This window comes from Centropristis striata, chromosome 17, assembly GCF_030273125.1.
Source record: "Centropristis striata isolate RG_2023a ecotype Rhode Island chromosome 17, C.striata_1.0, whole genome shotgun sequence".
NCBI classification, from domain to species: domain Eukaryota; kingdom Metazoa; phylum Chordata; class Actinopteri; order Perciformes; family Serranidae; genus Centropristis; species Centropristis striata.
The window spans coordinates 7,894,262-7,958,078 of record NC_081533.1 but is presented as its reverse complement, the minus strand read 5'-3'; the positions used below and the strand labels follow the sequence as shown (position 1 = coordinate 7,958,078).

The window sequence follows — 63,817 nt, the reverse complement described above, 5'->3', positions numbered from 1 at the left end:
AATTCAGATTCAGTTTTTCAATGTAATTATTCAAATTGAACAATACAAATTCAGTTTTTTAATGCAATTATTCAAGTTAAGCAATTCAAATATAAATAATTCAGTTCCTGGTGGCACATATTTCAGCCCATAGTAGATATTCAAACTCCTGCATCATGATCGTCTGGACATTTACTTTTTTTTTAACTCCAAACTGTCATATGTAGTCATGATATGTGCTGTCAACCTATTATCTTTCAGGTCCAGGAGATGGCCCGAGGGGCCCAGTGGGGGGCCCAGGGCTTGTTTCTGGTTGGGGTCTGAGTCTTACGCTCTCAGGAAGTTAGAATCAGAGTCTTCGGTGAGACCGAGGTGAATTAGTTTTACGATTGTCTGAAGACAACACAGCACTTTGTCCCCAGCTTGCTTGTGTACAGCCAGTTGAATGAGACTGTTTGATGTTATTGCTGAAGACAATGAATGCCAGCGTGCAGTCAGTGAGTTCAGTCTATTTAATTCTTTGTTTACAGTGGAGGAGAAGGACGTCCTCCTCTCTCTCATCCATTCTAATGAGATATGTTATCTCTCTGTTAGTCACCGGCCTGCATCCTTCCATCACATACAACTCTCTGCACAAAAAAAGAATATGTAAATATATGAAAAAATAGAATTATTTTTCCTTTATACAAGCACTTTTATGCACCCTGGTTTCTACAAAGCGTGTTTGTAATTAATGTCCAGTTTTTCTACTTCATCCAAGACTTCAGCAGCATTCTGCTGGAGGGTGGCTCGTTGGACTTTTTGCTTTGAAACTTTTGCTTTGGTAACGCTTCGTTTTTTCTTTCACTGTACAAAATGTATGCAACAGAAGATGTTGAAAAATAACTTTGAGCAGTCAGAGAAAGAAAAGTCCGCCATCAAATGTCACGTCTTCACCTGGAAAATGTAACTCAGGGATTCTGTTTTCATCAACAACCATCTCATCAGTGATCTTTAAGCAGACTGTTGACATGTGGACATGCTGGATACATGTGTCAGCTTTGGTTCACTATCACAAAATACAACAGAGTGTTAGGGCTACTGCTACAACCACATGAGGCTTCATTAGAGAAAAAGTCATGCTAGAATAAAGTCAGAATCTTCACAAAATAAATACCTACTTACTAGGAGAAAAAATGGTATTTGATATAAGTTAATATATTACAAGAAAAGGTGTTATTTTTGGAGAATTAAGTCATTATGTCAGACTGAAGTTAGAATTTTGAGAGAAAAAAACAACATAATAATCTGAGAAAAAGTTAATTGTTAAAAATATGTTACGAGAAAAGTTGTGATATTTGGAGGAAAAGTCAGAATTTTGAGGAAGAAACTCAATACAATTTAGAAAATATTAGGAAATGTAAGAAACGTTAACATTAAATATTATTTTGACATTTTGGGATGAATGTCAAAATATGACACAAAAAAAGTCTTAATATTTTGAGGTCAAAGTATGTAATGGTCAGGTAATCATATTTGTGATTTTATCCACAAGATCTCATTGTTTCCCCAGCAGTGCTCCTATGACTCTGTTGTACATGGACAGAATGAGCTGAGTTGTAATAACAGTGTAATAATGAAGGTGTGCTCCACTCTGACTGCAGACAAACTGTCATATTTCCAGTTCATTGGTCCCCTTTGGTGAAGAACAGACCCTCACATCACTCTACAAGAGTTTGGTCATAGCACTTAATTATTTAAATGGAGTAAGTTACAGTGAAATGAATGATAGAACATGTGATGCATTGCTTGTGTGTGTGTGTGTGTGTTTATACTGTGTATGTGTATGATGGTGTGCAGAGAGATCCTCTTTGGCTCCTCATTTTTCTTCACTCTCACCTTTCATTTGTACATGGCCACCATGTGACATATGCATTCTCCCTCTGTGATCTTTGAATAAATACTCAACACCACCAGGTGCCTGCTCTCAGCTTCACTTCTTCTTTTCTTCCAGAGCAGAGAAACCAGATGGTTACATTGTAACCTTGGTTCTCTGATACCCTTCTTCCACCAAAGCTGCCACTGTTCACTAGTGGTCGACTGATACAGGTTTTTTTAATGCCGATACCGATTATTTTCAGTCTTAACCGATCCCCGATATGTGCTGCCATTTTTTTGGGTCGATTGTTGAAGCCGATATTGCCTTTTCTCCCTCTCAATTTAAACAAAAAAAAGAAACATTTATTAACAAAATAAACAAAACATATTAACAGTTGGATAGCCAACAATGTGTATGTTGTTCTAGGCCTGGAGGTGGTGGCGCCTCACATGATCCACATATTTGCTGTGTTTTTCTTTTTTCCGGTATCAGCAGCAGCTCACCAGAGAACGGCAGATGTTGCACCAAGCCTTGCCTGCTGTTGGCTCAGTGAAATGGGCTAATTGATAAGAGAACGCACGCACGTATCGACCAATGACGATACAAGTAAAAAACGCAAATATCGGCCCGATATATATATTGGCTGGCCGATATATCGGTCTATCTCTACTGTTAACGTCTGTATATGTATCCGTCCCCTCGGCAAGTCAAATAAAAACAGAAGACTACATGTATAATGAAAACTAGAAATGAAAAAACATTTTCATTAACTGAAATAAAAATAAAAAGTTTTTTAAAAAGTTATAACCAACTGAAAATGTATTTTGTGGTTACAAAACTAATTAAAATTATAGTGAAAATGTCCTTAGTTTATATCTTTGTCAACTTTTTTCATACGTAAACCTTTTTGGTTGACATGAAATTTATTTCATCTATCTGGTTTTATGACTTAATAAATGTATTGGGGCTGAGATGGATCAGACAAAGGAAATAAAGGAACATTTATTGTGACCTTATTGAATCTGGCACCCAACAAATACCCCATTACAAAAAAACTAACACTAAAACTAAAACTAAGCATTTTCCAAAAAATAACCGAATTAAAAACAGCAAACTCACTCTACAAACGAATTAAAACTAACTGAATCTGAAAACAAAAATCGACAACGAAATTAAGTTGTAACTAAAACTAAACTAAACTATTACAACCTTGCGCCAAATACATTCTTATTAACACTGAACATAAGATGTTCTTGTTGGACTTTGTTGTAAGCTAACGATAGCCGGCTAACGTTAGCACACCCGTATCAATCACATTGCAGTTAAACAAATGAATGATACAGGTTAGTTTTGTGTGCTTGCTTGCAAAAGCACACTAATTACTATTCACCGGGTCTATTTTTATTCTTCCGTTTCTTCCGTGTCATTTTTCGGTCGACTACTCCTCCCAGAGTTTTTGCCACACATACACAAAAAAGGTATCAAATCGACCGGCTCGCCCATGACAAGTGTGCTGTGACTTTTCTAAGGGTTTCGACAAACGGTTTTCAAATTATTGGGCAAAAACACGTCAAAACATCCCCCCAATGTAACCCTATGGAGAGTCTAGAGTGGTGATGTCATCAAGCAGAGTGGAGAGGGAGAGAACGAATTGTCAAAAATATATTTGAAAACTGCGCTCCAGGCCGCAGATTTCACTCTACAGAAATAATTTATACATAGAAACGTAGGAAAATTTGTCCTCTCACTCACAATCCTCTGGTAAAGCTGTCAGAGTTATAGTTTGGGCGTAGGACGCACAGATGCGCCAACAACACGCACAAACTGCCTCATTCGCTCCCATATTAAAAACGCAGGAAGATTTCTGAAAAAGGGAGATCTAACAGTTTTTTTAGATCGCTCTGACAAAGCCATTTTTTTATTTTTCTTAAAAAAAACAAACATATGTAGACGTTGAGGAAGAACTCAGGACGCTCAAAGTGAAGTCGGATCAATGATAGGTATCATCATTGCGTTACCACCATCTTTTAAGACTTTTGTGGACCAAATATCGTCTTTCTTGCCTTTAGAGAAAATGACTTTGGAGAAATATAACAAAGGCTATCTGTTTGATGAGCTCTGGTGCCCTATAATTTCTGGTTTGATAAATTTGAACAGGTAGATTCTAAGCCTTAACATGAGGCTGGTATTCCACATTAAAATAAATAAATAATAATAATAAATCTTATGTTGGTTGTTAATTATATGTACATATTGAGATTGAAAGCAATGCCCTCCACATTTCTTTTTTTTTCTTTGTTTTCTTTATAACTTAGCCCTACTTTTTATGTTCTCAATGGGTGTGTGTGTGTAGGTGTGTATGTGTGTGCATGTGCGTGTCGGTGGGTGTGCGCGCGAGTGTGTGTGTGTGTGTGTGTGTATGTATAGATATATGAATGTATTTTCTGTTCTACTTAATCTTTTTTTCTATTTTTTTATTATTGGTAATAATATTTCTAATTTGTTATTTGTATTGGATTATCCCGGTGTGTGTGTGTGTGTGTGTGTGTGTGTGTGGGGGGGGGGGGGGGGGGGGGGGTGGAATGGGGAAATGATCGAAAAGGACTTGTAAACTATACAAACACAAGTCAAAGAAAATGTGTTTGAATGTCCTTTGAAATAAAAAAGATTAAAAAAAGAAAAAAAAAAAATTATAGGTATTATGGTTTTGAATAGCCTGCATTTATTTATTAATTAATATTAGTTTTTGATTTTACATTTTACAAAGGAAATGTTAATTTACACTTCTTTATTGTGTGGGGGGAAAAAATGTAATTGTGTTATTATCAGACCGCCATTACGTTTTTCATCTCGCACACCCCCTAGCGGCAGCTCACGCGCCCCCAGGGGTGCATGCACCACACTTTGGGAATCCCTGCCCTAGACAATAACAGTAACTTTGTCGCTGAGACCCTGTAAACCACTAACTCTGCCTCTGAGACCATGCGAACCAGTAACTCTGCCGCTGAGACCATGCAAACCGCCGACTGCCACTGAGACCATGCGGACCTGCGACTGCTACTGAGACCATGCGAACCGGCGACTGCCACCGAGACCATGCGAACCGGCGACTCTGTCGCTGAGAGACCATGTGAACCGGTGACTCTGTCGCTGAGACCATGTGAACCAGTAACTTTGTCGCTGAGACCCTGTGAACCACTAACTCTGCCGCTGAGACCATGCAAACCGCCGACTGCCACTAAGACCATGCTAACCGGCGACTGCCACTGAGACCGTGCAAACCTGCGACTACTACTGAGACCATGCGAACCGGCGACTGCTACCGAGACCATGCGAACCAGTAACTCTGCCGCTGAGACCATGCAAACCTGCGACTGCTACTGAGACCATGCGAACCGGCGACTGCCACCGAGACCATGCGAACCGGCGACTTTGTCGCTGAGAGACCATGTGAACCGGTGACTCTGTCGCTGAGACCATGTGAACCAGTAACTCTGCCGCTGAGACCCTGTGAACCACTAACTCTGCCGCTGAGACCATGCGAACCGGCGACTTTGTCGCTGAGAGACCATGTGAACCAGTGACTCTGTCGCTGAGACCATGTGAACCAGTAACTCTGCCGCTGAGACCATGTGAACCAGTAACTTTGTCGCTGAGACCCTGTGAACCACTAACTCTGCCGCTGAGACCATGCAAACCGCCGACTGCCACTAAGACCATGCTAACCGGCGACTGCCACTGAGACCATGCGAACCTGCGACTGCTACTGAGACCATGCGAACCGGCGACTGCCACCGAGACCATGCGAACCGGCGACTTTGTCGCTGAGAGACCATGTGAACCGGTGACTCTGTCGCTGAGACCATGTGAACCAGTAACTCTGCCGCTGAGACCATGTGAACCAGTAACTTTGTCGCTGAGACCCTGTGAACCACTAACTCTGCCGCTGAGACCATGCAAACCGCCGACTGCCACTAAGACCATGCTAACCGGCGACTGCCACTGAGACCATGCGAACCTGCGACTGCTACTGAGACCATGCGAACCGGCGACTGCCACCGAGACCATGCGAACCGGCGACTTTGTCGCTGAGAGACCATGTGAACCGGTGACTCTGTCGCTGAGACCATGTGAACCAGTAACTCTGCCGCTGAGACCATGTGAACCAGTAACTTTGTCGCTGAGACCCTGTGAACCACTAACTCTGCCGCTGAGACCATGCAAACCGCCGACTGCCACTAAGACCATGCTAACCGGCGACTGCCACTGAGACCATGCGAACCTGCGACTGCTACTGAGACCATGCGAACCGGCGACTGCCACCGAGACCATGCGAACCGGCGACTTTGTCGCTGAGAGACCATGTGAACCGGTGACTCTGTCGCTGAGACCATGTGAACCAGTAACTCTGCCGCTGAGACCATGTGAACCAGTAACTTTGTCGCTGAGACCCTGTGAACCACTAACTCTGCCGCTGAGACCATGCAAACCGCCGACTGCCACTAAGACCATGCTAACCGGCGACTGCCACTGAGACCATGCGAACCTGCGACTGCTACTGAGACCATGCGAACCGGCGACTGCCACCGAGACCATGCGAACCGGCGACTTTGTCGCTGAGAGACCATGTGAACCGGTGACTCTGTCGCTGAGACCATGTGAACCAGTAACTCTGCCGCTGAGACCATGTGAACCAGTAACTTTGTCGCTGAGACCATGTGAACCACTAACTCTGCCGCTGAGACCATGCAAACCGCCGACTGCCACTAAGACCATGCTAACCGGCGACTGCCACTGAGACCATGCGAACCTGCGACTGCTACTGAGACCATGCGAACCGGCGACTGCCACCGAGACCATGCGAACCGGCGACTTTGTCGCTGAGAGACCATGTGAACCGGTGACTCTGTCGCTGAGACCATGTGAACCAGTAACTCTGCCGCTGAGACCATGTGAACCAGTAACTTTGTCGCTGAGACCATGTGAACCACTAACTCTGCCGCTGAGACCATGCAAACCGCCGACTGCCACTAAGACCATGCTAACCGGCGACTGCCACTGAGACCATGCGAACCTGCAACTGCTACTGAGGCCATGCGAACCGGCGACTGCCACCGAGACCATGCGAACCGGCGACTTTGTCGCTGAGAGACCATGTGAACCGGTGACTCTGTCGCTGAGACCATGTGAACCAGTAACTCTGCCGCTGAGACCATGTGAACCAGTAACTTTGTCGCTGAGACCCTGTGAACCACTAACTCTGCCGCTGAGACCATGCAAACCGCCGACTGCTACTGAGACCATGCGAACCGGCGACTGCCACCGAGACCATGCGAACCGGCGACTTTGTCGCTGAGAGACCATGTGAACCGGTGACTCTGTCGCTGAGACCATGTGAACCAGTAACTCTGCCGCTGAGACCATGTGAACCAGTAACTTTGTCGCTGAGACCCTGTGAACCACTAACTCTGCCGCTGAGACCATGCAAACCGCCGACTGCCACTAAGACCATGCTAACCGGCGACTGCCACTGAGACCATGCGAACCTGCGACTGCTACTGAGACCATGCGAACCGGCGACTGCCACCGAGACCATGCGAACCGGCGACTTTGTCGCTGAGAGACCATGTGAACCGGTGACTCTGTCGCTGAGACCATGTGAACCAGTAACTCTGCCGCTGAGACCATGTGAACCAGTAACTTTGTCGCTGAGACCCTGTGAACCACTAACTCTGCCGCTGAGACCATGCAAACCGCCGACTGCCACTAAGACCATGCTAACCGGCGACTGCCACTGAGACCATGCGAACCTGCGACTGCTACTGAGACCATGCGAACCGGCGACTGCCACCGAGACCATGCGAACCGGCGACTTTGTCGCTGAGAGACCATGTGAACCGGTGACTCTGTCGCTGAGACCATGTGAACCAGTAACTCTGCCGCTGAGACCATGTGAACCAGTAACTTTGTCGCTGAGACCCTGTGAACCACTAACTCTGCCGCTGAGACCATGCAAACCGCCGACTGCCACTAAGACCATGCTAACCGCCGACTGCCACTGAGACCATGCGAACCTGCGACTGCTACTGAGACCATGCGAACCGGCGACTGCCACCGAGACCATGCGAACCGGCGACTTTGTCGCTGAGAGACCATGTGAACCGGTGACTCTGTCGCTGAGACCATGTGAACCAGTAACTCTGCCGCTGAGACCATGTGAACCAGTAACTTTGTCGCTGAGACCCTGTGAACCACTAACTCTGCCGCTGAGACCATGCAAACCGCCGACTGCCACTAAGACCATGCTAACCGGCGACTGCCACTGAGACCATGCGAACCTGCGACTGCTACTGAGACCATGCGAACCGGCGACTGCCACCGAGACCATGCGAACCGGCGACTTTGTCGCTGAGAGACCATGTGAACCGGTGACTCTGTCGCTGAGACCATGTGAACCAGTAACTCTGCCGCTGAGACCATGTGAACCAGTAACTTTGTCGCTGAGACCCTGTGAACCACTAACTCTGCCGCTGAGACCATGCAAACCGCCGACTGCCACTAAGACCATGCTAACCGGCGACTGCCACTGAGACCATGCGAACCTGCGACTGCTACTGAGACCATGCGAACCGGCGACTGCCACCGAGACCATGCGAACCGGCGACTTTGTCGCTGAGAGACCATGTGAACCGGTGACTCTGTCGCTGAGACCATGTGAACCAGTAACTCTGCCGCTGAGACCATGTGAACCAGTAACTTTGTCGCTGAGACCATGTGAACCACTAACTCTGCCGCTGAGACCATGCAAACCGCCGACTGCCACTAAGACCATGCTAACCGGCGACTGCCACTGAGACCATGCGAACCTGCAACTGCTACTGAGGCCATGCGAACCGGCGACTGCCACCGAGACCATGCGAACCGGCGACTTTGTCGCTGAGAGACCATGTGAACCGGTGACTCTGTCGCTGAGACCATGTGAACCAGTAACTCTGCCGCTGAGACCATGTGAACCAGTAACTTTGTCGCTGAGACCCTGTGAACCACTAACTCTGCCGCTGAGACCATGCAAACCGCCGACTGCTACTGAGACCATGCGAACCGGCGACTGCCACCGAGACCATGCGAACCGGCGACTTTGTCGCTGAGAGACCATGTGAACCGGTGACTCTGTCGCTGAGACCATGTGAACCAGTAACTCTGCCGCTGAGACCATGTGAACCAGTAACTTTGTCGCTGAGACCCTGTGAACCACTAACTCTGCCGCTGAGACCATGCAAACTGCCGACTGCCACTAAGACCATGCTAACCGGCGACTGCCACTGAGACCATGCGAACCTGCGACTGCTACTGAGACCATGCGAACCGGCGACTGCCACCGAGACCATGCGAACCGGCGACTTTGTCGCTGAGAGACCATGTGAACCGGTGACTCTGTCGCTGAGACCATGTGAACCAGTAACTCTGCCGCTGAGACCATGTGAACCAGTAACTTTGTCGCTGAGACCCTGTGAACCACTAACTCTGCCGCTGAGACCATGCAAACCGCCGACTGCCACTAAGACCATGCTAACCGGCGACTGCCACTGAGACCATGCGAACCTGCGACTGCTACTGAGACCATGCGAACCGGCGACTGCCACCGAGACCATGCGAACCGGCGACTTTGTCGCTGAGAGACCATGTGAACCGGTGACTCTCGCTGAGACCATGTGAACCAGTAACTCTGCCGCTGAGACCATGTGAACCAGTAACTTTGTCGCTGAGACCCTGTGAACCACTAACTCTGCCGCTGAGACCATGCAAACCGCCGACTGCCACTAAGACCATGCTAACCGGCGACTGCCACTGAGACCATGCGAACCTGCGACTGCTACTGAGACCATGCGAACCGGCGACTGCCACCGAGACCATGCGAACCGGCGACTTTGTCGCTGAGAGACCATGTGAACCGGTGACTCTGTCGCTGAGACCATGTGAACCAGTAACTCTGCCGCTGAGACCATGTGAACCAGTAACTTTGTCGCTGAGACCCTGTGAACCACTAACTCTGCCGCTGAGACCATGCAAACCGCCGACTGCCACTAAGACCATGCTAACCGGCGACTGCCACTGAGACCATGCGAACCTGCGACTGCTACTGAGACCATGCGAACCGGCGACTGCCACCGAGACCATGCGAACCGGCGACTTTGTCGCTGAGAGACCATGTGAACCGGTGACTCTGTCGCTGAGACCATGTGAACCAGTAACTCTGCCGCTGAGACCATGTGAACCAGTAACTTTGTCGCTGAGACCCTGTGAACCACTAACTCTGCCGCTGAGACCATGCAAACCGCCGACTGCCACTAAGACCATGCTAACCGGCGACTGCCACTGAGACCATGCGAACCTGCGACTGCTACTGAGACCATGCGAACCGGCGACTGCCACCGAGACCATGCGAACCGGCGACTTTGTCGCTGAGAGACCATGTGAACCGGTGACTCTGTCGCTGAGACCATGTGAACCAGTAACTCTGCCGCTGAGACCATGTGAACCAGTAACTTTGTCGCTGAGACCCTGTGAACCACTAACTCTGCCGCTGAGACCATGCAAACCGCCGACTGCCACTAAGACCATGCTAACCGGCGACTGCCACTGAGACCATGCGAACCTGCGACTGCTACTGAGACCATGCGAACCGGTGACTGCCACCGAGACCATGCGAACCGGCGACTTTGTCGCTGAGAGACCATGTGAACCGGTGACTCTGTCGCTGAGACCATGTGAACCAGTAACTCTGCCGCTGAGACCATGTGAACCAGTAACTTTGTCGCTGAGACCCTGTGAACCACTAACTCTGCCACTGAGACCATGCAAACCGCCGACTGCCACTAAGACCATGCTAACCGGCGACTGCCACTGAGACCATGCGAACCTGCGACTGCTACTGAGACCATGCGAACCGGCGACTGCCACCGAGACCATGCGAACCGGCGACTTTGTCGCTGAGAGACCATGTGAACCGGTGACTCTGTCGCTGAGACCATGTGAACCAGTAACTCTGCCGCTGAGACCATGTGAACCAGTAACTTTGTCGCTGAGACCCTGTGAACCAGTAACTCTGCCTCTGAGACCATGCGAACCAGTAACTCTGCCGCTGAGACCATGCGAACCGCCGACTGCCACTGAGACCATGCTAACCAGCGACTGCCACTGAGACCATGCGAACCTGCGACTGCTACTGAGACCATGCGAACCGGCGACTGCCACCGAGACCATGCGAACCGGCGACTTTGTCGCTGAGAGACCATGTGAACCGGTGACTCTGTCGCTGAGACCATGTGAACCAGTAACTCTGCTGCTGAGACCATGTGAACCAGTAACTTTGTCGCTGAGACCCTGTGAACCACTAACTCTGCCGCTGAGACCATGCAAACCGCCGACTGCCACTAAGACCATGCGAACCCACCGACTGCCACTGAGACCATGCAAACCGGCGACTGCCACTGAGACCATGCAAACCTGCGACTTGGTCTCTTGCATGCAATGTTTAGACTTATCCTCTCCGCCCCCTCCCCAGAAACAACAATTACAAATCTCACAAAAGTTTTGTTAATCTAAAAAGTTACCATCAAGATGCAACCTCTCCTTGGATGTAAGTGCGTGCAATGGTTGGTTTAAAAAAAAGAAGATGTTTAGTATGATTGATTTGCATTAAGTTATGTATTTAAATATACATTTCATGTTTGTGTTTGTTGAAATGGAAGACATACAATGTTTTGTGTATCACTTTGTGCAGAATTAACAATTGAAGAATTTTTTAAAAAGCCTATCTTTTCAACTGGTGAACGGGGGCAAGTGGGTCCAGAGGTCATCCAGCTGTTCTTGGACTGTGGGGGTGTCTGTATTTTCAGAACCAGATGACACACAATACCAAATTTATTCCTACATTATAAATACTCAATTGTGAATTAATATTTTATTATTCAAAGGAAGTAGTTAAGACAGCAGATTTTATTATCAGGCCATGTCTGTGTCCACTGTGATGGGGAAAAAAACAAACCCATACCTTGTAGATTGGAGAAGGAGTTGTGGGTGCGTTATCCATCATCCACAGCCGGCTGGTTGACGGAGGTCTTTGAGGTACCCCATGGTCGGAAGTGCTTGGGCTAAGTGGGGCAGGATCTGCAAGGTCGAGACTTGTCCAACGCACTTTCTGAGCGCGGCATCTTGGAAGCAGTGGTCTTCCTCGTCTCACTTGGTCCTGCAATATACAATAGCCTGTACAACAATAACTCACAAGATAACACAATTGTAACAATAATATGCAACTGTAAGTGATCTGAACTAAATTAATTTGCTAACTTAACTGTCCCTAGACCAGCATAAAAAGCTAAACTATACAAACTAAATACTCTACTATAAACGTAACCTACTCCTAACCTAACCTAAATATAAATGTGCAAAAAATATGAAAAGTTAGCTTAGTCTGTCTTGAAGATGCTGGACACAGGAAACCTGGAAAAGTCAGAAAATACAGTGACTTCTATACTATATATTCAGGACCACATGCTGAAAAATCTGCATCATGTGAAATACTTATTCTGATGTGAAACAACAACATGGTGATGGCTTCTCAGGTTTTAGCCTACAAAATAAATAAATACATTAATACATTAATGAGACAGCAATACTTCATTAGATGAGAGTTTGACCAAGCGTCAATTAATGAATGAACATTATTGTTACCAATTTTTTTTACTAGTTACTAGTTTTTGTACTAATAATCTATTTTCCCCCATTCTCTGATTTAAAAATGAATAAATACATGAATAATACTAATAATATTGATTATCCCAAATACACCTTTCCTTCAGATATATTTGTATTGTATATCACTATGCATGACATCACAGAACAGTGGTTGAAAGTTCTTTATGAATAATAATTTCAGTGTTTCTCAAAATTACAAAAGCATTTTTTTTAAATTGCTTACCTGAAAAGGTGAAGACAAACAACTGAATGCTGAAGGTCAACGAAGAACTGGATACTCAAGTCTCTTAGGTGAAGTAGTGTTTATCTAGAACAGGATGACAACCGTGAGCATTGCAACAATGTAATAATAATGTGTAATTAATGTTTTAAATAACTGAATTAATGTATCACTTATTCATAAAAATCAGTATGAAGCTGAATATAATCATTAGAATTAAATACACACATAGCACCTCGAGAAACACAGCAAAATTTTCAGCATATGTGCCCCTCTGCATCCTTTATAGATAATATAAATTTTAACTTTCTTCATACATTTTTACGTGTTTTATACATTTTTATAGCACCCATGGTCCTCAGGGGTCAAAAAGGACCTCATGACATTAGACTGGTTTTAGGAAATGTAGAAAAAAATTTTACCAACTTTTTTTTCACCTTTTAAGGTAACTCATGACCAAAAAAAAGTATATTTCATTTTCATATTTTTTTCATTAATATTGGTCAATTTTATTCAAATATACAAATATCAAAACATAAGTTTCACTAAAAGTTGACATGACCTACTCTGTGCATTCCCATCAAGAATTATTTTTTTCCATTACTACTGAAAAAAGTATTCAGGGTTTTTTTTTTACTTTTTTCTCTCTTGAAATGAGGCCTGAATGAATTAATCCAAAGCTGTTTAAGCCTACATTTTCAACTTTCAATCTCTCTCTCTCTCTCTCTCTCTCTCTTTCTCTCTCTCTCACACACACACACACACACACAGAGTACATTAATATTAGTCACAGGAGCACATAGTTCAGGTACCAGTTGACATGACAAATTGGAAAAAAGAAATGGTAATAGTTTGGGTAATAGTCTGCCAACAGTAGTGAGTAACATTGACATTGACACAATGTAAATCTTAAATGGTGAAATAAACTACCAGTTCATCATTACAGTATTTTTTTTACAGCCCTGGCTCCATGGTTAAATGTATATCCCCATGATTATCTTTTCTTTTTAACCTCTCATTACCAAGTGACATGAGTTTCAGTTTAATATTATCCAAATACACCGAATGTTCAAATTTAGCCATTGATGAGTATGACATTGGTATTACTATTACACCTTATTACATAAGAATACCAAAACATCCTCACAAAAAACAGGACTATTATCAAGAAGCTACCATCAAAATCCACATACAATTAGCTACATATCACAGTTTAAAAAGGCCAACATTGTACACAAACCCTACATTAAAAATGGCATTTAGACAACATTAATCAAGGAAAATAGCATAAACTGGCAATTGTTGAGCATTATTATATTATTATTAGCATAATGACACCTTCCCAGATAGACACAAGACAAAACACAGCAATCATAAACTGGTGTGGCCTAGATTATCAACCCACAATGCATTATAGGCCGTCTGTCAGTAGCATCAAATCAGTCAAACCATGCAATGCACTCTTAGAATCAATAATGTTTGCTAACACCGGACACATCTACTGTTATAACAACTGTTAGCATCATGGTAACTGTAACATGGAGTAACTGTGAAGATATTCTGCCTCGACTGACCATTTATAAATTGCTTCGACATGATGCTAAAGCTAGCTCGCAAGAGAGCGCTAGCTCAGACCTAAGACCAGTAGCCGCGAATAAATTAGCAAAATAAAATGACAAACATCGTCCAAATGAAACTCAAATAACTTGCAACTACATTTCACAAAATTTTCGACAGTAGTTTAAAAGTTCAAATATTAAAATGCTAACATTATAAGGCACAATTGTAACGGTAGTATACTAGCAAAACACGTCTTCTTACCTCAGACGAAAAGCCAGAGAGGCCGAGTCCCGCCAGCTTTGATGTAAATCCTGTAGGATTTACATCAAAGCCAAAACACAAGGAGCCAATCAGATTCCCCCATAACTGTGCTCCAATCCTGTGATTCCCAACAGCTGTTCCGAGGCACACTAGTGTGCCGTAAGAAATCATCAGGTGTGACGTGGAAGATTATCCAATCTCTAAGTGAGCGGCGTGAAGTGAGAGGCAGAACAATTAAATGCTCTTCCAACAGAGTGAATCAGTGTATCAGTGAATCTCGCGAATTCACGCGTAATCAAGTGATATAACCGGAAGAGAATCAACATCTCATTAATGACTGGAGACAAATCCAGGGACTCTGCTCTGTGAAATCTTCCTCCAGAAAATGCTAACTACAGACGCTGGAGTGTTTTTAATTTCACCGCCGTTATAACCGGAGCTCTACTGAGAGCACAACACTCAGTACAGTACAGCGGCATCAATCCACCGCAGAGACAGACAGGCAGTGAGACAGGTCAAGTTAAGTCAGCAGGTATTAAGTCATCAACTATGTCCATACTCCAAAACAAACCGTATACACAAACACAATAATTGAAACGCAGCTGTCCGACTCTGTCCCTCTGTGAGCCTCTTATTAAACACACCTTTCACCTCAAACAGCAGCCCTCATAAATACCCTCACCACTCTGAGCCTAAACATGAACATATCTGCAGCTCAGGATCGGTCTGAAATGACTCAAAAATGAAAAAGTAACCACAATAATATTAAAAAAACACCTGTCTTAAAACCCAAATAATTCCACATCAACATCATTTAATTCCTTGGCCAGAGGAGCTCATCACAGCTCATGCAAACCTCTAAAGAAATTATTATTTTTACTTATTATTTCTTACCGTGACTCCACGTTCTCCACGTCACTCAGTCAGGTTATCCTAAATTCCGCGACCTCCCTCACCACATCTTGCAGGCTATATTCTTGTGATGTGTGCAGTTTAGCATGCGCTATTTCTTTACTTGGCCTTCAAATGTGTCTCCATGTGTAGTGGCAGATTTTTAAAATTAAAAAAGCAGCTTCTGCTCAACATGTTGTCACCCAGACTTCTCAGACATGTTTTGCATCACTCTTTCGTCCACAAGAAACCGTGTTCTTTCAACCTAGCCGGCCATTTGATGTCATTGTTAGCTAACGCTAATGTTAGCTAGTAATTAGCTATTACCGTTAGCATGGAGCGACATAAACCAAAACGTTTTCGTCTGATAACTATTGAAAATGGAAACATTGTTCGCATCTTCTCCATCATATTCCTGTCTCACGTTTAGCGTTTATTTATTATATTTTACGTTAAACCACCGGCGATTACTGACGTTAGTTAGCTTGACCTAGTTACCTGCTGCTGACAGGACGCTCCGGTGTCTCCGCTCGGACCTCCTTCAGCTCGGACCTCCTTCAGCTCGGACATCCTTCAGGGACAGCACGTCCTCTTCCCGGCACAGTACTCCAAATGTGCGAACATTTGTTACACATGCTTCACCACGCATGGTATGGTCCAGGTCAGCCTCCTGACAGCAGGTAGACTCAGGACACACCGACACCAGGTGCTGCCGACACGCTCCGCCCCCCAGACGAGCTCCGGCTCCACATCCTCCTCTCTCCGGACCACCGCTCCAGTCTCTGATCAGAAAGTCTCCCAATGTTTGTGGGCTGTCTGAGAAGACTGACATAAATTAAGACGACCGCCATCCTCTGCTTCAGAGAGACAGCCTGCACCGCTGGACTGCAGGTCTCTGCTCGGTGTGACGGCAAACCCATGGATCTAACACTTTAACTACTGTTTGATCATTTAGAAACAAGAAACAGCATTTTTTTTAACCTTTTCATTATCAGTGATGAAGCGTAGAGTTGTGGTCGTGAACGTCATGAAACAACCGTGTTGTTGTTTAATTGATGCCGCCGCTACCAGCTGTCAGCAGTAAACTGAAAAGGCACCCACGTGGAGGGCTGGAAAATGACCAATCATAAGAGGCCTGGGGTCAGCCTTGGCCCCGCCCCCAATGTGTAAAGAGTGCTCGCTCCGCGGGAGCAGAGCTCCACCGAGCGAGCACGGGGGAGAATCTGCTTCACTCAGTTGCTGAATATTTGCGCGAAGATCAAACAATGACTCAAATATGACGCTATAGTCCACCTCTGCCTGCTCACTGTGGCGGAACTGTCTCCACCAGCAGTTCATTTCAGTTGATTGCTCTGCTGTGATTGGTCAACTCCACCTGGCCACCTGGTTGCTTAGCTACCAAAGCCTCCCCCCTACCCCCCCTCCCTCCTCCAAGACAGACATTCTAATTTAAAGGACATGGCGTTTTTTCATAAAGCATGATACCTTATAACTTGACCATACATTGTCCAATCTGCCTCAAACTTGTCATGCATGATGATGGTTCATCACTGACTAGTTCTACATAACAATATTTAATAAATCCCCGCCCTTTTTGATTAGCCACGCCCCCTTTCATAACTAATAAACTGTTTGTCCTAGAAACTTGTATAAAGTGTCAGATTACTCGGCATAGAGTTCCTGTTCTATAGGTGGTTGATTACCCCGCCCCTTTTGATTAGCCACGCCCCCTTTTACTAACTAATGAACCGTTTGTCCTAGAAACTTGTATGAGGTGTCTGTGAACTCAAGACAGAGTCCCTGTTTAACTGCTGATTTAATCAACGAGAATCAAGGGCCAGAGGCAAGCACACAATCAAAATTTCTTTAGAAATTTTCTAGTTGGTCTCTATCAATGGCCGAGTTGGTCTTGTTGGTCAGATAGCCCCGCCCCCAGCGCCTGACGTAGCGGTTCGTGGTTCAAGACCAGCAAAGAGTTGGTGACGCTGTGGAACCAGTTTTCCCGGTGTTAGAAAAATAGCTTGAGGAAACCTTGAAAATTGAATTATCTGACACCAACCGAAAATCCTCCCCTATTTCTCTGCTCCGATCGTTTGATGGGGAATGATGAGCAGGAGACGTCCAAGTTCTCAGTTTAACATAATTTTATTACAATAAGTCAAGAAATGTGCAGTACAGAGGTCTCTGGGTTCACTCTACATGTCCCTGATACACACAGACGGGTTTCAGTTTGTGAAGTCTGAACCCCTCTCCTTTCCCTCAAACCCATTATTTATTCTCTACAGATTTACAAATCATGAATGTAGATTTCTTCCAGGAAGTTCCACCTCCTTGATCCGCCGATTCGTCAGTTTTAATCAATACAGGGACAGGTCATGTCACCGGGCAACAATCATCTCTGCCCTTCACACTGTGTCCTGACCTGCTATCAAAACTTGTTAAGACAAACCTCCTGCCTTGTCATGTCTTACAGATATAATTTGGAGACACAGATTATAGAATCTTAATCAGTTTAACCCATTAAGGCCTAAAACGCCTGGAAAAAATGCCTGGAAAACCTCTGGGCGATTTTGAAAGAACCCCCTAAAACCTGAAGTTTTTCTGGAAATTCAACAGAAGATTTTTCAGCCTCTGTAGCAGATAGAAATGAAATTCAAAAAGTATTTGAGAGCTTATACCTGTAGCTTTCATGAGACGTTGAGTTTATTTGTCCAAACCTTCAATAAAGTTTTTTAAAAAATCAACAAACTCAGCAAATGTTACATTTGACTGAATAAAAATCTTTGCATAATACTAATACATGCCCATTAGCAAGATGCAAACATGATATGAGCATTGGAAGAAATAGACATAGTTCTCATTAGCCTACTGTAATAATAAAAAAATATAATAATCATAATAATAATAAATAATAATACATTTTATCTATATTACACTTTTCAGGGCACTCAATGACGTATAAAGTAATATAAGACATAAACAGTCATGATTTCTTATATCATCATCACAATCAATTAGTATTATTATTGTTATTATCTCCAGATGGCCACAAATCTGTCTGTTCTTTGGTGAAAACATGTCGTCTAAAAACATATTCCTCATCCATAAATCCCGTCGATTGGTTCCGAGGGTTCAAAGTCCAGATCAGCAATAAAATTGCGGAACCGGCTCTGGTCTCAAAGGGGTCAGAGTGAAGAGACTATCTCTCCACTCTGTTACATTCTTCATATGTACGGGGCAGCTGGAGAGAGTCTGGAGACGATAGGAAACGTAATGCTACATTAACATTAAGAACACCTGTTACATTAAGAACTCCTGTTTCAGAGACAGGACATGTTGATGCCATTTTCAGATAAAGATGACTCCATCAGCAAAAAACTGTCGTTATAATATAATAATTATTATGTGATATAATAACTGTTACAAAAAAGTAAAAAGAGTAAACTAAAATATTCTAATTAATGGATTGATTAATGGAAACAACATGGTTATTAATTAGTATGTTTTGATTTAAATATTATAATGTATGAAATGTAGCATTGTGCATTTATACGTACATTTATCAACTTTACCAACCTTTCAGTTTGGTTTGTGTTCATATTCCATAATGACTTCTTGTTGGCTCCTGGATACACTGGAACACTCTCCTTTTGGCCTTGTGGAAAGTGCTGCATAGAATTGATTGATTACTAATTATTACATTGCTAAGTAATATTTTCCCTTGCAGACTTCATAGATTGTTGTAAAAACTATATATTAAGGTCCTTCTAACACCTATAAATACAAATGACTTTTGCAGGGCAGGAGGGGCAACCGCCCCCCCTCATGCCTCCGTGGTTGAAAAAGCGTGCTAAACTGCCCTCTAGAGTGGTGAAAACGAGAGGAAGTGCCTTATTGGCTGCCCTTTAAACATGCAAAAAATTATTGGATGCCCTCTATGGTGCCCCTTCATACAATAAATTATGATGATGTGCCCTCTAGTGCAAGAAAATTCGCTAACGTGCCTTAATGAGTGCCCTTCTAGTGCCCTTTTTCCTGTTTGGTGCCTCCGTGGTTGAAAAAGCGCACAAAAGTGCCCTCTAGAGTGGTGAAAATAAGAGAAAGTGCCTTATTGGCCGCCCTTTACACATGAAAAAACGTATTGATTGCCCTCTAGGGTGCCCCTTCATACAATAAATGATGATGATGTGCCCTCTAGAGATTATATAATACGGTATCACCCAACTGTGAATAATGTCTCATTTAGCTCTCAAAATGCACAAAATAGATGCATTTTACTGATAAATGTACAAATTTTATCCCGGGGGGCATGCCCCCGGACCCCCCTAGATGGTTTGGTTCCATACTTTTAATTGTCAGTAGCATATCATTAATTACTTTCATCTGGATCTCCTTTTAACTTAATGCTAATATTTCATCATACATGATGCATCATAATTGGGCGTGCTGGTGGGCCCCATGTTGTGCAGAATGTGCCCTTTTTATTTTTTCACCCCTGCCCTTCTAACAGTCTGAGTCCGCCACTGTTTTTCTTTATGAAATCCTGTAATGGTGGAGGGGCTAGTCCAGGGGGCGGCAACCTTCACTAACTAAAGAGCCATTGTTGGCCAAAAAAAGACAAAAATATCATAATGGAGCCGCATACCTTATTCTGAGCCTTACTATGAAGATGAATGAACCTACCCATAATACTAATAGGTCATAATGTTCTGAATATACATAAGCTGAATAGCAAAATATCTTTCAAGTACCATTTGTGAATTCTCAATTTAAATTTGTGAGTAGGAAATGGACTGTATGAATGTAATACTGAATGTAATACTTGAATTTAATAACTTATCTGAATAATTTCTGATGATTTTTTATGATGTCTACCATGTCTCATTGTTTCTACATCATCATTGTATTTAATTTAATTTTTTTGGACCACAGGAAGACTAGCTCGTCCCATTTTGGTGACAACTCATGGGGATCCTTTTAACAATTAACAATAAACAATAACGAGCATTTATTAGTTTGATTTTGTCAGAATGCAGCCAGGACCCAAGTGCAAATGAAAGGCTGGACACCAAAAATATCTCAGGAGATTTGGAATTGAAGGAAAAACTCAAAACTAGGCTTGATGTTGGCAAAATGCTGAGCCGTAGACTTTATTACTGTATGGTCACATTTTAGTTGACTAAAATGTAAAAATTACATAAAGTGTAATGCCTTATATAAGGAACACATTTTTATAATACAGGAATACAAACAGTTGTGGGCCTACACCAACAATCAATGAAAATTAACATGTAAAGAATAGAAAAGTAATTTCATTTGGTATAATTTTTTTGTCGGAGCCACATGGAGCCACTGCAGACGGCCTGAAGGGCCACATGTGGCCCCAGAGCCGCAGGTTACCTACCCCAGGGCTAGTCCATGTGAAACGTTAAAAATGAGACAAACATCCGAAAACAACTGGTATCTATCCAAGTCCAATAATTTATACCAAGTAATCATTTGACAATTATGGAAATGTACAGGTTTGACTGGTTTTAAAGTACTCTCTGATGCATGTGACCATGTTGTATAACAGTAGGAAAGTATCATCGCATACATATATAGATCTTCGCTGACTCCATAGTCAAGAAGGGCCTTATATGTCTGAAATTTGATAAATTAAATGTAATTGTATTTGTGACTTATATCCTGAAGGTGCTGTATATGTTCATGTGACCACAGCCTCTAAGTTTGTAACACTTCATTCAGTATTTACGACTCTTTGGCTTTGATCGTATTATGTAACACCATGTAGGCTTTAAATGGGATGTCGAGTCTGCATGTGACTGTTAACATTAAAGGTTTTAGTATGCTAGCCTGCTCTAAAATTAGACTATAATCCTCTCTCCACCCAAACACTACATCAGACAGCAGCCTCAAGTCAAATCTTCTTATTTTAGATATTTCATCTGGGTGATTTTTTTTTTTTAATCTCCGTGCTCCCACACTGCAGGCATGCTGGGAAAATATGCGTTTCCTTTACCCAGAGAGAAGAGAACAGAGCCACCAAGCCATAGTCCTTTGACGTGTTTTTATTAATTTCACTTTGACATCAGTACAGAGACCACATACTTTTTTTTCTTTTTTTTTTTTAAACAGTTTTCTTATTTTTCCTGCAACATATTTCCCAAGCTTCAAAAATCAGAACCAAAGTCATAGCTAACACAAAACAGAGCTGATGTTAGTGAACAACGTCTAGAAACCAGTAAAGAGTCCGAAGCAAAAACAAGACTCTCCAGAGACACGAGGTCAAACACACTGCTGCCACACACTCCATACCTGATGAAAACACGGGATAGACAGACAGACAGGAAGCAGAGAAAAGCAACATGCTTTTATTCATGTTATATATTACACTCTAAAGAAAGACGCTAACTAGGAATCTGAACGTAGTGACGCGTTTATCCTTGGCAGCACACTGACACAGCTAACACTGCCTCTCCTGAACATCAAGGTGCTGTGCATGGTGAAGTGTGAAGATAGCTGTAGAACATTAAAGGGTCACCTCAGCCAAAATGTCTTCGGATCTAATTTACACATGGATGTTAATGGAGTTTGTGCTGATCATTGCGGCCACTTCTCCTTGGAACTGCAGAAGATCAGTTCCGAATAAAAGTGCTGACTCATTATTTAATGTTGGGAGCAGTAGAGGCGGACTTTTTTTCTCAGGAATCCTGTGTGTCATGGGAGTCAATTTAACTGTTTTTTTACAAGGCTGGGACGAGACACTGGCTAAAATAAATTACAAAAATTCAACAGGAGCGGGTAACACAGGACTCATTACAATAGGTCAGTTTTAATATATAAATAAATACCTTCAACCCTCCAAAAGTGGTCATTATTGGAAAAAAAAAGGAAAGGAACCCCTGGGGAATGTGTTTTTTTTTTTAATTTAAAAAAAAATGTTTTTGTGCCATTTAGAAAGGGCATTTTTCCAGGATTGGGATGGGACAGGAATCTTTTCGTGACTATGTCATGGCTTTGGGACGGGATAGGAGTTTTTGTGGTATTGGGTCGGAGGTTAACAGTCTGACAGGCAGAGCACAGTGTGTCATTTGGTTGAAGTGACCCTTTAAATAAACTGAATAAATGGAAATCAAACATGTGACACAAATGTGCTGCAGTAGCTGCTAGATGAGAATGACACCTTAAAGCTACAATATGCAACTTCTCCACATTCAAATAAATAAACAGGATGCATAATAACATTTTCAGTCTCAGTCCGGACCCCCATCACACTCACTGTGCTTCTTTAGCGCCTTTACAGATTCTGCATACCCAGGTTACAATAGTTTTAGATTTTTCATTACTTTTAATTTCGTTGTCAATTTTTGTTTTCAAATTCAGTTAGTTTTAACTGTTTTAGAGTGAGTTTGCTTGTTTTAATTTGTTTTTATTTTTTGGAAAATGCTTAGCTTTAGTTTAGTTTTTATTAGTTTTAGTTTTTTTGTAACGGGGTATTTGTTGGGTGCGAGATTCAAAAAAGTCACAGTAAATGTTGCCTTTATTTCCTTTGTCTGATCCATCTCAGCCCCAATAAGTTTATTAAGTCATAAACCAGATAGATGAAATAGATTTCATATCAACCAAAAAGTTTACGTATGAAAAAAGTCATTTTCACTATAATTTTAGTTAGTTTTGTAACCACAAAATACAGTTTCAGTTAGTTATCGTTTTTATTTTTATTTCAGTTACCGAAAATGTTTTTTCAATTCTACTTTTTGTTATTTTGTTAGTTTTCGTTAACTATAATAACCTTGGTGCATAGCTTAGCCTCAGGCTAGCTGACAGCTCATCAACCAACTGAGGGGGTGTGGGGGGCTAACGGCTAGCATCTCCAACAGAAATGTTGCATATCTTGGCTTTAATGCCCAGAACCTGAAGGAGGCAGCATGCATGATGGGTCTGTGGAGACAACACAGTGGAGGGCATGCGTGGGAGGAATGTTCCACCAGAGAAAACATTCAGTACACAGGCAGCTAGGACTCTGAGTATTACTGCATTGAGAGGCTGTTGGCTAGTCAGTATTCAGGAGACTCCATGCAAACTTAATTTGGGGTGCAATGAATGGACAGCAACACTAACATTTCATTTCCTTCTAAATATTCATCCCTTAAAACAATATGGAGACGTAGCAGTAGTGCTAACATATGACTATGGTTTTTACTGAGTCCAAAAACACCATTGAAACAGTCACAAGTAATAATCATATTAAACAAAAGTCAGGGTCAAGAATATGATACAGCCTATATAATGGGTGAGAATCTGTTTCCAGCTTACACTATGACATGCGCTTCCTGGCAGTCAAAGAAAAGGAACAAAGTGACAAACAGAGCTCTAGAATAACCACTCCAAACCAAAACCACTTCCATATCCCCAGCTACACTCTTTATTCCAGAACACCCCCCTCTTTCTGTCACACACACCCCCAGACTTCCTCTCAGGTCACTGTTGACGTTTTGTATGGAGTGTAAAAAGTGCCAGGAGATTAGTTATAGACTTTAACAGTGTTGAATTCCAAAGCAATGAATTGATAGATTTAAAAAAAAAAAAAAAAAAGACAAATGTATTTTTTTAATTCAATTTTCGATCCCAAAATTAGTGATTGTATCAATTTGTAAAAAAAAAACATTTTAAATGGGCTTGAAAGTTTGTTCATAACCACAAAAGGGAGCGTTCATTTCTCTTTGAGAAAGCTGCAAAGAGAACCTTTTAATAATTAATTACGTTAAAAGTCATATCAATCCTGGTGGCACTACACTCCATAGTTTTAAAACTCATACAGTTCAGAGTGGATCTTTTTGAAGACGTCAACAGTGAAGTGGGAAGCCATTCTGACATTAAGGGTGAGAACACATCAGAGATAATCTCTTAACTTATGGAACAATCAAGAATTATTTGTCCGGAGGCCTCTGAAAGACCTCCAGGTTAAAATGAAGCTCAATGACACTTAACATAACTCTAACAATGCTGTTGTCAAGCTACTAGGGAGTCAAAGCAGCCATCCTATAATCAATATCAATAATAGTAATAAGCAGTGATAAGAAGAATAAAAATTTACAAGAGAGACCTCAACACTGTGGCTTGAACAGGTGCAACAAAAGGAGTTAGGACTGCTGTCAGTGAGGGAACTTCCTTTGATATAAAAAGCGAGGTTAACGTGTTCCATACAGCAGAGAGCCTGTAGTTGTCTTAAGGAGTATATATACATACAGAAAACTTCAAAAAATGCATCTGATCAAGAGGGTGAACTAGACCAAATTATCACAGCTGGCTCAGTGTTTTCTAATCCTTTATTTCAACCTGCTCCTGGGTTTAAAAAAGAAAAGTTCAGTGCATTGCAGAAACTTACATAGAGAAATGCCTGTAAGGTGAACAAAACTAACTCAGTAACAGGCCGATCAGTAACAGCAAACCCATTACCAGCCTCGAAAATCAACTCATATCTATCCACATAACAGCTGCAGAGCAAGAGAGCAGGATAGGACTAGCCACAATAACACCCAAAACGTTGCCTTTAGTCTTTTTTTTTGTTGTGTTTTTTTGCTTTACATTTTTCATCTTAACTTTCTTAACTTTTCCAGCTTACATCCATTTACCTTCAGGGAAATGTGGTTTAAAGTACAGACATTTGCTTATTTTGTGACAGACAGCCATCACCCTCCCTCCTGCTCGCTGTACACCAAGAAACCAGGTCATAGATTCAGTCTAGTTCACTCGACCCTGCCTCCATTCCCCCTGTGGCACGCCCACAGACAGTCAGGGTCCGCCGCGGCGCTACATCACTTCCTCGCTAGCGACACGCTTCCTGTCTGCACAGGCACAGTTCTTTTTAATGCTTGCAAGTTAAGCTGCGCAGTAGTTTTACATTGAATATCGAGTAGCTCAGATTTTCTACCTAGCAAGGTTCAGTGTAGTAGGGTGTTGATGGTCGATGGAGTAGGGAGGAGGAGTTAGACTGGGGGCGGGGTTATCTGGAGGGTTGGAGAAGGTAAAGGGCTCTAAGATGGTGATGGAGATGAGGATGATGGTGACGTGGAGGTTTGTAATGGGGGGAGGGGGCTGATCATTCAGTTTTGCTGCGCTTCATGGCTCCGGGAAGTTTCTCTTGCAACCTGTGGGACAAAAGCAAAAAGGTGTTAAAAGAGAAGCGTAGCGTAAAATGGACTGCTTGATCAAAATGACACTGTAGAACACACTCATTACTGATGTTCACACCTGGCATTAACTTGTCTAAGGTACAGCTGTGAATGCACCACAGATGAATTAATTCTCAGACCAGATTCAGAGGTGGACCGTCTGCTCAACTGACATCTTTCACAACAGTGGACAACACACCAAGGAAGAGACCCGGTGGGGCTGCAGCTAGTTCTGTGCATTTTTTCCCGTCAGAGTCAATCTTGTTTTTTGGGTATTATCATCCTGTCTGATGTAACAGTGTTTAGGGCTGTTTCCACTACCGGACAATACCCGGAATGAGGCGGGTCTCACTCGCCAAAACGCCCCTAATTTGAATACGAGCAGTCCGGAGCCGGCTTTTGTCGGGACTTTTTTAGTCCCTGTAGAAGAGCAGGGTCTTTTTTCTCCCCTGAAAACAGCCTGGTTACTGATTGGATAGATCGCTAAGCGGGATGTGACGTAGTACTCTACACAACAACAACACACGCCATTTGTAAAAGCTGGCGAAGCAGTGTTCCCAACTTAGAGACTTTGTTGCTAAATTTAACGACTTTTCAGACCCCCTTAGCAATAAAGCAACTGGAGACAAATCCAGCGACTCCTTCTTACTCTTCTTCATGAGCCGGAGGCCGGCTTTTGATTTTTTGATTGATTGATTTGATTTTTGATTGTTAGCTACAGTTAGCTCTGTAGCAGTACAGTGTGTAGGTGCTGCTGCTGCAGGAGGTGTTCACTTCGCGATCTCCGTTTGTTTACAACAAGCACCGGACACTCTGTGCACAGTTAGCGATGCTGTTAACTCACAATCACTATGTTAATGATCAGCAGAGACTCTGTGCATAATTAGCCATGCTGCTTTCAGCTGCTGACGTTGTGCACAGTTAGCGACGGCGAAAACCATACGTCACCTCCAGAGTCTCTAAATCCCTCTCGGGGCTAACTTGTAGTGGAGACACAGAGTGAGAGACTTTTGAGAGGGTGTGGCCTGAGACTTTCCCCCATAGTGGAAACACGACTTTTCTGTTCTGGTGCTCTGCACAGAGCTGACACCTGCCTGTCTGCTCTCGTCCTCGGCCTCTGAAGCTCTGTGCGCTGCCATTGCCCGGCAAGGTTGGCAGTGTCAGTGGCATAACTTCAAAATGTATGTATTTTATGTAGTCATAACTACAGACTTTAAGATTTATTAAATATACCCAAATTCACAAATATGTAGAATATTGTGTCTTGCTGCTCTTGTGTATTGGAGCATGTTCTCCCTGTGTCAGTGGAGATTCTCTCTCTCTCCCACAGTCCAAAAACATGTAGCTTAGGTTTAATTGGTGACTCTAAACTGCCCATAAAAGTGAATGAGAGCGTGAGTGGTTGTCCGTCTCCATGTGTCAGCCCTGTGACAGTCTGACCACCTGTCCATGGTGGACCCTGTCTCTTGTCTAAGGTCAGCTGGGATTGGCTCCCACCCCGCAGCCCAAGGTCAGATAAATGGTGAAGTGAAGTCAAGGGTAAAGTGATATAGTTGGAGCTGGGATCCCCACGGCTCATGCTAACACCAGGTCTCAACAGGACAGTACATTCACTTACTTGGCCATTGTGGTGTTGATTTGAGTACGTGCCACGTCGATGTATTGATCAATCTGGGTCTGGAAGGAGAAAAGATGAGAGAAGGTAGGCATCAGTCTGGGGGGAAAATCATATTACTTTACATAGCAAAGGATAATTCAAAAAACAGAACCATTTTACAAATGAGTGAAAGCTACAGGCTCCTACTACCACGAGACGTTCAGTCAATGTGGAGCTAAAACTAGAAGGGCATTCTGACACATGACCAAGGCCCTGTCCTAGCTCATAGCCTGTAAAAAGTTGATTTGCTTTTACTTAAAAAGTAACACGTTTTTCCTTGGGCCCGTGCTACACCTTTCCACCAAGCTGTGTTAAAATTGGGCCAGTAGTTTTTCAAACAAACCAGACCAACAGACACAACTGTGGGCTGAAATATGTGCCACCAGAAACTGAATTTGAATTATTTATATTTGAATTGCTTAACTTAAATCACATAATTTGAATTTGTATTGTTCAATTTGAATCATTGCATTGAAAACTGAATCTGAATTGTAATTAGAAATGTGTCACAAGTCAAATTCAGTTTGCAAAAATCAATTTCAATTTTCTACGGCGAACATCTGTGCATCTCATCTCGAACATCTCGATTGCTCTGCCTCAACTACCCGGATGTTTGTAGCAGAAAATTGAATTTGAATTGTGAGAACTGAATGTTCAGTTGCAAACTAATACATTCAATTTCAAATTACAATTCAGATTCAGTTTTTCAATGCAATGATTCAAATTGAACAATACAAATTCAAATTATGTGATTCAAATTCAGTTTTTTAATGCAATTATTCAAGTGAAGCAATTCAAATTCAAATATAAGTAATTCAAATTCAGTTTCTGGTGGCACATATTTCAGCCCACAACTACTAAAGCAACTGGGAGAAACTGCCCAGCAAGAAACAAATTAAACTTGACTTCATGAAGTCTGCATCAAGCACGAGATGAGTTTAAAGCCCTGAACATGTAAAGTTCCTGTTGGGCATGATATGCTCTGACATGATGCTGACGGCCCTGTTAATCAGCCCAGCGCTGGAATGACTTCATTTGTCAGAAGCTGGACAGCAACAAGAGGGAGGCAGAAAGCCTTCAGTGTGTGATGAGGACTAGAGTCATTGAGTGAGCTCACTGCTGATGGGACTGTTGGCTAACAAGTGAAGTCATGGCTGCTGTCAGCAGCTCTCACTCTGTCATCAGATACATTCATCATGAGCGGGGACAGAGGGTCACACTCTCACCTTGTTCTTCTCGTAGATGGGAGGCACAGCGAAGAGGAGGATGTCAGCTGGAGAACACAGAGTTCACGTTAGAAACACAACAACATCACAGCAGTTACACTTCATTTTATCAGACTATATTCATTCTGTTTAGTGTCATTGTAAAGAACTGTGGCTGCCCCTGTTTGGAAATACACCATGCATATGTTGTGTAAATTATGCTTGGGCTGATGGTCCATTAAACTGACAATCAACGATGGTTTGAATCAATCGGCAATACCTATCTAGCTGTCGATGCTTTAATGTTTCTCTAATGTTGAATTTTAACCCTCTGGAGTCTCCAAAAGCTCCAAAGCAGCGTGGAGCCCTACTGTAAATTTACCTCTAAAGTTCTGGCTGTAAACTCCATGAGGCCAGTTTCAGGTTGATGATGATATACCAAGTAAAACTGGAGACAAGCTCAAATATATTTAGTATAAAATGATAGAACTGGATGTAACCCTCTTATATCTTATATCTGCAACCTTTGTTCACATTTGCAACACTTAAAATTCTTTATTGAGCATGATAGTGTGATAGTGAAAGTAAAAATAGATTTAAAATCACATTTTATGTTGGACTAAAGTACTAAAAAAAAAGACACAAAATGACCAGAAAAGACAAAATGACAAAAAAAGACACAAAATGACGAAAAAAAAAAGGAAAAACCAACAAGTCATAGAAACATTTTTTTAAGTGGTGTATACAGGCAGGATGAAAAGGATTCAGAAATGGACAAATAGCCCAAGACTCCATAGAGTTAAGGTGTACATATACCCCTTTATTCGACCAAGGCAGTTCCAGGGCCGGTTTGGAGCTGGTGGTCTTAAAACAAGATAAATTATCTAACACTTTTAAATCTAAAGTTGTTTTTTTATGTTGGTAAGAAACAAATAATTGTCAGTGCACTCTACTGGGGCCAGTTCATCGCTGCTTGCAGCTTTAATTTATCTTGTTTTAGGAGTTAATTTCTTATTTTAAGCGTACAACATGCTTATTTCTAGATTTAATTTAAGAAATCTTGTCAAGTGAAATGATCTGTTCATGCAGCAAGATCATTTCCCTCAGATTTAGTGTAGTTATCTTGTTTTTAGACACCTTTTTTTCAGTGTGGTAGCTTAAAATAAATGGATGTTTATGCACATTTTTCTTCTGGCTGAAGAAATAAAGTTCAGTGTCATCCACTTCTGAAACATTTTGTATGAAAGTGATTCAACTTAGTATTGACACTATGATCATAGTGTTTTCTGTAACAAACAAAATAGCACTTATGAAGCATGTCAGTAAAACATGAATGGTCTGTTAGCTGGTGCACTTAAAAAAGAAGGAGGTGCAGCTGTGGTCAAAGTGTGGGAGCAGAGCAGTGACGGGACCTCTCCTCATCCAGCATCCAGCCTCTGAGCCATCTGCCCACATCGATGGGACCACTGCACTAAATCAGCATGGTTTCCTAATTAAAGCACCCAAGGGTGATTATGGTCACACAGGGAGTACTGTCTGTGCTGTTTAATAACACGCTATGTCTGCATGTATGCTTGAGCCTCATTTGATTTATTGTCATGCTATATGGTGCAATTCATATCCTAGTTATCTCAAGAAATGACAGACCATACAAAAGAAAGTCATTGGAGTAATATCATGGACCAAATTAACTGCTCCCTCTGATCCTCTTTTTTTATAGGTACAAACTACTAAAACTCACTGAATGCAACACTTTCCACAACGCCGGTGTAATGTATGATGTAGTTTTTAGCCTCAATGACAGACTCTGTCTTCTCATCCCAATGTCTTTACCCACTCACGGACACAACACGAGAGGAAAACAACTTATAAAGGGAAAGAAAGGGAAACTGAAATGTCCAAGTCTTAGCGTGACCATTAAAGGCCCACAGACTTGGAATGAGCTTGAGAGGACGATAAAAGAGTCTGCATCTCTGTCTATCTTTAAAAAGAGATGATAACTAAAACTACTGTTGAAATATGTGTAGCTCAGCCTGGTGGCTGTGTTTTGTTCTGCTCTACCTGTGTCTCATGTGTTTTTGTCATTGTGTTTAAAATGTATACTCTTTGTACTTATGTAATTACTTTTGGGCATAGGTATAGGAATCAGGTAGGAATAGGAATGATTATTTTCATCTTTTTTCATAATTTATTGTTATTTGGATGTTCTGGGCCCCCGTTTATAAGCTATTTATAGCTTTTGGGGTTAACCCTTTTTACAAGATCATGTTTTGCTGTATATTATGATTTGAAATGTTCATTTGGATTTTAAAATGATTTGTAAATAAATAAAATGAAATCTGTGACCAGGTAGTATACATGGAGGGTCATGGATTGTTCATTGGAACAAACTGTAGCCCTTCTTTGACCTAGATTTTGTCCTTCCTGATATGTTAAAAGTAGCTTGAAGCTAAAAACAGCAGGTTGGAAACAAGTTTGAAGAAAGTCAACAATGTTGCAATTTAAACTCAATAACTGTGAATTGTGTGGGTGTGGTAGTTTGTATAGACCGGCAGCCATCTGTTGAGCTGGGACAAGGAGCTCTTGTTGAAACAATACCAAAGATAGAAAAGTGCTTGGTTGGTTGACCTGACTTGACCTGTGGTCTCAGTCCAGTAGACTTGATGAATTTCAATGGCTGTGTGTGCCATTTCTATGAGTTTACAGTAAAGAACAGCATAGCCAAGTGTGTAGAAACAGTCTCTTCATAAAGGACTGGAAGGTTGGGTTCATTTAATACTCTGGAGTCCATGAAAGCACCAGTACATTACTTCTTCTTCATTCTACGTCTTCATGATGTCACAATATAAAATCGAAGCAAAATCGAGCCGTCAGCTTCTAAAGGATTGGCTTCAACTAAATCCTAGTTTTTGATTGATGGTCACAGTAAAAAAAAGAGATTTAATATATTTAGTATAAAAAAGTTTTTAAAAAAAATAGATGTTATCCTCATTTTATACAACCATTTTCAACATTTGGAAACTTTAACTCACATGTGGTCAATGCGCTTTATTCTATGACTAAAACTAATTTGCACATGTATTCCACGCACTTTATGTATTTGCACTCAGCAGTTTATGTCTCCATGTGAAGTGATCTTACATATTTGACTTGATTTTAAATTCTTCATTGAGGATGAAAATTATTTTTAAAATATATATATAATTTTTAAAATCAGATTTTTTTTTGTTCATTTTGGGCTCAAAATGTTGATCCAATAAGTCAAAGTGGAAAAATAATTTTCAGCCCGTAAAGGTGAGGTTGTGCTGAAAAAACTGATACCAACACCACGGCATGGCAAAGATTTTTTTAAGTGGCAGAATGAAAAGTATTCAATAACTGACAAAATAGCCGAAGACTCCAAAGGATTAAGGTTGACTTGTTTTTCAGAAATGTTAAGTGTTTAAATGTGAGCATTTCAATGTGTTCTAACAGAAACAGCAATGTTTTGTTGAAATATGATGAATGAGAATGTGGCATGGCTCTTGTTAAGAGTTCTTACCCAGGATGAGGATGGTGATTCCATTGAAGACGGCTCCTACGTAGGTGAACAGCCACATGACCACAGCCAGCTGGGGAGAGAACAGAGCAGATAGCAGGCTGCAGTTAGCTGGAGTACAAATACACACACAGTAACACACCTCCATGGATTCTGTCCATTCTCACTGCATGAATCCCATCTGTAGAGCACAGTTCCTGTCTGTTACTTGTTATTTCTACCTACTTGTACCTTGTGTATTTTTCAATTCCCTTATAGAAAATAATTTATTATGTTGATTTTGAAAAGTGCAATATAGATTATAAAATATGGTAACACTTTAGATTAGAGAACACATATTCAGCATTAATTAATTGCTTATAAGAGTGCAAATTAGTAACATAGTGGCTCTTAATTAGTCATTATTAAGTAGTTATTAATGCCTTATTCTGCATGGCCTTATTATACAACCAAGAGTTTAACCTCAATAATTTCAGAATTATTGTTTATTAGTAGTAAGTAAGGAAATTGTCGTATATCAGTTATGATCTTAATATGCTTTACTTTGTATGGACTTTATAAGTCTCTACATAGCAGTGAACGAAACCATGGAAACGGCAAATATCCACCTTCTCCAGACCTTTGACGTGACTGGTGGCTCCTTTTGGATGATTGGATGAGGATTGGTAGATTGTAGATTACTCTACAAAGTGGCTCACTGGTAGACTAACATTGGTGCAAAGTGAGCCACTTTATAGAGTAATGATTGACATTACAATCTACCAATCCTCATCCAATCATCCAAAAGGAGCCACCAGTCATGTCAAAGGTCTGGAGAAGGTGGCTATTTGTCGTTTCCATGGTTTCGTTCACTGCTATGTAGAGACTTATAAAGTCCATACAAAGTAAAACATATTAAGATCATAATTCATATAAACCAACTTCCTTACTTACTACTATTAAGCAATAATTCTGAGGTTATTGAGGGAAAACTCTTAGTTAATGGCTTACTGGTTGTATATTAAGGCCATGCAGAATAAGGCATGAATAACTACTTAATAATGACTAATTAAGAGCCAATATGTTACTTATTTGCATGGTAATAGGCAACTAATTATTGTTGAATATGTGTTCCCTAATCTAAAGTGTTACCTAGAATATATATGTGTGATGATGGTGTTGAGGGTTTTCCAGGCTGATCACTGGGCTGAAGGAGAAGTGGAGCCTGCTGATCTAACTGTCCTGTCAGCTCAGATACTGTCCACAGTATGATGTGTGGGCTGAGTGTTACTGCTGCTTGGCTGAAAGTTAGATGGAGAGCAGCTCTGCTCTGACTGCTAGAAACACAAAGGTTTCTCTCACACACAACAGAGATCAGTCCTGGGAGAAAGTCCTGTCATATGGTTTACAACTACAAGTGCAAAGCTTCCATTAGTGAAACCAATCCACCCGTCTCCACCCATACAGGTGTTAGAGGCAGTCTGATCAGATCAGGTCTCGTCAGGACTGTGAGGGTGTGGACTGACTGAGCCTGACCGACTGCTCCCTGTTTCTCCTGTTAGTTCTGTTGCACCTTTAGGGAGGGACCACTCTCACCTTTACATTTCATGTTTGTACATAGTTTAGTGACACAGCAAAGCTCCTTCAACTTCCACCTGCTTTTGTCACTCAGAATAAGGCCCTGTCTATACCTACACATACTGTCCTCTACGTTTTGAAGAGGTCCAGAGTTTTCAAAACTCAGAAAACAGAACGTTTGGAAAACAACAGTGTTGATTCTATCAAATAATGTCATGTGCCAGTTGTAAAGATGGTAAATGGTAAATGGAGTGCACTTATAGAGCGCTATTATCCAAAGCGCTTTACACTACACACTACGCTCATTCACCCGTTCACACACACATTCATACTGGTTTTAGAGGCTACCAGGGCCCACTGGTACCACCTGCCACCATTGGGAATTCATTCACTGAGGAGACATTTGTGGTCCAGTATCTTGTTCAAGGATACTTCAACATGTGGGCACCTGAAGATCTGCACTTAAGTCGATTGAGGTGTTTTTTGTATTTTTCGAAAAATAGTTAATGCGCTAAATGGGAGATGGAAACACTTTTTGGGAACATTTAACTCGTGATTGATCAGCTGTTTCTGCTCTGCCGGTCAAGAAGAGCTGACATGAAAGAGTAATTAGAAGTTGTCCTATCGTGGGTGGCCAAAGTTTTCTTATTAGCAACCCCTTTTTTGTTGTTATTTCTCTCTCAATAGCTGAAAAAGTGGGCAGTGATGACCGGGGGTTGAGGGGGTTAACTGAGGGCTGAAGCCTTGGTGAACAGATGGTTCTTGGAGTTTTTTGAAAATATCCAGAGATGGAGCATTGGGGATATGACCCGGGAGAGACTTCCAGAGGGTGGGGCTGCAGTGCTCCATCTCTTTCACTGTTTACTGACGGATCAGCCTAGAGCAACACATTACACTGCCATCTTCTGACCAAGGTACGTTACTGCAGCTTTGTTTATTCGCTCTAAACCAGTTGATGGAAACATCCCTAATGCACATTTTCTTTAATCGACACTGCAAAATTTCACTAACAAATTTGCTTCGACTTTAATGGAAACACAGCTGACATCTGAATTCGCCCACGCCCATTGTTGCTTGTGTAATGAGCATGTGCCAGAAACAGCAACAACAATGGTGGACAACCGTTTGTTAGCAAGGCTAGCTTTTATGACTTTTACGGAGTATTTGTGAACCACTACATGGAGACCAGAGGCGTCTGCTACGACCAATGTTCTTTGACCTTCAGCATCTGTGGTTTGAAGTCCGGAAGAAAAATTGGTTTTGGACCAGGCCCAATCAAATAGCCCTCATCACTACCTACCGGTCTGGACAGCATTTTGAGTCATTTTTGTGTTCGACAGTTTTCTCTCTTTTTTTTTTTTTTTTTAAAGCAGTGGGAAAATTTCAGGGTTTTTAAAAAAATATCTCTATGCATGTAAACAGGGCCTAAGCCAAAACAGCTGTGTATGTGAAAGCATCCTTTAAGGGACAAGACTGAACCTTTATTAAGTCAACCTAACAAGCTACAGTTTGGGGCTTTTGAGAACTTTGTGGAGCTCAAGTTTGAAGTTCTGTGTCCCTCTGTTTCCACTGTATTTTAGAAACTGGGATGAGTTCTACCAGGGGGCTGTCCTCATTTCTATGAGCTGTTTGCTAAGCCAGTGAAGTAAGCACTTGTTGGAAAAACAACAATAGAAAAGATGATTCTCTTTCATGTTTGTGTTAACACAAAATATATGTCCATATGTTAGTGGTGAATCCAGTGGGATGCCAGCACTTTCCGACATTAGTCTTTCAGACATTAGCATTGTTTATTTTTCCATATTGTATCTTCTGTAATCATAATTATAGTAAAGCAGATACAACTCCAGAAGTAAATGTACTCAAATATTGATCAATTTTGAGGGATTTGTACTTTTAATTGGGTATTACAGTGTCACACAAATTTGTACTTGTACTCCACAACATTTCTCCGACAGCTGTACTACTGTTACTGTTTAGACCCGAGATATGAATTTATAATACTGTGTAAATCTTTGACTGAATCCTTTTTCCCCACCGTCCTTCTGTGATGTTTAGACATACTCGACCAAATATGATCGACAATTACATCATTTGCATGTTTATCTGTAACATATGTCAACACTCACTCATTTACCCCCCCCCCCCCCCCCCAAACTAATCAAGATCAAGTAAATCTTTAATGTATTCATCTTTCTAAACTGTCTGGCCATCATCTCCTTTAGCTCCCAGTAAAGTGCTTACATCATTTAGATACAGAGAGGAATTCCAACATTACATTTAGGCTTCATTCATTTTTCTTTACGATAGTCATTTATGATAGTCATTATAACCTTTGCACTTTGACCCATGAGTGAGTATTTGGTTATGACTTCATCGACCATACCCACTTTTATCAAGATCAGCCAAACCACAAAGTGCTGGTGTACCAAACTGAATCATTTGCTCTGTTTGCTTCATCTTGTAATCTTACATGACTTTTCTCATGACTGTTACATTATTTTATTGTTTATTAAAGATGATCTAACGAGGAAGTCCAGCCAGATGATTGGCTGCTCATACAGGCACATATGTAGACCACAGTGACAGACGTGTTTGAGACATGACAGCTGGATAAACGCTGTGACCTGATTGCAAGTTTGGATGTGTAGTTTTTGTGTCTTACATTCTATAAATAATGATCAGCCAACAATATAATTAGAACTACTGAGGTTTATTTTAACAACACACATCAGATTCTGACTGTAATTTGACTGATGACTTGCGATGATACCAATCAAGAGTTTAAAGGCTTCACCCCGTAGAGGGATCTTTACGAGACAGAGTGGGAATAGATTCCCTTTTTTATAGCAGGCAAAATGTTTAAAAGTCAGGATGACGGTGGACAATGACGGAGCTGCTCACCTTCAGGGAGTCCACAAGGTCCTCGACCAGGAAGAGGCGGCTCATCTGCTTCAGGCCTCGGTTGATGTAGGTCAGACTGGCGTCCACGTGCTTGCGGAAAGTCTCCGGGGGGATGCTGACATCCTTCTCTATCAGTGATCTGCAGAGAGGGAGGAGGAGGAGGAGGGAAGGTGAGCACAAAATGAGGCTGAGTGTCCCGGCCCAAAAGTGCTGCAGGAAAACATGGAACCAGCCTGTGGTGCTACAGCTTTAATGAGGAATTGAATAGGAGGTTCTCTTTTCTGTCAAGTTCAGTCTAGGGCTGCACAATTATGACCAAAATGATAATCATGATTAATTTGATCAATATTGTTATCACGATTATTCATCATGTTAGGGAAAATATCTGTATTTTTATTGCACTACTTTTAAACAAACAATAGGAACAGTTTTTAGTGTCCGGTGCTTGTTGTAAACAAACAGAGATCACTAAGTGAACACCTCCTGCAGCAGCAGCACATACACACTGTACTGCTACAGAGCTAACTGTTAGCCTATTAGCAATTTGCAGACTGGACGCTAAGGGGTTAACATGCCCTCCGGCTCTGCAGCTGGTAAAGACTGCTGCAGGAGGACTGTGCCGCTTCGACTCGTTCTCATTAAGAAGAGTAAGAACGAGTCTCCAAAAGTCTCCAATAACACCAGAAAAAGTCGCTGGATTCGTGTCTCCAGTCGCGTTTTTGAAAAATAGTCGCTAAGGGGGTCTGAAAAGCTGCTAAATATAGCAACAAAGTCGCTAAGTAGGCAACACTGCTTTGACGGCTTTTACAAATGGCGTGTGTTGTTGTGGCGTCCAGTACTACGTCACATCCTGCTTAGCGTTCTATCCAATCAGAAACCAGGCTTTTTCCAGGGGAGAAAAACGGCCCCGCCCCCTGGTGGTTGGTGGACTACTGGTGTAGAAAGTGCTTGATTAGATATGCAGGAGAGCTGCATTTTAAAATGGAAATATCGCAGACGATCAGGTTAATTTAATCGTGGCGGCCAAAATCGTGATCACAATTAAAATTCAAATAATTGTGCAGCCCAAGTTCAGTCCGTTTCAGTTGTGGTGCGGTTAAATCCTTGTTTCTGTTCGTGAATGCTCATATCGTACTCTGGTGCGGACCAAAACAACCAGGCCAAGAGCACTTGTGAGAGGGGGTGCAAATGAACCCTAGTGCGGTTTGATTACACTGTGAATGTAATCCGACCCAATTACAGGAAATGAACCAAAACGCAGCAGATTGCCAATGTTTGCTTGACATCTCGGCTGAAGAACACATACAGGAGACGATAAATAAAGTCCACAAGCACAAAATGTTTATAAAATAATTTGTGTTTCAACCAGGGGAGAAAGGAGTTGTGGGCAGAGTCAAGGAAAAACTTTTTTTTCTCCACAGCAATATTTACATGGTGCGTTCAGCCCCATGTTGCTTTGTTTATTTCCGTTTTTTACAGTTTTCACCAACAACTTTCCAACAATTAAGAAATAATATTGGGAGTATACCAGCCCTCTGCCTTCGTACACTCCCCTCTGCAAGTATTTTTGTTTGGTCTGCTTACACTTCTGCACTGTGAAAGCAAACCAACCAAAAGTATTTATTTCACTCTGATTCGGCTAACCAAAGGGACTTAGAAAGAGTCTTTAGACCACATAGCACAAAGGTTTAGGGGGTGGTTGATAAAGATCAATGACTCAAAGATTACTCCAAGTCCATACATATTTTACTTTCAAAACTCACTTTCCAGTCCATAGTCTTCAGGAGTCAGGCATCGCGTTTTAAAGAGAATTTAACATATTTCTTACTTTTCTTGTTTGGAATAGACCTACCATGAGATTTTTAAAAGTATTTACCTCAACTGCAGAGAGAAGGACCTTTTTTGAAACAGGATTATATTTGAGGTTCATGTGGAATAGCCCTGTTGTGTTAGTAAAGCTTATAAGAAAATAAATAATTCATAAAAGCCCGACCAGTTTTCTGATCTGCTCTTGTTTTAATTGACTGTTAATACAGCTGCTAAGTTACCCTCTATCAAACTTAACTCTTCCTGCACTTTAAGACCAGGGCGTTTAGAAATCCTGACGATATGATTATCAACAACGTAAAAAAATAGCAAAGCTATTTAGACGATATATAGTGCAAAGCGAGCGACACCAGAGGTCAGTCTCTACTGGAGGAGCAGACAGCTGAGCTGAGAAAGATGGTGACTTACAGCGCAAAAAAACTATTGAGACTGGAACACTATTGTGATTTTTGTCATTGTATTTAGCATATTCAATTGACTGCCTCCGAAGAAAAACAGAGCTGTATATATATATATAGCGCACATTTTCACACACATGATGGATGAAGGATTCGTATCATCCAACCCTGAGGTTGGTGGAGCAGTGGAAATACTATGACCGTTTGGCCAGTTTCATTTTTTTGTGTCAAATTTGCATGAAATGTCTTAAATAACAAATGAACAGAATAATTAAGCTTGTCTTTGTTCAGAGAGAAGAGAAACTAACATTCAGAAGGTGTACAGGTGAAATTTTCTGTTTAATAAAGAAAACTGCTGTAAGAATATTTCCTTTCTTTACAAAGGAGGTCAGGCTACGTAGGACTCATTGCATTCACAAGGCAATTTAAGAAGTATGGACATTAAGATGGGCATTTTAACTATTCTATTAATAAATGAATCATGGAACAAAAAACCCAGAGGAATTCATAATGAAAGTAACTTGGTTGCAGACCAAACTGACCTAACTCTGGGAGAATATGTATAGCAGTGGGTGAACCAAGAAAAATCTTATCACTTCACATACTCCAGCTGCTTCATTGCAGATTTGAGTGGTTTTCACAACAGTTTTCATTGTGTAGTTTTTCTGAATTATTTGCGATAGGATTCAGTGTTGTGACTTGAAAGAGGAGCCGTGTTCTGCCCTGTATGAAGCCTGGGGTCTGGCTCCACTGTAAAAGTTGCTATAAATAAAAGGCGACAAGTCAGCGGTGACATCATCCCTCCCGGTAGCCTTTATAGTTAAGTTGGTTTAAACGACAGCTCAGTGAAATACGTTACTGTGTATCACAAGCAATGTATGCTGCTTTCATCATTACATCTTTTCATGGGTGAATGTTTGCATGTTTGCATAAACAATTGTAAATCTAGCAACATTTCAAGCATTGCTGTTATCTCAGCTGTTGATCGGCCTGCACACGGCCGTCATTTTGTCACTTTGGTCACTCATATCAACACAACAAGTCTAACCAGTAATTTCTTTCTAATGCAAAAAAAGAAGAACTCTAAATATAGACCAGAGGTCACCCATGAACTCATTCAGGGGCATTTTTACACAGACTGACTAAAAAGTCCTGAGGGAAAGACTAATTCTTTGCCAAATATTTTATCAAATGCGAGTCAATGAAATCTCCCACACTACAAGGAAGAGAAGGTGAAGTGAAGTAACAGTGAATTTCTAGAGGATTAGGTCTTACTTGAAGGGGTGTCCATCGCTGGATTTCTGCACGGCCTGGACGACGGACTTGTAGATGCGGAAGGTGATGGTGACACAGAGCAGAGCCAGCAGCAGGTAGGAGGCCACGCTGATGATGCTGAAGGCTGCCAGCGACAGCAGCATCAGCATGGACAGCCCAAACACCAAGCCAGACTTCTTGGGGTCTCGCCAGTGGATCAGATCCTTAACTGCAGAGAGGGGTTAGAGGACGGGGGTTAGACTGATGCTGGTTTGCTCAAAACTGATCTATAAGAAATAACAAGCTGAAATACCATGTTTCCCCCCATTTCACTTGAATTCACAGATACATTTTTATGTCTTTTATCTCTTTTATCCCTAAAATACAGCATCCAGTAAGTACATTTAACAGTTATTTTGAGAGGTTGAATGCCATTACAATTTATGTGCAAAGGGCTGCTTTAATTGGAAACCACTGGTAGAGAAATACTGTGGCCCAATAAAACCTTAATATCCACCATAAATCTTCTTTGGCACCTGCAGCCCAGAATAACTGAGGAAGTCACTGCTATAGATGCACGCTTCATGTTTGTATGCATGTCCTGTGAGGAGTCGTGCATGCAGAAGTGATAGCCTCTATACAAGGCGGTTATGTAACACTGGAATAGGTTGGCATTCTCAGAGTGCCACGCCTTCCCTCTGCGTGGGGAAAAAGGATGCATTTAAAAAAAACCTTTTGTTAAGTGGGGGAGAGACCACGTGGGCTGAAGCCTCGGGGAGGTTCAGGCTTCACTGCTCAAGCTAGTTAAATGGGAACACACAATATATAGGACCTTCTCACACACATCACAGGGAAGAAGCTTTTTTTTAATAAGACACAAACTCCAATTACAGTCAGGAATTGGTAAAGCATTCATTTCATTTTTTTTATTAAACAAAATCAAACAGGCCTGTTGTGCTAGAGCTGAAATTCCATATTTGGCCCAGTGAACCCTAATCCAGAGGGAATGTTAAGTCCTAGTGATGCTTTCATGTTCCTGACTGTAAGCCAGGATCTTAACACAGGTACAAGTAATACTCACTACTCAATGTGGGTAACATCCTTTTCAATGCTATGTAATCCAATAGAACACCATAACCAACAGTATCAACAAGAACTCTGTTATTGGCTTACAGGGGAAGATTTACACATTTCATTTGTTGCAGGGCTGCAATTTAAGGTGATTTTCATTGTTGATTAATCCGTTGATCATTTTTCTCAATCGATTAGTTGTTTAGTGTGCAAAATGTCAGAAAATGGTGAAAAATGTCAATTTTGTTGTTCTGCAAATATGTAGACTAAGACCATCGTCACTTTGCTCTACAAAGACATTAAACTCCAGTGAAGCTCTTAACTGTGGACAGCTTGAATTTTATGATGCATGTAAATCCGTGCTGCTGACCAAATGCAGTGCTAACAGAAGTAGCTATGGTGTAGAATACGGCGCTTCACAAGAGACAAGATTTAAAGTCAGCTATGAGTTGATTATTGTACGAATAATTGTCTTGAATAAACTGTCAACAGGATGTTAGTTAGTTATTGACTGAGATAGCCTGCAGAGCCATTGTGTTTGTGACTGGCTACACTGCAAAAAAGGTGTGTCTAAAAACAAGATAAAAACAGTAAATCTGAGGGAAATGATCTTGCTGCATGGACGGATAATTTCACTTGACAAGATTTCTTAAATTAAGATTAATTAAATCTAGAAATAAGCATGTTGAACACTTAAAAAAAGAAATTAACTCTTAAAACAAGATCAATTATCTTACACTTCTAAATCTAAAGTTGTTTTTTTTAATCTTTGTCAGAAACAAATAATTTGCAGTTCACTCTGCTCAGGCCAGTTCATCGCTGCTGGCAGCTTTAATTTATAATATAGGTGCGAATACGGAAACATTTTGGATGAAAGAGGTGAGCACTGGGTAGTGAAAAACCAATATCTGTCCACCCTTACTCCAAAGCACGTTTTTGTGTTTTATACTTTTAAGTATTGGCTTGGCTGTCTCCTTTACAAAATAAGAAACAAAGCTCAGAACGCGAAGATCTGAACCCGTTTAAAAAAGTATTTAAAAAAAACAAACAGCAGCAGCACTGCTTGGGGAAACACAGAAACAGAGATTTCTATTGTCCTACATTCTGTCCGTGGAGCGTACAATGGAACTGCGTGACGATCTTATATTTTGGGTAATAATCATTTTCATCCATCAGGTTAGTGGCCTGGCAACATTCAGGGTCATTTATAAAATCTCTCGTACAAACGGCTTTGAAACCTTTAAGCTGCATGCCGATCATACTGGAAAAAAAGTTGATGTCCGTGAAGATGGAATGTTTTCATCTGACAGCAGCAATGAGTGGGGTTTCCTCATCCTGCACTGCAGGGGTGTATGTGTGTGTGTGTGTCCTCCCAGCATGCTTTGCTGCTGGTACCCACAGGGAGGCACCCGCAGCTTGACGGCCCTTGTTCATTATCTCTCTCTCTCTGTCTCTATGTTGAGGCGCAGTGGCCTGCTTTCACTGTGCTGCTCTTAAAGCCACACACACACACACACACACACACACACACACACACACACACACACACACACACACACACACACACACACACACACACACACACACACACACACACACACACACACACACACACACACACACAGTTGGTTTGCTATTCGCTAATAAACACGTATTGAGAAATATAACGGTTTGAAAGATTGGCCGGTGACATACTTGCTTTTAACGATGCATTTGTATTCACGTGAAGGCTGCCTCAAGCATCCTGCGTCAGTTTGGAGCATTGGTTGTGCATGTTGTCAGAAATTTAAACAATGTGCTTACTTGAAGGGCCAACATATCATTTACAATGGCCTCGCTGTCCCTTTTTCTGCCTTTACCTCAGAATAAACAATATTGTAACCTCCCGAGGGTTATTTACATCCTGAACTATATGAGAAGCAACACTGGCAAACTGTACCTGCTTTTACCGAAATGACATGTTCTGCTTTGGTCACATTTCAGATTTTTAAGGTGTCTACAAGGATTCAAATTGACACAATGTACTCCAAGTGTTAAACTATGTGATAACCAAGAATTGTTGTCACCACTGATTCACTGCAGTGAATAAATCCATAGGCAAGAAAACTTGGATAGGCCTATAGCACGTCACCCTTTATCACTTTGACCAAATATTCTGTCAGGAAATGTCCAGTGAGATAAACTTGATGAAAGCGGGGGCTATCTTTTCACTCTCCTTTTAGCTTTGGTTTCCACCACCCCCTAAAAGAAATATCTGTCTCTTTGGCTGCTAAATGCTCTAGTAGCTAGTGGCTAACTTCTTCTGCACAGTGTACAGTGGGGTTTTCAGAAATTTTCACTTAAAACTGGTTGATGAGAGCAAAGCTGTTGGGCTTGAAAGCAAAACAATGATTGGTAACCATGATGCCTATTGTTCCAGTGGTGTATGTGGTAGGTATGAGATTATTTTTAAGTTATACGCCAATAAGCCTGTTAAAACCTTGCTCCATTTTTAATGTGACCACATTATGTATCCTGACCGAAGTTATTCCTTCTAGCATAAAACAAGATATTAACTCTAACAAACAAGATATTACAGGTCCTTGTCAGACAGCTTAGTGGGGAGGAAATACCAAACACTGATACAGGTTCACTTTGATTAATGTGTTTACATGTGCCTTTCCGGCACTTTTGCAAATCTTCACATATAATTAACAAAAATCTGACGACTAATGGAGTGCTTGATATGAACTAATCTTTGAGGCGTAGACAAGTCGAGTATTAGAACAAGCCTACAAAGAAATTTATCAAAATATTTTGCTACCACTGTGTGGATTTCACTGACAGATGGCTGTGAAGTTGACAAAGAAGAAAATGTATTGTACAGCTAACATGACAACAGGCACACCAGCTGAAACAAACTCAACCTGCTTCATAACTGGAGTTGTGGAGCAGCACTGCAGAGAAGCACTAAAATAGCTCAAGCTCATGGCTGGAGGGGGAGGATTCAAAAACACAGGCTGCTCCAAAGAACACGAAACAAAGCAGAGCTTCCTCTTCAACACTGGGTCATTAATATCAAATTATGAAACAATTACATAATATGCACTAACAAGCTTCACCGTGCAACAAACATACTGGCATTAAAATAAAGCAACACTTTTTAAGCCTCTTCTACACAATTGTGTTTCTGGTTGCTAGAGCAGCGGCTCTCTGTTCTCTGGTGGGCCACTGCCAACTCTAGGTTAAAATATTCAACACATGTAGACGTGGAGCTGAATGTGTTGGGATTAGTGTCTGCATACCAGCCTCTGTGCATATGTGTGTGGAATGGAGACCATGTTTGCAGAGAGGAAGGGCACTGCTGAGCTGGCTGCTGGTACTCCTGTAATATAGCCACCAGTAATTTGCCCTTGGTTGCTCTGATCAACTTTTAATGGAAGTTAATGATTGTTGCTAAGCAGTAATGCATGGAAAAAGGCTAGTTTATATCAGCTTATACATTCAAGACAAAGTTTTGAGGAAAAAGGATGGCTGGATTTGGAAAAGGAAGAGAGGAGACAGAATGGACATCAAACTCTTTTTCCAAAATGGCATTTTACCTGAAACCTGAGTATGAACTATGACGCCATTTGAGAGATATGCAGCATCATGGTCTTGGCCATGGTCTCTATCAAGTGTGCTATGGAAAGTTGCATCAAGACAGAAACCTGACACTGGGGATTGACTGTACCCCGTGACTTCCAAGGTTCTTGCAAGCCAATACTTGGGCGCCATATTGAAACCCCCACCCAATCTCTGTTAATGGACCACTGCCGAGCTGTAAAGGGCAGAGGGCAGGAGAGGGTCAAAAGAGGAGTGGGGATGACTAGACCATATCCAGCCTTGGTGTCCATATCGCACACTACACTGTGGTTCGTTCACTCTGATCTCTGTGACAACTGCAGTCTCCACAGCTGTAGAATCCTGCCAAATAAGCCTGTATGGTTATCAAGACAAAGCTTTTCTGGATAGTTCTTCTATTGATGCAAATAGAACTAATGTCCTATGATATCTTTAGTTTAATTGAAATTCCATTTAGCATTAAATGTAAGCAGAATAGTTGGTTTCCCTGGATATTGAGAGGTGTGTCACTCCCAGCGAGATGTGTCTATATTCCTTTATCTATCTGGCATTTAGAGATTCTGACACGAGTACACCTTTTCTAATTACCTGACTCCTTTTTGGCATTAAGTTTGCACATGTGCCATCATGCTGTATTAATCTACACTATTCACTATGGGTTGTGTTAGTGCACACCAGATGATGATGGAATGTGCTCATGATCAACTGAAAGTACAAAAAAATAGAATATGCCAACAGAGATAATCTCAAAGTCAAACCCAAAACTGTCATTTCTACACAGAAGACTGTATACCATCCTTGATCACTTAAATTTTTACTAATCTCAAGTAACTACAGTTCTTTTTAAATCTGAATATTGTTTGCAGAAGGTTGACAACAGTATACAGGAACTAGTATGTTTGCTGATAAACAAGAAACATAAGTATTACCTGAACCTCCAGTGGATATTCTCATAATTGCATTGCTTTTTTCATTCTTCACACAGCTACTTTCTTCCCTTTTCACAAGTACAACCAAGCACAAGACCATGCATGCCTTCAAAGGGAAACTATAAAAGTGTATAGAGTGGCCTTCAAAGACTGGTAGAAAAACTTGAATTATTGAGACTAATTCTATTTTAAACAAACGAAGGTATTTATGCTGTCCAAGAATAACTTATTGCTGATATGTAACAAGTAATGGTGACAACTGGCAGGCTACACTTCGCGTACACTGGCAGTTACTGGTACATAAGAGAAAAGGGGTCCTGTTGAGGGGCTGCATGAGGTCAGCAGGCCTACTGCCCATAAGGAAGAGGTGTTACCTGATAAGTGGGTTAGTATTGCTGTCAAGACATGCTCTGCAAGATGATAGGCTTCAGCCACCCATTCGTCAATGGCTTCCACCTCTTTGGAATACGTGCTGTGAAACACACGGGTGCTTTGGGAACATGGAGGATTAGGAACTGAGGTAAAGGAGGACTGCTGTATAGATGCTGCACTGGGGTTAGCTTTTGCCTGTTCAGGAACCTTTGTCTGGAGATATGCTATCCCCTCCTCCTCTTCTTGACTGCTGCCCAGCTCTTTGAGGGCATTGATAGTAAGCTGTTCTTGTTCTAGATCCATCACCATGGTAGGAGGGGAATGGGAAGGAGGCACGCCAGCTTTAGAGAATTTGTTCTCAGAAGGAGTAGCCTGGACAGTGTTGTCAGGTTCTTCATCCTGCCTTGATTTCAGGCACTCTCGCATGAACTCCACAAAGCTATCAGTAGGCTCATGCTCAGTGCTTTCTGGGTTGCTTGTTAAGTCAGGTGCATGGTGACCTTCTTTAGTGTCCTCCTGGATCTTTGAGACACTTTTCTGTGCAGGGAGGGAGTTGCCATTTGCCATGGTATCGGTTATGTCAGTGGTCACGTTCTTATTGAAATCTTGCTTGTTGATGTTGTTAAGTGTTTCACTTTGGAAAGAAGAATATGGGTCTTGGGGATATTCTCTTAGAGATGGCTGACCAACTGGCTTGGGGAAGGCTTCGTTATCATTCTCTGTAGTAAAATCATCCAGATTTTGACCGCTCACATTCAGTGCTTCGACGTGGATTTGAGAAGGATCAGAAAGAAACCGCTCCTTAGCATTGTTTAACACTTTATCATCAATGTCATCCAAGGGGGAGGATGCGTCATAATCATAATCAAATGACTGTCGGTCATATATATCATCTTGCATGAAGCTGGTTTTAGAGAGGGAAGCCTCCTCCACATAGGCCTCTTTAACAGCTGTGTTGCTCTTCTCGTCCACCTTGGATTGTGTGTAAGGATTTGTCTCCATGAATGCAAGCTCAGTCTTGCAAGGCTTAACCAGGATATCTTGCATTTCATCTGACCACTCGTCATCATTGTCTGGGAAGTCCACATCTTCATTTGAGACCATGAAAGGGGAGGATTCATCATTTACTTTACTGGAAGTGGGGTGATTTCTTTCAGGTTGTGCTTGATTGGGTAGGGCCTCAGGTTTTGATGTAGCTTCCTGATGTTTCGTTTCAGGAAGAGATGTGAGGATGTTGTGTTTCGGTGAGTATTCGGCATCGGAGTCCACAGGCGACGATGGAGGAGAGTAGCCTTCCATAAATTCAGTTTCTATGGGGCGTGTTTTAGGAGGTTGATTTTTACTGTCCTCTGACTCTGGTTCTGGGGTTTTTGTAGCCTCCATAGCTGGGTCTTTTACAGCTTCATAATCCTCATCTACTTCAAGCTCCATTTCCATCTCCTCATCACTGTAATTTGGCTCATCAGTCTCAATAACATTTATTGTTGGAACCTGCATTAACTTCCTCTCCGACTTTGGTGGAGGAGACTCCATTTCCTCATTGGGAATATTGGGAGCTGCAGAAGCAGGGGAAGGATCTTTTGATACTGCTGGATCAGAAGATGGAGGAGCCACAGATGCAGGAACAGTGACACCATCCTCAATGACAGTGTCATCTGACTCTCCTGAGCTGTCAGCTTCACTTGCCTCCGGGGGCTCCAGATCTCCAGTCCATGTGGTCTTCTTATCATCTGTAATGTTCTGTTTAGCATCTGTGCCAACTGGTGGTTGGACAGGAGGATAATGGGATTCAAAGCCTGCAGGAGGTGCAGGCGAAGCGGGAAGCACTGGATCAAGATTTGTTGGAGCCTGGGCACCTGGTTTTTCCTGCTGATCCCACATATAGGCTGTTGGCAAAAAGCTCAGGTCAAACTCAGTCTCCTCTTCGACACTCTGCTGCTTCTGTGCATCACTGAACTCATCCTTCAGTTTTGGAGCTTCAGCAGGAGAATCCATGAAAGCATCAGGGACACCAGCAAAGGCAGCAGGAGCACCAGGTATAACTATGTTGGCATCCTTCTCCATCTTTGATATTACATTGTCTGAAGTCAGGGTGCCTTTAATTAAAACTACACTGTCAAAGTCTGGCACAGGAGGCAAATGAGCCTTCATCCACTCTTCAGTTTCTTCAAATTCATTCACTTGTCTGAAATCTCCAAGTACTTCAAAGGGGGATTCCGGTGACTCCTGATCAGCAGAACTGCCCTTTTTCTGGACAGTTGGTGTAATTTTCTCAGTGGAAGACTTGGTGATCTCAGTGAGAGATTTGGTGGTGATCTCAGTTGGAGATTTGGTGGTGGTCTCAGTGGGAGATTTGGTGGTGGTCTCAGTGAGAGGTTTGGAGATCTCAGTGGGAGATTTGGTGGTAGTCTCAGTGAGAGGTTTGGAGATCTCAGTGGGAGATTTGGTGGTAGTCTCAGTGAGAGGTTTGGAGATCTCAGTGGGAGATTTGGTGGTAGTCTCAGTGAGAGGTTTGGAGATCTCAGTGGGAGATTTGGTGGTGGTCTCAGTGGGAGATTTGGTGGTGGTCTCAGTGGGAGATTTGGTGGTGGCCTCAGTGGGAGATTTGGTGGTCGCCTCAGTGGGAGATTTGGTGGTGGCCTCAGTGGGAGATTTGGTGGTCTCAGATTTGTCATAGTGGCGGTCTCTGAAGTGAGAGAAACCTCCATCATTTCTAAAATCAGGTTCCTTCTTTTTGGCAGCTAGAGCCTCCAGTGCCTTTATTCGCTCCGAAACAGGAGATGTCTTTATCGGTGAATCTGGTTGTCCATCTGGCGGCCCTGCTTCACTACCGTAATTACCAGGGGTGAATGAGCCAGGTTGAGAAGGAAAGCGAAGGGATGTTGCAACACCTTCGCAGGGCTTGTCAGAGCCCACTCTTTTGTCTGCATCGGAGTGTATGAAGAACGACAGCGTAGAGGAAAAAGGGGAGGTCATAAATCACAAACACGAAACTCCCATGCACTTCTAATATTTTTCAGCGAGGCCTTAATATTGCAGCCCAAGCATTCATGCATTGCATCATGGAAATATAAGGCAGAATCACATAATGGATGGGATCTTCAATTTTTGCATGCTGCTCTTAACTACTCCACAAAGTTGCCATCAAGCAGCACTCAGTATGGCAACTTAAATTATCTGAATGATCGGATGAAGTAGCAAATAAAAGAAAACCTCACTGATTTCACGACATGGCTATGCGACTGCACGTCAGGTGCAAAGTGTATATGGCTTTGCTCTTCACTTGTAGGTTTGAAAGCAGTTTCTTTTCGACATTGTTTGACTTGTAGTAGTATACAACAATTAATTAATATATTCACATGTCACTATTAATCATTATTTGAAGAGGTTTTGATTGGAAACTCATCTGTCCACAAATGCAGCTAAAATGAATGACAGTGTCCTTTTGTTCATTGAGTCAAATCAACCATCAACTATTGTTGTCCTCGTTGCATGTAGGCTGAGCTGTGACTTGCCCTCTAAGTATTTTTTGTTGATGTGTAAAGTTGTATTATTTTTCAATTATCTGGGAAATCTACTATTACTGAGACTACTTCTTTCAAGACAAAATCCCTTGTCAATTTTACAGAAAACAAAATACAAATATCACTAAAAAAAACAGAAGGTTAAAACTGCTGACACTCAATAGTCCTAACAGCAACTTCATGAAAGCTGCATACGACCCCTTCAACAGAGAATACCATGAAATAATACAAAACTTAAGTACTGCACAGGAATGAAATCTAAAAAGCCATCTAAAAAACAAGGCAAAGGTCAGAAAGATAAAAAAAATGCCTGTACCTACTCCTCAGAACCTTTTTCTACTATAACGGTGTATAATATTATAATCTGTTTTCCTTCATTGTCTACAATAGAGGGTGGCCCAATCTCTGCACTGTTGACGACCTCATCTGACAGTTTGGATTTAAATAATAGATCTTTCAAAAATGTACAATTCACCAGTAGGTTCTATGTAATTGTTTTTCCATAGATACCCATAGATATCTATGGAAAAACACCAAACACTACCTACTGACCTGCTTCTGTAACACATGCAAAAAGCTTTGGGTTTGCTGATTTTAAATTGTGTCAAGATATTAATTTTTCTATTTCTAATTTTGTTCTAGCTGTCTATGTGCAAAAGCCAAGTAGGTGATGTCCAATAGAAAAAGGGAAGGAGACAGAGCGTAGCAGCAGACTGTAATAACTCATGACTGTAATTTGGCAGTACCTGCTGAGTTTAGTTGTGTCAGGTCTTAAAGATGTGGGTATGGGCCAGGTTCGATTGTTAATCTTAAACCTGTGCAATGCTGAGAGAGGTGTAACGGATGAAATTTTGCTTCATCCACTCCCTCTACAGATCTCCATTGCTGTTACAATCAGTGACAAGGAGCTACATAGCTAACACACTGTGATGGAAAACTTTTAAGTTTAATTGTGCAAAAGGCGGGTCATAAGCCAAGTGCACAGTTTTCCTTCATAACATTTCAGGAAGTGGATAACTCCAACACAAAGCTTTCCACATATTGTTTTCAAACACAACAGGAAAGAGGGTAAAGCTAAAAAATGTCTCAATCAGAACATGCGGAAGAGTGGCGTTCATTTTTGTTGGCTGTTGTTGGTTTTCTTGCAACATAATTAGGATTTGTTAACTGCTTATAAAATCAACCAAATTATGTAATGTTCTGATACAATAATGGTGAAAGTATGCCAAAAGTTAGATAATACTGCAGTTTCAGTGCTGTTAATCAGGTCATTTAAACACCACTATTTCCTCAGCCACACAGCTGAGGAGGCGTCTACAGTCACTCTGATGGTGGGGCCCCCCTTCCAAGCCATGTGGCCCCTAGCTATCCTGAAGGCCACAGAATGTTCTGAGCAACTGTTCCAACAATCACATGATCCCTTTCAGCACCAATGATCTCCCATGTCACATCAAGTCACTACGACAGGGAATTGGCAGCAATTTTAGGAAAGAACCTTCAGCTGCCCAGCTCAACCTGGACACCACCCTTCCAACTCATTTAACAACTGACTAACACAACTTTAACCAGCAAGTACGACTAATTTAAAAAGCTATTTCAAGATCCATTAGTTTAACTACTAAAAACAAGGTCCAGATTTTTCCTACTTTAAGTGAACCTTGCAATGTCAGCATGATCCCATGACCCCACCCCTCCCCTGCCACTGTATAGACAGACTTTTCCACTGATGCCCAAATGACTGGTCCACTTTGTCTTGGACTGCCACCTCCCCTGCACCACAATACAATGCCTTGTTCAAACTAGGCCACATGAATGGACTTTCCATCTCGCCAACAGCATTGTAGTCCTTTGGCTCTGCACTAGTAAACAAATTCCAAAACAGCTCGTGCTCTGAGAATAAATCCATAGACTTTCTACTGAGCCAGGGCTACTTGATGACAACCTAGACTTCCAGAGGGACGATAATTCAAGAGTGGCTTCATGAACATGGTTGAGATAAAGCTGTAAACAACTTTGCTTTGTAACAAGCCCCTACTCAAGTGCCATCTGCCAAATTAGGCCTCATTGGCCTTCCACATCTGATTTATGCAATCTGCTCTCTGCAATAACTGGAGATGAGTGGTTATGTTTATTGGCTTGGTATCAAAATAAACTGTTAAAATTAGCAAAAACCTCTTTCTACCCTGAACATGAAATTTCATCACGACATTGGAATAGGTTTATGTGACAAAATAATCTTATTAGGTTTGGTGGTATACCACAAAACGACCAAAGTTCACCAGTGAAGGCATTTACTTTGAAATCCCAGACAATGATTTACTGATAAAATACTCTAATGTATAAGCCAAGTCAGATATCCCTGCTGAGAATTAGATGAGTCAAGTAAGAGTTCAAATTCCACAGGGTACATCCACATCTTGTCATTCCTCACTTAGTAAATAGACTGGATGCCTATGGCGTGTGTGTATAGGTAAAATGTGACTAAGAATACTTTGTGGCTAATGTCATCATCTATCCTAATCTATATCTATCCTATTAACTATTTAACAAAAATACTTCTTCATAGTATTGTCTACATTTGTTCACACAAGTAGACTTCTAAAACTGATGAAAATCAATGCACAAAAAGAATTGGAAAATAAAGAAGCATAACCGGTAAAAGAAAACCTACTTTTTAATGCTTAAGCAAGGATGTGAGACATGCACAAAGCCTACAAAGCCAAAGCAGATAGTAGGGTAGAGGGCGAGTGAGCAGCCGCAGGCAATGGCAGGCCCAGGGCGCTGGGCGGTGGATGATATCTCCAGTGCCACTCATCCTCTGGGGCCCGGTTGCTACTGGGGCTGAGGGGAGCTTGGGTCTGGATACTAGGGCATCAGGAAGCTGGTGCCCCCCGGGACACCAACCTGATCCATTTTTAGGTTTCGGCTCTTGTGCGCACAATGTGAACTTGAACTTCTCTGCTTTCTTAAAATAAGGTGGCAATCTTGGGATTATCTTGAACCTACAGTGAGTGCTGCTGACCTAAATAATGCTTGCTAGCAGGCAGTAAAAACTGAAATGGATCAGACTGCTAGCAGCTGCAGAGGTATGGTTTTACAGGTTTAATTCTGGGTGGTTGTAAAGATTCTGGAGATAGACGACAACAAGCAGCAGTGAATCCTGAAACAGACAAATACTTTGATGTGTGTATTGACTGCTGGAGATTTAATTTGATCAAGTCAAGGCAACTGAGGCACATAATCTAACATGTACAGAGTGTAAATATCTGCATAAGCTGCCAGCTGCCCTAACAATAAACTAACAATGTAACCTGTCAATAGGTCAAGATGGCTATTTACAGCATGAGCTAAAAAGGTTACATCTCCAGTTGCAGCGGGGGTTGGGAGTCCTCGAGAAAATTACCAATACCATATGTCATTGAAAACAGGAGGAGCAGTGCTGCTCAGCTAACTTACAAGAAGTGCAGTAACTGGGGGTCAGCGGTGTTGGGAACAGATGGAACAGCATGGCAAGGTTTGGAGGAGGAGGGGTGGATGAACACCGATCGAGTCGGGAAAGGATCTAGTTAGGATTGGTTAGGACCGTAGTACGCCATGTTGTTGGTTTCTTTGCAGGTTGGTTCTATTTGTATTGGAGTCTTACGAGCAGGAGAGGGGCACTAGAAAGAGGGATGAAGTAGAGCAGTACAGCAGCAGGCCAGCGAGAGAGTACAGGACAGAGGGAGAGAGCAGGCGAGCAGCGTAAGAGAACCATACACTTGCCTTGAGGAGACTGAATGAGAGATACAGGCGAAGAGGAAAGAAAGGAATCTGAAAAAATAAAAAGGACAGAAGAATGATCATCCTAGAAGAAGAAAAGAAGTCCTATCCACTAAACCCATATAAATAAAGGCAGTCAAATCAAGAGAAAAGGAGTTAACTTATCCAGCCTTAACAACTTTATAAAAGAAAACGACTTCACACTAAGACCAAAAAATACTAATGTTAACAGAATTGCCCCATGCAAATGCTGTCATTTTCTACAGTAAATCTACAAAGAACTTTAACACATGCACTTATATTTGCTATGCAGGCAAAACCAAGTCAGTTTCATTAAGAAGCAGACAAAAGCACTTTTCACTTTGCTCTAGTGTTGCTATGAGCAAACAGAAGTGCTTTGCCCAAATTAACTCCAACCAAAAGACCACCATTTCTTTTACAGTACTTAAAGGGTTTATGTTGTTACAATATAGAAACTAGCAGAAAACAAAGATTTCATGTATACTATATAGCTTAAAGTATGTGGACAGCCGTGTCCAACAACCCTGTCCTTTAGTCTTAGGGTTGTTTTTTAATGGTTAGTTAAGGGAAATCTTAAGGCTAAAGCATACAATGATCCAGTGTTCTTCCAACTTTTTATCACCAGTTTGTGTTTGGCCTTTTCCTGTTGCAACACTGTCAACACTGTCCCCATTCTTCCCAGTTCAGTGTGGAAGAACTGGACTGGCCTGCACAGAGCCCTGACCTCAATCCCATTCAACACCTTTTAGATTAACTGGAATGCTGATTGCAGACGGGCCATAGCCCCAAACATCAGTGTTGAACCTCACTAACGCTCCTATGTTTGAATGGGTCTCTCTGATTGCGACGTCAAATGGGAAGCCTGAGACCAGAAGAGTGAAGGCTGGACTGTTAGGGGTCTACATGCTCCTGGCAAAGTAATGCAACAACTCCTATCTCATGTTTGAGGATGTTACATCTTCAAAGGTGAAGACAAAGTCATTCAGAGATCACACCTTATCCCACTATCTCATCAGACTGGTTGGGAATGTTGGGTAGAAAAATATCTTGAGTCATGGCTAAGTACTGAAGATGGGCGAGAGTTTCAGGTTAACTAAGGGAGGTGCAGCGTCTCCCTTCAGTTCTGCTCAGTGGCAGTTTCTCAGGCTGGGTAGGTTGGTGTTGGTGTGCCCTTGCAGTGCAACATTCCTTCTCTCAGACTCATATGTGAACGAGCCACACCTTCACTTTTTACCAACAATGCCAACTCTTGTGTTTCCACGTTTTTAGAGATCAAATGGTAGGGGTTGAAGTGAGAAAGCTACAAGAAGATACTGGCCACTATAAGATATATAAATGTCATGTCCCTGTGCTCATTAAAAAATAAAGACATGCATAAATGTCATGGTTCAACAAAGCCAAAGCATCACATTATTTGAAGAATGGATTTTTGAAAGACAAGCAAAAAAATTATGGACATGGGCATTTTCTGTAAAGAGCTGATGACTGAGGTGAAGCTGTGGAAATGAAACAGAAACACACCAACATACAGATCTGAAGAGAAATGCACATGACTGCATGTCAAAAACAAAGCTGAACAGATATATGTTACGATGCAGCCAGAGAAGAGAGAAATATAAATGAGCTCATGGATCGGTCTGCTTTAAAGATTTTATGACAATTCCCAATTTACAATACCAGAAGACACGGAACAATGCTAGCATCCCACTGGTGTTGTGTTTCTTTCTTGCTTGAGAAAGAAATACATGGCTCTTTAGCTGCAGGATTTTTCACTCTCTTTGGCAGAAAGTCACCATCTTTGTTATGCTGGGCTTACACAAAATGATTTCCACAGTCCTAGACTAAAAACTGAAAGTCTTTAGTAAATCTAGGAGTTTTACTGGAGTCACAGCGCTCCCGTCATCTCCATGGTTAAGCTTAAGGTAGTAATCTGCTCTGTTTCATATCAGTCTTTTCCTTGTCTTGGGTTTGGATCATATCAAACGTGTTTGATATTATCTCAAGTCTCAGTGACGCAACACAATCACCAACCAATAGATGAGTGGGGGAAAGGTCCCCGGTTCCAGACCGGCCAGTAAAACCACTTCCACTGGAAAAAGGAACATCACAATAATGATAGTAAGCTCAGTCCTCAATAAAAATATACTGATGTCAAATATTTAGATGTTTCTTAGTAAAGAGAACAGTAAGGATAGCCAGTTAAAATGTATAGGGGGTGCATAGTAGGTAAAAGCTGCTAAAAGAATCTAGTTGTAGTCTTGTAAATAGTGACCCTGAAAGATTGACAGTCGGTCAAAAATCTCAGTGTGAGACTAAAAACTCTAAACACTTGTCTTTAGATGTGAGCAGGTGTGCGCTGAGAGTCTCCCAGGAGTCTTTTCCAAATCTTTTTTAAGTCTTCTGATGTATAGGGAGCATTAGTGTGTATGTCATTGTCAGTTTATCAGGGTAGCTGGAAATTGGGCTAAAAGAGATTTGTGGATCTTGTGGACCAAAACAATGAGCTAAAACAGACTCAATGGTCTGTAGAGCTGAGGGGAACTGTAGGGGGGCTGATAATTACCTCTGCCACAGGTAAGCAGGAAAAACACAGACACATTGGAAGGGTCAAAAGAGTACGGTCATTGGGTACGGTCATTGGGACCATTGTTAAAGCATAAGCTTTAAAGCGTGTAAAAATAAAATAAATGTGAGAAGGGGCTGGAAGCACATGAGCAGTGCGAGCTGGTGCCAACTCAGCAGACACCATCGCTAGTTTCAGCATTAGGGATGTAAATCACTCATTTTTATCACAATACGATATTGATCCGATTCTTTAGAAAACAACCCGATATTTGCTGATATCAGAAAGTCTGCCACAAGACAATGCTTTTCAAATCAAATCAGTGGCGTGTGGCTGATAGGAGACAATGTCATGTGCCAATTAATCACTGTTATTTATATCAACTCCATACGATGTTGATCCAATTCTTTGGACAACAACCAGGTATTTGCTGATAGAGAGTTTGCCACAAGACAATGCTTTTCAAATCAAATCAGTGGCATGTGACTGATAGACAATGTGCCAATTAATCACTGTTATATTTATATCAACTCACAAAAAGCAAATAAAATATGATTTGACAATTTCACTGAACTCCTCCAGACATCTGAATAAAAATCAATTTATTCTGTTTGGAGGACAACAAAATAAAGGTGGAATTTCAAAATAACAGCATATCTTGAAGATGATGTTTGTTGATCATGGAAAGGATATATCAATACAGATGGCTGTATTGTTACAGCCTTATTTGTCATCTGGTTTATTGTCTTCATTAGAAGAAACATCATTGAGTCTGCAGACTCAGATGAGAGTCTTCTGGGCACCAGTATAGGTGACTGGCAGACAAATCACAATAGTGTAGTCCGAAACTTTGTTGTCTGGTTTGTAATTAGCTTGTAAAAATACAATATCGGCTTCATTATTACAGTGCTTTTTCGCTCGCTGTATAGGATGCCACAGGAATGACTTCTTAAAACAGGAAGTAAGTTAGTATTTTAGCACCCTGGGGTCTATCCTCTCAGACTCAATGAGGATTTTGAATGGGTTTTTGGTTAGATGTCTGAAATAAGGTCTGTTGTTAACAAGCTGAACAGATGTTCACGTTTTGTCGTAAAATATGTTAGTTAATAACCCCACTTGTAAATTGTTTTTTGTTTTTCTTAAAAAGGCGGTTGCTAACAAGTGTCTAAAAGAGACTACAGTGGTGGTCGGGGATTATAAACGTCATCACGCCAGACACGAACAGGAACTCTCTCACTAGTCCTCCTCACAGCCTCACAGCCTCTAGTTGTGTTTTTCCAGCTCGTGCAAACTCTTGTAGATTGGAGATTGTGTAAAAAATGTATTAGGCTACGGATTAGCTAGCTTGTCAAAACCGCTGGTTAGCTTGGCGGAGAGTGACTATACAGTAGTCACGTAGAAGTCATGTGACCATGGTGTAGTTATTTATAGCATAACGTTAGCTTTTTACTTTCGTCGGCTGCATTAAGACTTCAAACATGATAAAAGTGGTGTTCATTTGTGAAGATTATCCTGCTGAACAAAACGTGTCAGCATCAGAAACGTGTGTTTGCTACAGATCTTATTTTCTGAAATGATCCAAAATCCAATGCAAAAACCCCATAGGCCCATTCTCAATAGACCCCATCGTGATGCTACTTCTGGGTTGGCCTACAAAAATATGTCATTTTGTCTACTCTCTATTCACAAGTCCATGCTGTGTTGAAGCTTCCAGGTTTCTTTTCTGGCTTTTTGTTGGCCACCAAAGTTGTGAGGGGGCATGTTTGATGTCAGATTTTAACTATAGGCACAGACACCACCTCCCTTAAAAGCCAGTATAGTCAAGGTCAGACACATTTGAGTGGAGAGAATTGTCAATATATAAATTCTTGATTCCTGCAGTTTAAAGATATCTTGTCAAATTGGTGTCTGGGACAAGCATGAGACCACTTGCAGTCAGTGTGCATTACAAATACTACAGTTCTTCTGGCAAATCTGTCACTGGGAGACATGAGCTGGAAGTCTCTGCCACTGTGGCCTCAGGCTTCTTAAGCTCATCTCCCAGTGGAAATGATGGCGCAGGGCGGGTCTAGTGCCATGCCTGGCCTGCTGCTGCAGCTATCCTGTACTGTCCACCCCTGAGGGCTATCTGATTGCCTGTGTGACCTCGGTGATATGGTCGGCTCCAGCAGGGAGTGGAGGGAGGAGGGCCTTCTTGGCAAGTGCAGAGAGAGAAGGGGGGCTGAAAGAACTCTGTGTTCCTTAAAGCTACAAAACTAAAAAAGGTGGGGTTTGGTGCCTCCAGCTACAGTAAAGGTTAGTCTGCTCACATTTGAACATTCTTATGAGGAAATATGATCACAGAGACAGCTGAACGGGTTACCACAGGATTGCTGATAAGTCTGACGCTGCAACAATGTGTGTAATCAGGTCTAAAGTACAGCAAAAAAGCACAGTCTGAGGCTGAGATTACACACAATGCAGCAATACAGAGACTGATTCCAATCTGATGCAATGTAGTTTGAGAAATGAGGTCCTCATTTTGAAGTGTGCCACTTCCTTTGTGACTAGTGTCACTCATCAGTGTGCAAGTCAAGTGAAATGGGCCCAGCTACAGACAGAAGCTGGGAAGGCAGAGCAGGCCATCTGGTAAGAGTAATAGAAACCTAGTGTAGATTACCGTGGTTTATACTATCATAATAATATAATACTGCCACTATTGTCTGTGGCAGTAGTTCAGGATACACACATGTGAACAGAATGCAAGTGCAACACAAATACAAATTTTTTTTTAAAGACTTACTGTTTTTATTGACGAATTATTTCAACTTGGTTGTTTTTGGATCAACAGTAAGCTATCCTCATTACAAAGCCACACTTCCTGAATAGGGCTGGGCGATATGGCCCTAAGAGAATAACACCATATTTCAGGGTATGTTTGCGATAACGATATTCTTGATATTACAAAAAATATAGAAAATATGACTTTTTTTGTCTGTATAAATAAATAAAAAACGAAAATCAATCATACATCTAAAATGTGGTGTAAATTGCAAGTCTCAAAAGTTGCCAATTACAAAAAAAAAAATCACATTTATCCCTTGAGCCATAGCAAATAATTAAAAATAACCATCTACGGGGTCCGGGAGCATTGCCCCCCTGGAGAATTTGTTTTCATAAAAGCCCAAATTTGTTGCCTCTCACACATTTAAATACCACTTTTCCATCATATACACTGATCTTATCATTGCATATTTTAATTAATTAGGGCATCTTATTTTGACAGTCTGCTGAGCAACGACAACACAACGCAAAATATGAATAGTGTAGATATACTTTCAGTAGGTTGAAATGTGATGTTAGTGCAGCACATGAGACTCTGGCGGGCCGACATGGTCTAGGTCATTAATGGAAACAACTCACGCCACTACGGAAAGAAGCAGGAATGTTGCCAATATCATGATTTGCAATTATTTTACTCATAATAAACCCCAATATTATAAGGCACACCCCTATTCCTGAATATGTTTCAAATGAAGAACTAGTAGTGCGTTTGATGCACAACATGATGACAGCATGTTGAGTTGTATTGACAGTAGCTTCACTAATTACAAATGCACAGTGAAGGCAACTTTAAACAACAAACTTTAAAAATACGTTTCTGTCATTGTAGCGATAGCATACCTGCAGAAATGTGCATCATGCTTAATTTATAAACATAAAAATATTTTTAATTAACAGCAAATTAAAACAGAAGCAGATCAGAGAACAGGAGGCTTCTTTCTAAAATATGATGAATGGGAATTGGGCTTAAAGACATTTCTCAGATGTCAGCCTGTTTCCAATTAAGGCCGGCTTCTCTTTGCAGCTCAAATAAAGAAGTATAATTAAATAATGCTATTTGAAAATAAAATATTATATTATTATATTATATAACATCTCAGGGAGGGAAGGTTCAAAGCAACACAATGAAGCGTTGTAATCAGTTCTGCCTAAAAATAGTCAGAAAATTACTGACAGATGAACCCAAAACAAAAGCATTAGTTATAGAATAGGCTACATGATATGAAAAAAATTTGAAACTGTTAAATATCACCACAACAAAGTTACTTGTGATAAATAAATATTTACTGTATGCTCAGGTTTGCCTTTCTGATGCTTCCAGTATACTGCGAAGATTCTGCATACTGTTTGTTGAATAACAATTAAAAGGAAATCATTTTTAAAAATTTTAACACAAAAGGAACCATTAAAAAAAAGAATAGTTACACTTTATAGTGAACTTTTCTCACCCTCTGTCATGATGTTTATCATAGAAGTTGATATAGCGATGACACTAAAATTAACTATATTGTGTAACCATGCTATAAATGATTCATCATTCACAATACAATTTTTAATTTTGTTGGTTTTATTTTAATCCACAAACAGTGGTTCTCAAATGGGGGTATGCGTACCCCTGGGGGTACGTGAAGGCACTCCAGGGGGTACGTGAGATTCTAAAATATACATTTAAAAAGTAGCATCCATGCAAAAATCCTTAAAAATAATTATAAAATAATTATTTCATAAATATTTTAGGAAAATATAATTATAAGTTCATAAAATTAATTCTATATTCAGTAGGCGTTTCAATTTAATTCTCCTAAAAACCCAGAGTCTCCCCCATACCAGGATGGTTGGACCCAACCTGTCATATATCATATAGTTTTAAATGGTTATATGCTCACTGTTTTTACTACATTAGTTTGAATCACTACATTTTAGTGATGAGAAATATTTGCAATAAATTTAGTCATGGATTATTAACATTTAAAATGTTTGAAATTGTCTTTTTTTTCTTCAAATGTTTAAATTTTGTATGTGTTTATCAGTTCCAAAGTTTAATAAATCAGACACTGATGGCACAGCGCTCTGTTTTTAACTCTTTTTTTTTTTTCCAACCAAAAATGCTTTGCCCTGGTTATGGGGTACTTGGCTGAAAAAATATTTCACAGGGGGTACAACACTGAAAAAAGGTTGAGAACCACTGCACTAAAACACAGATATTCACTAATCCTTAAAAGTTGAAGATAAGTTCCCTGCATTGCCAACCCCAAAAATATGTTATGGTTATAAATATATGTCCAAGTAGGAACACATCTACATTGTCTTTCAGCCCGACACGGTTGCACAGTTGAGTCCAAAGCCCATAGTTAGAGGTGACTCAGCAGTGCTGTAATGACTAAGGTTTGCAGCAGGCAATGTCTGCTATCTGTTCTGGAATGTTCTTTTGTTTTTTTTAAAAAGGGATGAGTTTGTTCAGGGTTGCCAGAAAACTATTCATTTTAACTCAAACTATTCAACAGCCTGTTTCCTGGAGTCTGTGTTAGCAACTGTCACACAAAAGCTAGCTGTAATCAACAAAAACTAGCCCAAACTGAAGCTCATACAGTAAAAGACCATGCCTGTGTAGAATTATTAAAATATACAATAGGAATGCAAGTTTGGTGAATAATCTATCACGCATCAGTTACTATGATTCAACTCGCTCATGGCTGGTCATTTTCAAAGAGGCACCATCCATAATTGTTGACTAATAGAGTACAATATGATTATATCAGATAATAATTTGGTCATTGTTGTCACAAGTTTTTAATCCTACGGAACATCGCGTGATTGTGAGCATGGAAATAATCATGGTGCGAAAGGCTTTCTGATGTGAATACATGTGCTTCCTTTTGCGTCCCAGTAGATTTTATAATAATCTTTTTATCTAATTTTTGCTTTCCATGCTTATCAACTTCAAAACCAAATGCGAGTCAGTGAGGCGTCATGTGCCACACCCTGCCACATCCAGTTGACGCCCATGACCACATGTGCTTTAATTCTTCAAAGCCTCCAAATCCTTTTGATTAACACAACATGGCTTTGAAGGATTTTCCAGTGGCTCACATGTAGTGGCTGATTAAATCATGGAGTTCAAATCAGAAAGCTTTACATATGCACACAAACATACACACAGGCAGTGATTGTGAAGCTGCCACTCCCTCAAGCACAATAACCTGTCAATAAGGCCCTGGGAGAGAGAACACAGGCCCTTTGTTTTAATTTGGCTCATTGAACTGTGAAGTCTGGAAATGTAAAAAGATGGAAAACCTGCAGGTAGTACTAGTCATTAAACAGGCCTGAATGATGCTACTAAAGCTCTTTGGGGCATCATGTTTTGTTCTGGGACTGTTATCATTATCAGGACACAAAAGGGTGATGCGCCTTTAAGAGTCCTCCCTTCACTGGCGGTTGCCCAGTAACAATGCATCTGCAGTGCAGCGCATCGCAACATTTAGCTCCCATAACGCCTTGTCACCCTAAAACGTAGTTGTATAAAAAAAAGAGTCATGTAATGTGTAATTACTTCTCAACACATGCCCATATATGGTAGAACACAATATAAGGCTATGTTAACAGTCAGTAGGATATATACTTCGATTCGGCAAGCAAGTGTACTAAGAAGCACGTATTTTAATAACATTTTTTTTGTATTTTTCCTCCGAATTAGCCCTGCTAATCACGCAGGATATAAAACACTGTCACGGTGTCAACCCACAACGCTGCCGAATACAGTGTTGTAGGTGAATGACTTACCTCATGCTCTATAACTCTCTATGGACAGTGTTTCCGCTTATCAGCCATGCCACTTAAAACTGACAGCTTCATAAAAGAGGTTTTGTATGGCGGTAGAGACGGCCAGGGGCAGGCCGGAGCTACAGACTGGTAGCCGTGTGTCCCATTAAGGGAGCAGCTACCACAGGTGTTTCCTATTACAGCTGAAACAGGCTGAAACAACCACGCACAGGTTAACAACAGACACAAGGCTGTCTACATTACAATGGCTACAGGTCAACTTGAATTGTTGCATTATGGTACTGACGTCTATTGAATCATTAGTGGCTGTATATAACAACGAGACATATGGTTTAATAGTGATTCGTGTTAAAACAATAACTTAGCTATCTATCTTGATGTTATGCTGTTTCTTACCGGATAGCTTTGATTCTTTGGCAGCAGCTGAGTTCTGTCCATCGGCAATCCCTTGCGACGATGATATCTGGGCGGACTGAGTCATTGGATCCATTTTACTGTAGTTTCAAGGCGGTAAAATGTCTGTCGTCTCAGTTTAAATGGTCGTTTACTGTCCTTTGAAGACGTATGTGTCGTCTGACTTTCCTCAAATTACCCCAAGAGTGGGACTCTGCTCCGCACCTTGTGTCACCGTCCGAGCACTGACAGACCAGCAGAGATGGAGGGAACAAGGCGGACTATGGAGGAGGGGACAACATGTCGGGCTGTGACGCCTTCAATGTCTCCCATTAGGCTCCGACATTTCAGACTCCAACCACATAAATACGACTTGTATATACGTTCAAGTACAATAACACAAAACTAGGACATTGTTTTATTTACCACTACTTGTTGACTTGCCCTATGTAATTTTCAAAATGTACCCCAGGAACCCTTGTATCAGTAAAATTCAACTGTTCGAGACGGGATTTGTCGTTTGGTGGTGAAATTCTTAAGCGATCAAGAAATGTTCGACAGTATTTGAAAGCATCCAGAGGAATATTCCTGAACACAGACACCATGTTATACCCATAGATAAGGTTATACCATGGCTTCTCAACCTAATGTGGCATTCTGTATTCCGACCGTTAGCTGTCATGTCGTTGAAAAGAGCCATTATGACATTTTCCAGTAACTGATACCAAAATGTTTAAATAGTTATTGAAAAAATATAGATAATTATGGTTTGGGTGCATAACCTGCTGTGTATTTGAGCTGTTTGTAACAAAACCAGCCCACATTGATAAAACTCGTTTTAAAATCTTTGATAAAATAATAAATAACGGCTGCAGTATAATTTATACAAGCCGTTACTGTGTGGATTTTACTGTGGCTTGTTTTCCATTATGTA

General features: G+C 41.4%; 1 protein-coding gene and 1 long non-coding RNA gene across 4 annotated transcripts; both read right to left on the bottom strand.

The window, feature by feature from the left end:
* Positions 1–11,920: 11,920 nt before the first annotated feature.
* On the bottom strand, positions 11,921–14,679 carry LOC131989865 (uncharacterized). Its single transcript, XR_009395999.1, has 3 exons — positions 14,637–14,679; positions 12,819–12,902; positions 11,921–12,470 (listed from the first exon to the last, which is right to left on the bottom strand). It is a non-coding gene; the product is annotated as an uncharacterized LOC131989865 (long non-coding RNA).
* Positions 14,680–21,582: 6,903 nt separating this feature from the next.
* rtn3 (reticulon 3) lies at positions 21,583–63,458 on the bottom strand. Of its 3 annotated transcripts, XM_059355483.1 has the most exons (9): positions 62,887–63,458; positions 53,307–53,354; positions 46,023–48,944; positions 40,067–40,274; positions 36,567–36,705; positions 32,109–32,178; positions 28,589–28,635; positions 27,324–27,382; positions 21,583–25,681 (listed from the first exon to the last, which is right to left on the bottom strand). In XM_059355483.1, exons 1-9 carry the CDS (start codon positions 62,978–62,980, stop codon positions 25,633–25,635), a joined length of 3,636 nt encoding a protein of 1,211 aa, XP_059211466.1. In that variant the 5' UTR covers positions 62,981–63,458; the 3' UTR covers positions 21,583–25,632. The 3 variants fall into 3 exon arrangements, with proteins under 3 accessions (XP_059211466.1, XP_059211463.1, XP_059211465.1); XM_059355480.1 differs by lacking the exon at positions 46,023–48,944 and having other exon boundaries at positions 62,887–63,171; XM_059355482.1 differs by lacking the exons at positions 46,023–48,944; positions 53,307–53,354 and having other exon boundaries at positions 62,887–63,148.
* Between the last annotated feature and the right edge of the window lie 359 nt (positions 63,459–63,817).

Coding starts and splice junctions, on each gene's coding strand:
- rtn3 (XM_059355483.1), bottom strand. CDS start 62,980: ATGGATCCAATGACTCAGTCCGCCCAGATATCATCGTCGCAAGGGATT. Junction 28,636..32,108: donor AATCACCATCCTCATCCTGG/GTAAGAACTCTT, acceptor TGTGTTCTCCAG/CTGACATCCTCCTCTTCGCT. Junction 25,682..27,323: donor ATCAACACCACAATGGCCAA/GTAAGTGAATGT, acceptor TTTGTCCCACAG/GTTGCAAGAGAAACTTCCCG.